Below are 72,089 nucleotides of genomic sequence, written 5' to 3' on the forward strand. Positions count from 1 at the left end.
CATGTCATTAACTTTGTTTCTTCTCTCTCATACTTGCTCCTTTTCCTCAATCTCATTCCTCTTTCTTCCATCTGCTAGTATCTCTGGCTACTGGCCCCACCAAACTGCTCACTTTACTTATTTTGTGTTTCTCAGTTCTCAGTTTTGTTTTTGCTTACGCCAACCAACAGATGCAGATGGTCGCCCTCCCTGAAGCTCTTTCTGCTGGTGATTTCTTCTTCTTAAAAGGGAATCATTCCTCCTCAGAGATGCTAAATGCTTGCTCAAAGAGACATGTTCAGTTCCTCTCCATAATATTATGAGGTCTTGACCCTTTATTTGTAAATCATGGCTGAGTAATGAATAAGGCAACTCAGTGTGCACAGTGGTTAGCACTCACAGGAAGAAGCTAGGGTTAAAAGTCCTGCCTCTCTCTCTGGGTGCTCCCCTTTCATACCATAGTTAAAAAAACATACACTTGGGTTAACCAGGAACTCAAAATGTCCTGTAGGAGTGAATACAATAGTGCATGTGGTGGTCTCTATGTTAGCCCTGTAATAGATTGGTGACCACAGTCAATCCCATCTCTTTAATTATGAGAGTCTGGACTGGCCCTATGAGCAGTTAAGAAAATTGATGTATGGAGAAACTAGATGGAGTTTACAATTAATCTTGAGAGTGTTTGGTTTAATATATCCAATTTATTAATTTCTCCTCTGGCACCTCTGCTATTTCATTGTTTCTGTGACAAATTCAGAACTTCATGGCTAAAGTGTAACACCAAGTAGACTACTGCTATGAATTCATATCTCAGAAATCACTACCCATCGCCTCGAGGAAATCTTGGTTCCTTGTGAAACACTGACTCAGAAATGGATCTTTTAACAGAGGAAAGTGCTTCAATAAGAAAAGAAAAGTAAAAAAGACATAAATGGGACCAATGTGACCCTTCAAGTTCTCATTTTCCAGAGTATTGAGTGTTGTTCAGAGCATGCAAAGCTTTTAGTGTTAAAAGGGAGTGACAGTGGTGATACTCAATCAGACAAGCGCCAAATGCTTTATTTACTCTATGCAATATTGACATTTTCTCTCCAGTGTTAATTAACTATGCAGTGGCCTTAGCACAGTTATCTGGTTTTCAATAGGAACACAGCATTCACAGTAATACTGCTGCTAATTAACGATGACCACTGACAAAGGATACAGCCTTTCTAAAGCTGTTGAGAGGCAACTGAAGTGATGTTTGAAAAATGGCAGACATTGCCTGAGATATATATATATATATATATATATATATATATATATATATATATATATATATATATATATATATATATATATATATATATATATCGTTGCATATATATATGCAACGATATATATATATATATATATATATATATATATCGTTGCATATATATATGCAACGATATTCGTATCGATATTGAACCGTTCGATACAGTGCTTTCGGTTCGGTACGCATATGTATCGAACAATACAACATTTGTAATTTATTTTATCAATTTTCCTTCTGACGATGCTGTCTGTGTTGAGCGCTCAGTGAATCTGTGTTCGACTACTCCGCCTAGGCTGCACTGTCGAGCGCAGATCCACTGAGCGCTCAACACAGACAGCATAGTCAGAAGGAAGAGCGCAGGGCAAGCTAGCGAGACAGAAGTTAAGCTCTCCTTGCAAGATGGACCTCCCCCACTCTCATTCAGATCTGGCGTTTGGAATTATTTTGGTTTTCATGTGACGTATGACCCTGAAGGTAAGCGAGTCATGGACTAAAGTAAAACAGTATGTTGGATGTGCCATGCAATGCTCAATTACATTGGTGTGAACTAGTGCGTTAGCGCAGTTAGCTCGTTAACGTGTTGGCCGTCTAGCCCCATGCACGGAGCGATCGGCGGTAGCTCGTTAACGGAGATTTGCCGTGTTGTGGCGTTAAGGTCATTTCAATGAGATTAACCTGAAAGCACTAGTGGGAACACAACGAATATGACTGCACATTTACGCCGACATCATCCTAGTGCAAAGACAAGTGGAAGCAGACAAAAAAAGCACGCATGCTACTAACTTTAGCCGAGTCATTTAGACAGCTGTTAGCACATGATTCTCCTTATGCTGCTGAGAATATAGCCCAGAAGAAGCGGATAGTATAGCTTTTATTTTGGAAAGAGCCATTTCTCTGTAATAAACTCTCTTTTCCAAAGATGAGTGATTCCTCAATCAGATACAGGGCTTGCAATATCGCTAGCCCGACGTCCTGGAGCTAGCGATTTTTTCAGTCGGGCTACCAAAATCTATCTCTTCCCTGCCCGTCGGGCTATTGTAGGAAAAATATATGTCAATGCTTTTGCATTCTTTCAGAAATGTAGCTGGGTAATTATGTCATTGGCATCGGTGAGCCACTGTCAATATGTGACATATTGAAGTCGCGTTTGAATTTGCGCTTGTTTTTTTGCTTTCACTTTGCAATCGTGCTAACTGTGTATAGAGAGCGACAGCACTGATCTGTGAGTGATGATAATTTGTGCACCAATTCCTCTGACATCGTCTTATTAATCGTTAGCTTACTATGCAAACATAACAAGTGAAATCTCCCGCAGCTTAAACATGTGAGAGGTTGATCGCGCAGAGAATCGCTGAGCTTATGTGAGTCCGTGTGTAAAAGCAGCAGGATTTATATTTGACTACGATGACCTGGATGACTGAGAACCTTCACAGACAGATATATATTTTAGTTCTGCTGAGCCAAATAAAACAGGTCAGGGTGAAGAAGTGACAGCCAAAGAAAAGCTTACCACAAAAAGGAGAAGTTATGACAAATCAGACTATAAGGCAAAAAGAAAGTGCAGCTTTATGGTTTCATGGACAAAATCATTTCTGTGGCTGCAATATGACGAGCTAAATAACCAGGGCTGCACATAAGTGGTCCGCAGGTGCGCATTCGCTGTCAAAATAAAAAACACGCACAAGGGTTAGGGTTAAATTTAAAAACTGTACTTTTGAGTTAAAATATATATTTATAATTTTAATAAATGACAAATTAAAAATGCATGAACATTTTTTTGTATCGAAAAAATATCGAACCGTGACACCAAAGTATCGAACCGAACCGTGAATTTTGTGTATCGTTGCACCCCTAATATATATATATATATATATATATATATATATATATATATATATATATATATATATATATATTATGACCATCTCTTAAACATTCACCCATCCATTTTCTTCTGCTTATCTCATTCAGAGTCGCAGGGAAAGCTGTCACAGAGCAAGAGGCAGGGTACACAGGGCTAACACAGAGAGACAGACAACCACTCATAGTCACACCTACAGCTAATTTAGAGTCACCAATTAACCGAACAGACATGTCTTTGGACTGTGGGAGGAAGCCAGAGTACACAGAACGAACCCCATCCAGCCAGTTGATTCAAACCCTGGACCTTCTTGATGTGAGGTAACGGTGATCATCATCCCTCTACAAAACTTGATAAGTGTAAATATTCTTAGTATTTTCTTTATATTATGTATAAATGAATGTGCTTAACTTATTTCAGTGTATTACACAAAAATGAATACATATAGTTGAAACTGAGGTGCTCCCCTCCTTATTTTGACTTTATATCAGATGATGGACCTTTATTCATTCATGTATAACTTTGAGGGTGATTATTGTTTATATTTGATGCTTTATTCCAGAATTCGACAGCATCAATAATGAATTATATTTAGAATTAGAGCCATTTTATGTTTATTTGAGCTAATTTGTTACACTTGATAACTCTGTAATATATTGTATTAATTAATTTAGTTAGTTAGTTTAAGTTCTTACTGCCTTGGAGCAACTGTGACCACATAATTTCCTCTAAGCACTTTTTAGCCCTTTATTGGCTGATTATCTGATTGCTGGCATGCTTTTAGTGTAAATACTTAAATAATTTGCTCTGTGTGTTTTTCTTTGGTCTTTCACATGTACATTGTCCATGTTTAATATGAGCATCCACCACTGTAACAAAATGTTAATGAATAGAGTCAGTGTGTGTGAGTAAAAAGCTCGGGCTTGAGGTGTAAAGGATCTATTTCAGAGTCTCAATACGGTCCACTCGAAGATACAGGGTTTAAAATTATGAAAATAGCGGGCCTTCTTAAACATACTACTTACAGAGGTTATTCAGGTGCTCTAATTTGTCTAGTATCACGAAAGCATACTAGCAAGATGTAAAGGCCCTGTTTTCCAGGTATGTGTGAAACATGAGAAATGTACGTGCTTTAGTCTTGTGTCTCTTTAATTTTTTGTGTTTTGTCATAATACCCTTGCAGCCGTTTTCTGCATCTATGGTCCTTCTCTGTCTGTGTAGCAGTATCAGTTCTGTTTCTTTGAGGTAAACCATCATTCTGTCCTGTGTCTTTATACTCTTTTTCTGGATCTTTGTGGGAAGTTTATGTATTTTTGTAGTGTGTGTTTCTCTACAGTCTACAGTAGTTTTTGTTATGTCTCTCTCTATGGAGGTTTGATGTCTCTTTGTAGTTATTTTTTGAGAATTTCTGATGATTTTGTAACAAAAAAATGTAAAAGGTTTTTTTTTTTGTGTAATTCATCCATGATCTCATGAGGTCTCCTAAAACCAGCACTACTTGTACCACACTCATATTACACTCACACCTGTGTCAGTGCTTCAATGCAGTGTCTGTGAAATGGTCCTGCAGCAGTTGGTCAGTCTGGAAAAGCAGTAACTTTTCTCTAAATACCCATACATTTACCAGCTATGTTAAGCATTACTTATGTAAGTATTTTTTTCCAACTCATCACTTACAGAATAAGTAAATATCTCATCACAAAGCCTGTTACATGGAAACCAGTAATAAGCTAAAGTATTTGCCAACTTGCCAACCTTGAGTAAGTTTTAAGGATCTTTCTTGCTTTCATAAAAGACATTCATCTTGCACATCCATTGTGAAATGTGTCATTTTAATCAAAATACTATTATTGTGTCACCGTGTTCACTGGAAAGTCAACATGTTCATCTGTTTTGGATGAGAATGGTTCTGCTGCATTTCAGTTGAAATTGCAACATCCACAAAGGTTTGGTAGTTGTCACTGACTGAAGAGTATTTTCCTTTTATCGAGATAACAGTAACTCAGAGAAAAGAGTTTTCTGAAGAATAAATATTTTTCCGTCAAACCTAACTGAAAAACTGTGTGAAATGAACTGTCATTTTCCTGCTGTATTTGTATCAGGGTGGAACATTGTTTTGGTATACCCCCCCCAAATCTGATACCAATTTTTGATGTAGCTGCTGAAAATACACTTTACAGTACAAGAGGAATTGCACTATTGTTTTTGGTGTTGGTGCATCATATGCTTAAGTACCGTATGTGTTACCTCTGCTCTCAGCTAATTTAACAAAATATATTCACTATCTGCGTCTAATATTTCTGAGCTGAACGACGACTATTGCAGTTTATTTTCAGATTGGCCTCTGATCACTTTTTTTAATCATTTCTATCTGAATATACGATGCTCACAGTTTTTTGAAGCTTGAGTAAATTTAGAAATTGCAAAATGAACATGAAATGAAGTGTTTAGTAATTTTCTTGCAAATTGCTACAATACTCAAGAAACATAAAAATAAAACAACGAAAAAACAAATATCTCTATCAAACATCAGTGTTGTTAATTTAACATCTAACAATCATTGAATTGTAGACACTCAAGACTCCTACAGCAAACACGCCTAAATTTAAGGGAGTTGGTGGGCTCAGTGCAGTGACTGTCACTGCCTTAAGACTCTTTAATATTTATTTAACCGCATGTTTTCATTTTCTGTACTTAAATGGAAATGCAAATGCTCTGTATGTGTGTGCACGTGTATGTGTGCATTCACCATACATGACTTGATTAAGTATGATTAAGTATAATGCTTTGTGGATTTTCTTTTAATTCAGAATAAAACCCAACTTCAGCATCCAGGTCTGCTTGTTCCTGTGAAAGTTTGTTAAGATGTAGAACTAGGCCTAGGCAAATTTGGACATTTGTCTGTGTATACCGTACTACGTTCTTATGTAAGCCAAGAATCAATAAAGCAAGTCTGTCTTGCTGACTATTATAACTATTGGGCCACATGTTCTCATGAAGATGTAATGAATCCGTCCTCAGTCCTAATGTCAGACAAGTAGCATTCATGGGCTCCAGGAAGGACATCTGGTCATTTGGGTTTTGATGCCATTAATTTCCAAGCAGAGGAGAATTCCTCTTTTGGGTTCAGAGAAGAAGAGAATCAGGGGAGGAACTGGATCATCCTAAGTGACTCCACAAATAATTCATTCCAAAGTAGTAGAAGACAAATCACAATAAAAGGCGCAAAAGTCTGTGCTCTCTCCATCTTTAAGTGCATTAAAAAAGTTGAGGCATTCTGGACTGAATGGGCTGCTAGCTGGACATATCATAGCACGACGCAATGTTTTGGCATTGTAACAGTGGCACTGCGCCAGTTGATCTTCCTCGAATAACGACTTACTCTAAAGGTAGCTGCTCAATTTGTTGCTGTACTCTGAGCAGTTACTTTCATGTTGCTGTGGTTTGGAGGCTCAAAAATAGAAGAAGAATCTCACACTGTTGATATATTTAAAAGTTATATGATCTACAATTACTGCTACCTGGATTTCAGGTAGTCTGTTGTGCATTGCTTGCAACTACCATCAACATCAGCTACCAACCAGCACTAAAGATATATCTGTGAAATGCACTATACACAGGTACACACACACACAGGTCTTTATCACCAGGTTCCACATTTATTTACAGTTTTCCCAGGTTATGACTGACCACAGTCTGACAGCTGTCGGTCCCAGCTGATTTCCCTCTCTCTCCGCTCCTCTCCGTCTCACTATAAAAAGGGAAGGAAACCATTATCAGTCCAAATCACCATCAGCTGTTCTCACCGGCATCTCCAGCACCGCCCCGTTGAGCCCACTGCACCACTCCTCCCCTGCAGCCGCGCCCAGGACCACACCTCCGCCACAATATCCTGTGCCAAAAATGTCTCGTAAGTGAAGATTTGCTAAAGTAAAATAAAATATAACATGACAGTTAGGTAAATGGGATTGATGAATCAACTGCACTACTGTAGGAACACTTTGTTCTACCAACAAGGCAATAAAGTTGAATTACTAGTACTATTCAATAAACCTGTAATTTACATATTTTCATTGTGAATAGTGTAACAATAAATGCCTCTGGATTCGCTGCCTCTTTAAAAGACACGCTATGATTGACGACATGGTCAATAACTGATCTGAGCGCTACTTTTTCCTCTTACTGTGCCTCCTCCACCACAAATGCATACTTCTCTCCTTTGGATCCAATGACTCACTCCTTCCTTGCCTCTTTTTACTGTTTTTCAACCAACATGACTCCAGTGCTAGAGGCCAGTCTAAAACCTGTTCCACCCAAAAAAGCATTTTTTGCAACTTTGTGGTGCCAAGCTGGTGCCAAAGTTGCTGGAATTGTGGCTATGGAAGTGACTCTCACCAGAAAGTTTACCACTGATTGGCAGGTACAGCCCACATATTCCATCTGCCATGCTTTCATTCCACAGCAAGTACAGAAACTTCTGTGGGAAGAAATTCTGTACTTTCTGTGGGATAGTTTGACAGAGGATACATCTCCCTTACAAAAAACATAAACTTGGTATAAGTTTGGTGCAGTGAAAATACATAAATTACAACACAGCAATAATCAGAATCGCTGAGTGTAATGTTGTTTCTCATCTCATAAACCACGCACAAGCAATTTTGTTAACATTTTTAAACGACAAACTTGTTTCACTCTCCTGTTCCCTCTTCTTTTCATCTCTCTCTTTTCTTGCTCCTCAGCCACAGCGTTCTCATTAATTCTTGCTGATGTTCAGTTTCATTTGACCTTTTCTTTCAGTTTGTTCATTTTTAATCTCCTGTTACTGAGCACCTTCCCTACAAAACACTTTGAAGCATTTTCTCTGCATAGTAAAGGATTTTGATGAGGCCAGTATGTAAACTCTTCCTTGTATTTCCCCCTTTTACATCACACATGTGATTGAAAAAGGGGAACTCTCACAAGCAAAAAGCGTCAACGTGTTTTCAGATACAAGCAGAGAGAGTGCCCTGCACAAAGCATCTGAGCTGAAATGACCAGCACAGCAATGCTACAGAATGCTACTTTAAATGAATTTACAATGCCATTTTCCTCTACCCATTGACAACCCCTATAAAATGAGGTCAGCGGCCCATTTTGGGTTTCTGAAAGGCAGTAACAGTTTTGGGTCACTCGCCCTGTTGTTAGAACTTTCTTTTTTGGTGAAAATGCGAGAAATGAATGAAAAGCCATTAGAACAAACAAGTAGTAAAATCTGATACATGTATTAATGTTTCTTTTTGGCCTACTCAAATTATGCTTTGATTGCCTTGCAAAGTATAATAATATTTTGACAAGAAGTCACATCACTTTTTTTAAAATAAAGTTTTGTCTCAGTGTCCAAAAGGCAGATTTGATATGACTGTGTGTCAACAGTTGGTGATATTTCACTGGCAATTACTCATGTTTCATACTGAGTGTTCCAGTTCGACTCATGCTTAACATTGCAGAAATGAGGAACAGACTTTCGCTTTTTTAAATGAGTGAGAACTAAGACGAAGAACTTAAAGGGTAAAAAGTAGGTGTTCAGTTTGGGTACAAGTCGTTATTATTTCTTTTATCTACAGAGCTGTTGAAATTTGTAAATAATGTTTCGACTGCATAAAGTCGATTGCTCGGAAATGTCGGTTCCTTCTCTGATCTGTGTCTCCTCACATGCCACTGCGGCACTATGGGACACCTCCTGGGGCTATTGGTGTTGACGCTCAGCAACTGAAAACCAATCCATCACACAGAAAAAAAGGGTTAGGGAGGGAAAAGAGGGAGGAGAAAAGGGCAAGCCAGGAGGTGGTGAACAAAACAATGGCGGCACTGCACTTCATGGTTTTAAAGGCTATTCATCACAATGGTCCCACTGTCAGGCTCCCTGCCTGTATATCCGTGGAGGGAATCAAACCCATGCCAAACTCATTAATGAGCATGGACGTGGAGGAATGAGCCATCATTAAGTCACACAGACAGACTGCAGGTGACCACAGCCACTTGTGCACTATCCGGTGCTGTGAAGTAGGCATAGCATCTAGAGTGCAGACCCAGGACATTATTGGGTCTGTTGTCCACCAGTTGAAAGGCTTAGATTCCATATCTGTGCAAATCACTTTTCTGTGACCTTGATGACAAATTTGTGAAGGAGATTTTAAGGGAAGACATAACAATGTTCAGAGAATCTAACAGCACTTTCAGAGGCTGCTTTATGAAATGTGGAAGCTATGATAGGCTAAAGACAGACCCCAAAAAAGATTATTTTATATGACTTGCTTCGGGGTTTCATCCTTTTCATGTATTAATAATTATGGACAACCTGGTGAAAAGGGGTTCCTATCCCTTTATTTCCAAGGTTGGTACATAAAAAAGATGTACAAATGTTGTAATAAACACAAAAGAGGTGTAACATTCATGGGTTTAATACATTATTTAGTCTTATGTTAGCAAGTTTTGGCAGAAGATGAAAAACACAGCAGTAATGTCCATGATGGTGTGAGTGGTGGCTTTCACACAGACACTTAACTTTGGTTAGTTAGGAACTCTCCAAAGCAAAGCTGATCAGTTGTCAGAAACCTGTATCTGACGGTTGATTTGGAAATGCTGTGGTACAGAGCTTCACTGAAACTGCTGTCCCTATCCTGTCTTCCAGATGGCCCCGCCCCTCCCTGAGCCTGGTTCTGCTGGAGGTTTCTTCCTGTTAAAGCGAGTTTTTCCTTCCCACTGTTGCCAAAGTGCTTGGTCATAGAGGATCATATGATTGTTGGGTTTATATATTATTATAGGGTCTACCTTACAATATAAAGCTCCTTGAGGGGACTATTGTTGTGATTTGGTGCCGTGTAAATAAATTGCATTGAATTGAATTGAAACCTGTACTCAGTTCACCTGATGTTGCATAGATAAAGTGGCAGGCAGTGACTTTCAGAAAAAGGCAGCAGAGCAGATACACCAGGATGATGGACTGTTGATCATACAATTTAAAATCTGTACTTAAGCATCTGAATTGTACTCACAGAAAAAAAAAGAAAACTAGAAAAAAAAAGAAAACTAGAAAAAAAAAACTGTCCAGATCACATGATACACGTGACTAATGCCGGTATTTCATTACACATTACTACACAGAAGCATTATTAAAAAGGAAAAAAGTATTGAGTTGTGAAAAATATAGGTACTTTTTTAAGCCCTTTTAATTTGTCACCAGTTTCTTTCTAATATTTACCATAAAAGATAAGAGTACTCATTTTGAAGTTCTACTATCGCCTCTGAGTCAAACTCAAGCACAAATGCTTGTTCGATATCATCTCGTTGCAGTTTTGGCTCTGCTGAAAATGCACTCAGACTAAACAGTTTGTCAAAATACCCCAATACAGCAGTTCAGAGCCCTCAGCCATCTGCTGTTGATGAAACAGTCACAAAGCTGGGGTGAGGAGGCTTTCAATTATTCAGCTGTGCAGTTTCCTACACCTTGTGTGGGTATCCTCCCGTACTGTTCTACAGTCTCTCTTGTGTCTTTCATAAATGCAGATCAGTTTTTCTTCCTACATTTCAGTGACCTAGTAGAGATCTTGTCTTTACTGCAATAGTTTGCCTACTTATGCATCTACTAATTGAGTAAGTAAAGTGACATTATCTGGTATAGATATTATAAATAAAGTTGGCCAGTGAATGCCTACCAACAGCCTGAACTTCAACAGGTAACAAACTGATGGGCAGGCAGGCTGCAGCCTCCATTTCTACTTGTTCAAGTAGAATCACTGTGGTGATGGCTTTAAAGTCTTTTTGTGCCAGTTTTCATCTTTGCTTTGTGCTGTTGAGTTTGTGTTCATACTGAAATACTAAGAGAAAGATGATATGTGTGACCTTATTAGGATAGAAACCTAAACCTATTATGAGACATCGCGATTCAAGTCATTTTACAGAGAAACATTAAGGAGTGTAACGTACTTACTTTAAAGAAAGTGTTCTGTGTACTATGTCATATTACTTCTTCAGTAATGACCGCAACACTGATCACAACAAAGAGGGAAAATACCTCCAACATGCACAAACATTTGGCCAGGGATGTAAGGATGTAATTGATTTGCGCAAATATAATGTCTTTGATGTGCTTCTTAGCGATGGCAGTGACTGTCATAGCAGAGCTGATAAGAACCCCATGAGAATTGATAAGAGAACTGACAATGGAATCACAATCACTAAATTCTTTTCAATTCTCATCGGTAGTCCTGAATGAAAGTAGCTTTAGAGTAACACCTCAGCAATTTAAAAGAAAAACTTCAACTTCAATCTACTGGTACTCCTTTTTGGTTTTTTTTTTATTTATTTATTTGCTCTGTGTCATCATCAGTCTTCAGAATCATTTGACATGGATTTAAAAAATAATGATGTCCTCATTAATTATAGGTTATATATGATACACGTTCTGATTCGATTGGACAGATAAAGGACTATCTCGTACCACTCTATTTTAGGTATTTTAGCTTTCTACTTTTGTCACTAAAAGACATTGTTAAAAAGCAGCAGTGCTGTGATCTGCTGGATGAGAATGCTGCTTTTTATTCTCTTGACTTTCAAATAAAATAAAAAAGGGAAACACTTTTTTCGGCTTCTAACCTGTGGAACTTTCCAAAAGTATTAGTGGCATTTAGATTTCAGAAAATGATAAATCCTGCATTTTATTTATGGTCAATAAAATTGTAAATCATGTTCCAACACTTTTCTTATTTTATAGACCAAAACTCTTTTTTTGAAATAAACTAGGATTAAATGGATCAATTTAAAGCTCTCTCTCCAGTCTAAACGATTGTATGGTGTAACAAATCGCTCAGGGTGGAATTACAATGTTTAATGAAAACTTGAAAGCAAAGAGGAAATGTAATTGTTATACACTGGTATTAGTTGGAGGCTCCTTCATTAACTGCTGAAAATGAAGAAATCTATTGCTTGTGTAGTTTTCACTTTGCTCTTGCTCTCTTTGCCAGCAGGTGTCTAAACAAAGCCGAGACAGGGAAAGTGAATGGCGTGTAATAGGTCTTCAGCATTAAATGTTGAGTTTGGGGCGCTGCATGTCCAGGGAAATCAGTTTAAAGGGTTCTTCAAATGAAAGGATCTGGAAATTAATTGAACTCCCAGTGGCTGAACATGGTGAGTGTGTTGGCTCTTTGAATGGTCGAATCTAGAACAAGCAGCTGTAGGGAGTGAACAAATCTTGCCATTATTTTAAATTTGTGTCAGCCCCTTTTCATGAATGGTGGCTCATAAAGTCCTCTGATTTACTCTTTTTGGCCTGTTTTCAAATGCAGTGCCTCAGACTTGTCGCTGCACAATCAAAAAAAAAGAAAAAAAAAAGAAAGAGAATTATCAGGACGATTAAGAGACAGGTTATTTTGCCTTTGGTTCCCTTACCAGCTCCCTTTCTGACACTGTTAGCAATCTGGGCGTGTTGCTTGACAGCTCGTTCAAACTCGATAAACAAGTGTCTGCTGTAGTTAGTTCTAGTTTCTACCAACTCCGTCTCATCTCTAAGGCTTGGCAGTATGTTCCGCATAAAGACCTGGAAAAGCTCATCCATGCCTTTGTGACCTCAAGGCTGGATTACTGCAACTCACTTTATTTTGGTCTTCATTCTGCCCTCCTTCATAGACTGCAGACAGTCCAAAATGCTGCAGCGCGCATTCTGACCAGAACTGGGAAGTTCTGGTCAGAATGCTGCTGCTCACGTTTAAAATTACCAACAACACAGCACCGAGCTACCTTAAGGAACTCCTTAAATCGTATGTTCCTGCCAGAGTATTAAGATAATCTACTCAGTTACTCTTGGTGCAGCCTAGATCTCGGCTGAAGTCTAGAGGTGACCGGGCGTTTGCCCTGGCTGCACCAGAGTTGTGGAATAACCTTCCAATTGTGATCTGGGCGTCTGATTCCATCCAATCTTTTAAATCACTGTTAAAAACCTATTTGTTTAATCTCGCCTTTCCTGCTTGTTAATGCTCGCACCTGACTTTTCGACTTACTCTATTTTTTCTTATACATGTTTTTTTATGGCTTGTGCTTTTATTATGTTTTTATTTTGATATGCATTTTATATTTCCCCTGTGTATTAGTGGCATTGACCTGTGAGTATATTTGATACTTTGCTAAAGCCTTATAATACTCGTGTTACTTCTCTGTCTCTTGTGTTGAGCACTTTGGTATACCGCTGGTTTTTAAATGTGCTCTATAAATAAAGTTTGTTGTTGTTGTTGTATTTTTAGGCAAAATGATAAAAAATAAATAAAACACCCCAAACATTTTTTCCCACTGAATTTTAGCATCCCTAACCCACTCTGGGTCAGCTTCTTCTGTTCCTAGAACTGAAGAAGCTTCTTGGATGAGAGGTGAAACATCTTCAAGCAACTTAAAGAAGTCCAGATGCTTTTCTTTCCAAGCTCCTTAGACTACGATGACCGAGAACCTTCACAGACAGTGATTACTTGAAGTTTATCAAACAAGTGTTTTTTCCAGTCACACATTCAAAGAGTATTTTTGTGACTTTTGTAAGTAAGAGAAAGTATTGACATGTTTATACACGCTCTAGAGTCTGACATGTGTTTAGAGTTTCACTGTTGGAATCACTGACAGAACAGACTGATGTATTCTGAATGTTAACAGGTTATTAAACAGCTGTGCTGACTCATGAGTAATACTAATTCTTATAATAGAGTGGTAGTGGGTGTATTCAGTTCCAGATGTGTAGGATTAAGCAAATAAATAAATAAAAGACTGCATCTTGATATCTTTCTTCAGAGAACAGTGTTTATTAAAAATCGAACGTTTTCTCTCTACCCTGTACCAGTAGGGTAGTTAACTAATTTCATTTTTTTAAATATAGTATCCCTGAAAACTTCTGCATGTTCTTAAATTGTCATATGAATAAAATACACATACCTAAGGTCTGATAAAAGTCAAAATGTGTGGATTGTAATAAGAACTGGACCCAAGCACAGGATGCTGAATCTTCAGAAGGCAGCAAAGCTTGAACCACAGTGATGAACATGCAGATCTACAACAGACAAGTCAGCAAGAACGAAAGGAGAACATTGGACTACTACAATGACTGATTGGGAATGAGAAACAGGAGGGGAATGAAACACAGGTGAAGACAATAGAGACGATTGCAAAGGAGAAGGTATAAAAGTAACACAAAACATGAAGGAAGTACCTTCATAGTGAAACAGGAAACAACCAAGGGACAACTAAACCAATACAGGTAGACCAGATTCAATGAAAAAGGTGTTACCACAGGAACAAAGGAACATAGAAGACTAGTCACATAAAGGACCTGAAGAGAATTTAAACCAGCATGAGAACAGTAAACAGAGGCATGAACTAAAATAATAGAGCACAAACAATAATGAAATCAACTCAATCTAAAAATGTTAGAGCACAAAAACAGCAGTAGAACCAAACACAAAAATGTTAACAAATGATCCAAATAGCAAGCAAAACATAAACATCATGACATCTACAGCAGGGCAATGTGTCAGTTATGTTAAATACGTCAAATAAAATATCGAGCATCTGAGGTCAGCCTCTCTTTCATACTTTCTGAATAAGTTTAAGTAGCCTTATTATTTTTGACTGCAGATTCACATTTCATCCTTGGACTTTACTATAGAGCAGCTTTGCAAAACGTCATTACTTAACTTACCCAACCTTGGTGCAGCCCTTTGGTTTATCTGTTCTCTGAAAGAAGCTCTTTCAGCTTCTGCCCCATCCTCACACGTTTAAGCCACCCTCTCTTTTAGCCAGACCTGCTGCCTCTTGCAACCAGAAGGCTTGAATAGCAGGCGGGTAGCACTTCTGACACCGGCAGCATACAGAGCCAGTGGTAGAAGAAACTGCATGAAACCAAGTATTTGGAGCAATGTGCAGAAGTAGCTTTTACCTCAGGATTTTTATAACCATTACACATAGCCACTTTATTAGGAGCACATGTTCAATTGCTCGTTAATTCAAATATCTAATCTGCCAATCGTGTGGCAGCAACTCAAAGCTTTTATGCATGTGGACGGTCAAGATGAACTGCTGAAGTTCAAACTGAGCATCAGAATAGTGCAGAAAGGCGGTTTAAGTTACATGGAATGTTATTTCAGAAACTGTTGATCTACTGGGATTTTCCTACACAGACAAATTAGAAAATCAACAGTTCTCTGGGTAAAAATACCTTGTTGATGGTAGAGGTCAGAAGAATGCTTTAAGCTGACCACAACCCACTGGACCTTGATGCAGATAGGCTACAGCAGCAGAAGGCCACCATGAAAGAAAACAATTGGCTCACAAAAGTTGGACAATAGAAGATTGGAAAAATATTGTCTGGTCTGATGAGTCAGCTCCTGCTCTGTTATAAACAAAATGAAAGCATGGATCCATCCTGTCCTGAATCAACAGTTCAGGCTGGTGGCGGTGGTGTAATACTTTTGTGCCAACTGAGCATCATTTAAATGCCACAGACCACCAGAGCATTGTTGCTGGTGATGTCCATCCCTTAAAAATCACAGTGTATCCATCTTTTGATGGTCATGTTCAGCAGGATAACACACCATGTCACAGAACTCATTTCATCTCAAATTTGTTTCTTGAATGTGACAATGATTTCATTGTACTCAGATGACCTCCACAGCCATCAGATCTCAGTCCAGCAGAGCATCTTTGGGAGTGGTGGAATGGGCGAGTCACATCATGGATGAGCAGTCGACAAGTTTGCTTTAGCTGTGCAATGCTGTCATGTCGGTAGGGACCAACAACTCCAACATTTGAAAAAAAGAGAATGCAACGGCTGCCTGCATCATTAAAATTAGAATATGCCTGTTTCACAACAGTTTTTATTTGACATGAAGGAAAATACTAATAAGTTTGGCTCAGTATGTTAGCTCACAGGAACATTCAAATGGAAGCTAGACATCATTATTATGACATTATTAGTTTCACCTGGGTTTTTCCTCCTGTGACAAGCCAAATAAGTGCAGTTATAAGGGCCCATGTCTGTGTTTTGTGCTTCTATAAAGCACTAACTAGACAACTAAATGATGCACAGGCTACTTTTTTCCATAGGAAGTGAAACATAGTCAGCCAGCTAGGAACATTTTACACTGACATAAGTTGGGGTGACATTTTTATTACACTCTGGGTTACTGTAGTATTACATCAGCAGTTGCTACAGTGCTTCATAAGCAGACAGGATAAAACTAGCAAACCATAGTGTTTGTACATCATTGGTATCGCACTGTGGCAACAAGGGTCTGACATGTTCATCTGTTTATCAGATGCACTTGTCATTTGTTTTGTCACTGATGTGCAGTCAGTAGGTCCTGACATGTGTTGTGCAGTCCCCTTATGTAATCACCCTCTGGGCTTTACTTTATAGCACAGACAAGGTGAGTGGCCTTGAAAAGGGCCACTGCTGCCAGAAACTGTATATCAGCATCAGTGCACTGTAATAACAGCAAATGATTATTGGTATCTCTAGCTGATCTTGAATCAAGGTTGACATATCTATATTACATGAGAGCATGGGACTGTTTACACACACACACACACACACGTTTCAGTCAGGGTCATTTCAAAAGAAGAGTGTTCTTTACATATCCATTAATGTATTTTTGGGAGTCAGACTATGTTCTGGGATATTCTTGCTTTTAAATGCGCAAATATGAAAAGCATCCATATCCTTCCCTGAGCATGTATTTAAAGCCAGCGGCAGGAAGAGCAGCAGCAGCAAGTCCATGTACAAAGCAGGCATCAGGGTTAACAGATATAATTCATTAAGTGAGAAACAGCATGAGGAGGAGCAGCTGGGGTGGTTGGTTGGAAAGAACCTTACAGATGCACAGCAAATTTGGGGAAGCAAAAGTGGCTTAGATACCATGACCTATGGAAGATTTCCCAGTTTGATGTATAGAAGATTATCAGCTGAGCTGAGCCATAGGCTGATCTGCCTGTCTGTTCTATTTTTAGAGTCTAATGTGCTGGCTCACATTCCTAATGCAAATTCCCCTCGTGTGTTTGAAAAGCTTCAAGTTCTAAACAGTTTTTCCTTCTAGGTTAAACTTCAACCATTGCCTCATTATTAGCTAATACCTACACTGGTATGTTTTAGAAGTGTGGTCAAATAGACTCGTTATCCTACCATCCACTAAGGTCAAAGTGACAAATTTACTTAATCCTACCAAAAGCACTTAAAAGGTTGAAACTTAAATGAGACCAGTGCTTTGTGAACACACCTGCAGAATGTGTCTCACGTTGCCGTTCACCTTTCCCACTATTACATCAGCTTCTTGAAACCCTTGCCGGTGATTGGAGGAAGTATGGTGGTGAGCAAGACTTACAATCAGCCAAGCAAGACGAATGACAATGAAGACTTTCCCATTTGTCTCTCTGCTGTTGTTTAACGGAGGCTGGCAACTGCACAGATGCAGAGTGCTCATCTTTTTCCCTCCTTTGGAAGAAGTGACATGCTGGGTTGTTGCCATGGTTACTACCTATGTAAGTCAACCAATTTTTGCTAATACAGCACATTGCTACTGTTTCAAAAGCACCCATTATAGTTGTTTAAAGGGTGATATTCTCTTTAATAAATACCTTTGAATATGCATGTAAACAAATGTCTTTTAGCTGACTAGATTTTTAATTACTTAACTTGTCTCTATATGAAAGGGACTTAGAAATAACATTGTAATATGGTGTAACCCACATAAAATGGGGGTACCACTTTAAGGACTGATATGAGGAGAGATGGACAGCCTGCCCAACCAATCGAAATGCACAGGTCCCAGTATGTTTTGACCAATGGGAGAGCAGTCTGCCGCTGTATGTCCCACCTACGTGCTCTGTGTTTGCTGCTATGTGTGGAGGTAGTCGCGTGCTGGCAGGAGAAAAGAGAGACTGAAGCTTTTGAGCTGGAAAAAAAGTATTAGATATAAGTTGCAACCAACTGTGTTGCACATAAGTTCACTGGTTATCAGCTACCTTTCATGTTAAAAGTAGCCACAGTGAGTAAGCAGGCAAATGCTGCATTTTTCTGGTGACTTTAAAAAGTACCGCGTGGAGCTAAACTGTTAGCCTTTGTTAGCTCTGGTTGCTATCAACTGCCTGGAAGTTCATCTCAATCTGCTTCCAGAAGTAAGGTAACACTTGAAGCGCAACTTATGTTTATTTTTCCTTCATGTCGTATTACGGTTATTAAAGAGAAAACATGTCCTGTTACGTTATTTAGAGCCCTGCATTTTCCGACCGAGAGACACTATGCCATTGTCTTCGGCCGTGATGCGCTGAGATCGGTGAGCACATGTTGTATGTCTCAGTTAGTTCATGTCTGTTTCACATTTTATCGTTGAGAAACTGAATTAATCTCAATTGTTTGATTAATAATTGTCGCATATGCGACATATATGCATATGCACTGACTTTACTTGGTTTAATGCATAGTTTATGTAAGAGAGATGTTTTATTTTTGCAAAATTGAGTATTTTTATTGCAAATTTATGTTGAATGTGATTTAAACAAAATCCTAAGTTGTGAATTATAGCTAGAACAGCATAATTAATATTTGAATTGCTCTTCTGACCCTGTCTGTTGACAGGTCAGGTTTTTTTTGTATGCTGAATTGTTCCTGAGGTGGATTCCTCCAGTGAAATAGATGGCGAGCCTTCCCACCTGGACTTAGAGAGACTGAGATTCGCTTCTTTTCCACTTGATGATCTGCTGCACCTTGCGGTGTGGTAGGACTGTATCACTCACACTTTCACGCACAGCTGGTTATACATAAGACCACTGACTGACATTCTCTCATCCCTATTTTCTTTCACACCCTGGGAATTTTTTGGACTTTACCCCTTGGACATTTTTTATTTGGGACTTTAAATAATGAGCTGTTGTGTAGAGCATTCTCCACATGTGAAAAGAGTGTGAAATTTTCATTTGAATGTGCATTGGATTTGTGTAATCTGTTTCTATAAGAGTTAAGGAGTCAGGTTACTAGGGTGCACCCGAGCATTGAAACCCGAGCATTGAAACCCGGACATTGAAAACCAAAAATAACACTTGGCCAAGTCATTGCTTTAGTAGTTTGTGTTTTACTTTTCTTTTAATTTTTGTAAGTTTCCTTTCTACCATTGTAAAGTGTCTTTAACCTGTGCTTGTCAACCTTATGGTTTATGTCACTAAAGTTGGCTGGTTCTTTTGAGTTACATTCTTGTCTCTGTGTCTCATTTGAATACACCCCTGTGCTCCTATAGTCGAGCCTATTGGCCCATTGATATATTCTTTTCAACAATTCCCCTTACTGTGTTACAATGGCATCAGTTAAACTAAGCTGTATTATGTTTTCCTGTGCATGAGTTCATTATAAAAAATGTATATATCCCTTCACATATCACATATATCACAGTGTAAAGGTTTTAAATGTTGTTTTTGGATAAGCAAGGAGATCTGAACATGTAGCTCTGCTCTCTCATGCTAAGTGGTGTGAAGCCTATTGAAAGCAATCATTTAATTAAAAAGGAGCCCATTCTAAAGCATATAGTTTTTGTCTGTAAGCTTTTTAAGTGTGAAAAAGCTTTGCCTTCTCCTAAACAACTGTGCCACTTACTAAAGGTGTGTGACCGCGGATAACCTTGCTTCATCAAATGTGGCTCACTAGAAGTTGGAGTAGAAAGAGAACCCAGAAAACATCCAGGCGATGAGATGTAAATTTAAATATAGCACGCCATCCTGCAGTAAGTTTTTATATTCTCTAAAGATACACGAGAACCCTGGTGCTGGCAATACAGCCGGATAATTACTGCAGTTTTGTGAAAGGCAATCAAGTTCTTTTAAAGCCCATTTTGAATCAAATTTTGCCACCTGGAAGCGATGTTGGTAGTTATGTGTCAATCATTTTCACGCTCTTGTCTAAATAAATACAGTGATAAAAGGATTGCTCCTACAACTACCAATAAACTTGAACTTTAATTTTAGTGGTAAACGGGACATTTAAATAAACAGCAATCATCGAGTGAAATGTTTGATCTGGTAAAAACTGCTTCAAAGATTTTTAGGGCTCAAAATGAGGTTAAAATTGTTTTCTTCCTTGAAGTTATGATCACATTATGAATGTGCCAAGCTACATGTTTTCTCCAGCAGATATACCTTCCAGCACATACAGTGGGGCAAAAAAGTATTTAGTCAGCCACCGATTTTGCAAGTTCCCCCACCTAAAATGATGACAGAGGTCAGTAATTTGCACCAGAGGTACACTTCAACTGTGAGAGACAGAATGTGAAAAAAAAATCCATGAATCCACATGGTAGGATTTGTAAAGAATTTATTCGTAAATCAGGGTGGAAAATAAGTATTTGGTCAATAACAAAAATACAACTCAATACTTTGTAACATAACCTTTGTTGGCAATAACAGAGGTCAAACGTTTACTATAGGTCTTTACCAGGTTTGCACACACAGTAGCTGGTATTTTGGCCCATTCCTCCATGCAGATCTTCTCGAGAGCAGTGATGTTTTGGGGCTGTCGCCGAGCAACACGGACTTTCAACTCCCGCCACAGATTTTCTATGGGGTTGAGGTCTGGAGACTGGCTAGGCCACTCCAGGACTTTCAAATGCTTCTTACGGAGCCACTCCTTTGTTGCCCAGGCGGTGTGTTTTGGATCATTGTCATGTTGGAAGACCCAGCCTCGTTTCATCTTCAAAGTTCTCACTGATGGAAGGAGGTTTTGGCTCAAAATCTCACGATACATGGCCCCATTCATTCTGTCCTTAACACGGATCAGTCGTCCTGTCCCCTTGGCAGAAAAACAGCCCCATAGCATGATGTTTCCACCCCCATGCTTCACAGTAGGTATGGTGTTCTTGGGATGCAACTCAGTATTCGTCTTCCTCCAAACACGACGAGTTGAGTTTATACCAAAAAGTTCTACTTTGGTTTCATCTGACCACATGACATTCTCCCAATCCTCTGCTGTATCATCCATGTGCTCTCTGGCAAACTTCAGACGAGCCTGGACATGCACTGGCTTCAGCAGCGGAACACGTCTGGCACTGCGGGATTTGATTCCCTGCCGTTGTAGTGTGTTACTGATGGTGACCTTTGTTACTTTGGTCCCAGCTCTCTGCAGGTCATTCACCAGGTCCCCCCGTGTGGTTCTGGGATCTTTGCTCACCGTTCTCATGATCATTTTGACCCCACGGGATGAGATCTTGCGTGGAGCCCCAGATCGAGGGAGATTATCAGTGGTCTTGTATGTCTTCCATTTTCTGATGATTGCTCCCACAGTTGATTTTTTCACACCAAGCTGCTTGCCTATTGTAGATTCACTCTTCCCAGTCTGGTGCAGGTCTACAATACTTTTCCTGGTGTCCTTCGAAAGCTCTTTGGTCTTGGCCATGGCGGAGTTTGGAGTCTGACTGTTTGAGGCTGTGGACAGGTGTCTTTTATACAGATGATGAGTTCAAACAGGTGCCATTCATACAGGTAACGAGTGGGGGCCTTCACTGTTGTGATTGGTGAGGGGGTAGGGACAGGCTTAGGGCGTCGGGGGGTTCCCCGGAGGCATCTTCCTTGGGGGGCTCAACCCGGGGTAGCGGTCACGTCCGGTTGGGGGCTCTGTTGGCTCTCAGGTGACTGTTTCCTCGCGGCTGCGTGCAGCGGGGCTAGGGGAGGGTCTGTGCTGACGGACGTGGGTTACTGACCTGGCAACCTCGCTGCCCCTGAGTGGGTCCGGGATGGGCGTGAGGTTCTGGGGGCGCTCCGTCTCTGGGCTGGGGCCCGGGCCGGGCCTCGGGGGCTTGGGTCCTGGTTGGTGCGTTGCCGGGGTTGTGGGCGGGTGGGTGCATGGGGGCCCGGCCCTGGAGCAGGGTGCCGCCGGTGCGTCGAGCCGCCTGGGGGGCTCTTCAACTGGTGGGGGGGATGGTCACATCTTGCAGGAGCTTTCTTCTCTTCAGGAACTCTCTGCAGGAGGGGGAGATACAGGAGAGGTGGAGGAAGATCTCAGCCTGGGCGTTTACCGTCTTATGTAGTCTGGAAGATGTGTGGATGGTGGGGTGGGTGCAGTTTTCTCTGTGGTGGGGTTGGGTGGACTGTCCAGGGCTCTGTGGAGCCGGAGGGCGCTACGGCACTGGGCCCCGGTCTGATGGGCCTGGGCCCCCCTTCCCTGGCGGGTCGCGAAGGGTGGGAGTGCCTACTGGGGTCAGCGGGGGAGCTGGCCCCAGGGAGGGGTTACCTGCCCCTCCCTTCCTTCCCTCCCCATCTCCAGCTGCCTCCCTCTTCCCGCTCCTCCACAACCACCCACACATGCAGGGCCTTGGAGTGGGGGTATGTCACCAGGGTGCAGAGGAGGCTACCCCCCCCCCCCCCCCCCCCCCCCGTCCCCTTCTGGCTGCCTCTGCCTCAATTTTATCCCACAACTTAGACATTCACATTATTCACACTCTCATTACACATACATTTAGGATCTTGGGGGTGGGCACAATCACGGAGTCCAAATTACCATCAGGGTGTATACCTCACCCCTGACGTCGTTGCCCACCTCTCAATTTTAAATACACTTAGTCATTGAGGGCTAGCAGGAGGGACTATGCGCTTACCTGCTGCTCCTTGGCAGGTAGCTCCATGCCCTCCTGGGTTTTAATTGCACCTTAGAACACATATGCATCAACACTACAATGAGTGGGTGGAGGGAGGTTTGGAGTCTTCTCCCACCCCCATTCTCTGCGGCCTGCTGGAGCGGGAGGGCTAGTAGGAGGAGTTGGCCGTCCGACTGCGGTCTGGGGTGTGGGGCCTCCCTGCTGCTGCGGAGTCGGGGTGGTCTGCCTCTCCCCACCGCAGGGAAAAGGGTAACACCACCTGGGTCTGGGTGCAATTCCCCCCTCCAGGGGCAAGGGTACCTAGACCCGGTTTGTAGAGTACGCTTGGGGAGTGTGATTGTGTGTACAGCGTCTCTTTATGTCTGTCTCCACGTTGGTTGAGTGTGGAGTGAGTGCATATGAGAGCATGAGGGTGGGAATGGATGTTTGTGTCTGTGTGTGCCTGTATGTCTGTGTCTATATGTCAGGTTGGGTATCAGACGCCACCTCTCTGGGGACACCTCAGGCCCTCCAAGGTTTGGAGGCCTATCTCCACCCACCACCACTTCCCCTGCCGGTGGCGGACTCCCTCAGGTGTCGGTGTGTTGGTGGTTCTTTGTGTCTGGGGGTGGGCGTCCGGGTACACACCGGCTCACTCCTTGGCGGCCGCTTGTCGGGGCCTGGGGCTCGCTCGGGCCCCTTTGGAGGTGGGGTGCCCCCGGCCTCTCGGCCTGGGGCTCGGTCACTCAGGCACAGCTGGGGGCCGGCGGAGCTCACGGGCGCGTCACTGCAACTCCCCCTGACTTCTGCTCCGCGGCTGCTGGGCGAGCCCTCATCTGGGACTCTCCTCAGCTCTTACTGGAACAGTGGCGCGGCTGCCCCTCTGTTGGTCTTCCATGGTCTCTTGTGTTCTGGGGGCCTCTGGATGTCTGGAGTTTTGATCTCCTCCATACCCGCTTCACACCCTGGAGGACGGGGCTGTGGCCCCCCCACACTCCCTAGCAGATCATTACATGGAGAAACCTTTGGAATGCAAGCATGCTGATCCACACAGGTATGCACACATGGGTATTCACAGACGCGGACTAAAGCTTTCTTGGCTGCTGCCTCAAAGCACACTGTGCGCTGTCTATCTTGCGTGCTGCACAATATCGTTTATTATTTAGTAAATATTGATATCTATGACTAGCTAGTTTATTGTGATGGTGCTTTGTTTTCTCTATTATTATGTTGCTCTTTGTTGTTTGTTGTCTCCTCTGTTTGTTTTTTTGTTTGTTTGTTTGTTTGTTTGTTTTTTCTCCATACAGGTGACCCAGGAGTTCTTTTTTTTTTCTCTCTCTTCCCCCCCCCTTCTCACCGTCTCTTCTCCCCTTTGGTTTTCTTTCTTTCTCTCCCCCTCTTTCTCTCATTCATTCCCCCTGTCCTATTTATTAAAAAAAAAAAAAAAAAAAAAAAAAAAAATGACAAAGGATGAACTGAAGCTCTGCCATCACGTAATGTCGCATACTGCTGTTTCTGATGTCATTTAGAAAAAAAAAAAAAAAAAAGGTAACGAGTGGGGGACAGAAAAGCTTCTTACAGAAGACGTTACAGGTCTGTGAGAGCCAGAGATTTTCCATGTTTGAGGTGACCAAATACTTATTTTCCACCCTGATTTACGAATAAATTCTTTACAAATCCTACCATGTGGATTCATGGATTTTTTTTTCACATTCTGTCTCTCACAGTTGAAGTGTACCTCTGGTGCAAATTACTGACCTCTGTCATCATTTTAGGTGGGGGAACTTGCACAATCGGTGGCTGACTAAATACTTTTTTGCCCCACTGTATAAACACAATATAGGAAAGTATTGGAATCTGGAGATATTAAACATTTTTTTGGACATGGCTATTTATTTATTTATTGGCAAATCTTATGTCTGAATCACTTACCTGCCACCGCATTAGTCATACCTTTGCTAGTTTCAGGGTTGGACCTCTTTTTGCTTTCACAACTGTTTTGTGTGTTCATAGTGTTTTCAGCTGTGGAGTGAATCTTCAATCTGCACAGCAATAATAAAGAAACCTTGAACCTGCCTTAACAAAACCTTGGCCCTCAAGGTTTTCTACTCTTAAGGCCACATAGCTCATAGTTACAAAGCACTTTACAAAGACCCTGGTCAAAATGTGTGCTGTTGTCACCCCTTCCATACACACATAACTACAAAATTAAGAGTTGTGGTATTAAAACTGATTAGAAAAATGGTTAAAAAGGGTTCAGCAAATTAATTGGGGTTAGAGGTGAGCATGCAGAGTGCATCTGTTACCACTAATAACACTTATACCAACATTTCTATTGGATTTTTTTGTAGATAGCCTTTATGTATCAGTCGTCTAGTGCTGCACATCTTTCTTTTTTCTATTTTGAGGTGTGAAAAAATTTAACGGCTTGTTTTAAACAATCAACAAACAAAGAGATGGGGTCACGTCACACTCAGCATCGTATTGTTAACATGTTAAAATAGTCAAAGTGTGATGATTGTTTAAAAAAATGGTTAGAGACACAAATATAATTTTCTGCACCTGCAGCAATGTCATAGTAAAGGAACTAGTGGAACTAAGTGTTGTATTGATTTCACATTTAGAAACTATTACTGGCAAATCAATAAATAGTTCATTAGATTGTTTCTTGTGTCTAAAACATCAAAACTGTTGATGAGACCCCCATTGCACCTCCTGCAGTAGGGTGGCCAAAAATAAGTGCATGAAAACAGCGATGCTGATGCTGATGATGTCATTTGAACTTTGAAGTAAGCTACAGAAATAGAAAAGAGAATTTCATGGAAAAAGAGACACAGTTGTGTCAGCTGCAGTTTCAGAATGATTTAACATTAATCCGTGTTTCTCATTTTAGAGTGAAACTACTTTAATTTTTGCTATTTTATTTTTCTTTTATTTTCATAATGGGAGAAATTGTGCTAGCTGGTGATGGAAGTGACTGAATGGAACAATTGGTATTTTTACCTGGTTTTCTCTCTCAGGGTGTCAAATCATTCTTTTCTGTCAGAAGCAGCTGATGTAGTGCTGAGACTCACAACAGAACCTGGGGTAATGGTGCATTACTGCTGCAAGCTGTGGAAATGTTAGATGACCCGTTTGAAAGTGAAACAAAGGTTGCATAAGAAGTCAGAGGTAGTGTCAAAAATGTAAATCACAAAACTGTCCGCCAACAGGCTCTGATTTTATCTGGGAGCTCTGTGATCTCTACTTTTCTTTTGATTTGTTTTCGCTCACTTTCTGGTTTCAGTTCACCCTCTCAGCAGACTTTACTGTGAGGTTTTTAGGAAAAGAGCAGGTTGGGTTTGATAACGCCACTTCAGGTGGTTCTGGACAGTTTCCCACATGTAGCAAGTTCAGACTGAGATGACATCAAAAGGCAACGTGACAGCTTATGTTAACTCCTGTATTCAATTTTTTGCAATTACATTTAACTTTAGGTCAACATCTGCTCTAAAACTAGGATTTTCTTTCATTCTTTGCTGGCTATCAGTTGTTTTTGATGAACAAACTCAACACATCTCATCAAAAAATTCTGGATGTTTAAAAAACTCTACAAGGAAAGGCTTTTTCTGTACATCAGGATGCTATACTTTCATGGGCATGAATACCTACTCCTTGAATATGAAATTACCTCTGATGTGTCTTTTTTTATTTATTTATTTATTTATTGCACATAAAAATATATTGGCTTGTAAAATGAATCCTTTTTGTTGGCACATGTTGCTGTCTTGGGGTAGCACATAAAGTATCCAAATGCATATGATTGAGCAAACTGATGTTCTTTATGATTATTGCAGTACTCTGAGTTCTATTGTAGTGTGAAAATTTTAGGATGACTTATCATTTTCTACCCTTATCGGGTCTTTATTTGAACTTCCTCCAGACAGTGAGAGTGAGTCAGACATCCTCCTTCACAGGAGCCAGGGAGGCAAGATAGGAATCAGCCACTGAAGGGACTTCCAGGTTAATAATGTAGCTGTCAAATGTGCTGAGAGTGGTTGGGATAAGTGCATGCCATGTCTGTGAGAATGATTTATGTTACCTGCCTACCTGCAGCCTACGTTTTAATGATACACTAAAGTGTTTTTGCAAATGCAAGACCTCACCATGTTGAATGAAGACATTTCTAATACTCTGTTCCCCCACTGTGACAAATCAATGTCTGCTATAGAAACAAAAAGGTTAAAAATGCTGTGAAAGAATTTGAATCCCCTCAACCTGAACCTGCTCTGGAGTCAGTTGTCTTGTTGTATTGTCCCATATTTAGTTTTTACAAAATCAGCTTTGTGGGACCAAAATATATGAAATCACTGAGTTAGGGCTGTGTTATACTGTGAAGCCACAAAGACTGTGTTTTTACGTCACGGTAAACTGCAATAAACTCGTGCCTGTTTTGTCTAATTTGAGTAAGACTATTATATCAGTTGGACACATCAAGGACTGTGAAATGAATACATAGTGATTTTTATATACATTTAGATGGTAAAGAGCCCAGGCACATCAACAGGCATCTGCTGATGCCCTCAACTCTGTAGCTTTCTGATGTTTTCAAAACGCAGCACTGCAAGATCTTGTTCTTTGCCAGAGTCACACAAACTTTCTTTCTCATGCGTGTGTATTTCTGCATCAATTCTTGTCATGCTACAGTTCGTTGAGCTTTAGACACGAGTCGTGGAGGCAGACAAATGGTGAGAATTTCGTGCAAAGTATTAACAAGGCTAAATGTTTTCTTTGATCCCAGAAGCCTAAAGTCAGCCTTCAGTGCATGTTTCATTGCAGTGACAATCAAAGATTTCGCAGTGTTTCCCATTGACCCTTAATGTCTCAGATGCTCCAAAACAGCATAGTGCAGAGAAGCAATTATGTCTGAGCTCTACTCTGCCCCGGCCCAGATGTTGTAGGCTGTTGTTTGAGTCAGGTATGAAAGCAGGTGTCATACAGTCAAATGGTTGATCATTTTATGTTTCATAATACGTCACAATGGACTGCATCTGCTCACATTATTTATCACAATGAGACTTACACGCTATTTATTTATTTAGTTTTCCACAAAGGTTTCTTCATTTCTCTGAGGATGACCAATCTGTGCACAACATGCTCACCAGCATTTTTTATTTTTCATCACTGAAATCCAGCTTCAGTTCAGCCTGTTGTCTGTTTTTCATTGTCTTCCTGGAAATTGCTACCTAGCACCTCCTTTCCAATGACACTGTGAAAGACTGCAAGCATGATTGGGCAGCAATGTGTAGTTTTATTATGTCAGTCAGTCATGAAAAGGCAAGCTATTATGACTCTAATTGCCTAATCTGACACAGGGACCCATCTTGACAAACAGAAATACTGTGTAGTCTTAGTCCAGCCTTTATCTTTCCTCTTGATGGATAACTCACAGTTAGATCAGAGAGCAGCTAATTTCATACATGTTAAGAGATCCTTCACATATTGCCATTTTTCCAGTTAAAATGGATGTTTATCCATGCCCTTAATTGCTAAGATATCATGTGTGAAATCAGAAGATAAATACCTCTGGAACACTCCAGTACCAGATTCCTCCACAGCAGCTCTCAGAACTGCAGTTCTCTCACACTCTGCGTTCGTGGCCCGTTATAAATGCAATCCCTTCTATCCCTTAATTCATGATGCCATTTCTCCACTCCCCTGAGCTTTCAGTGCAATAGCACATCCAGTCGGCTGGCCAGTGTAAAGGTGAATATGCTGCACATTCCTGCCAGCTTCTTCTTACAGGTACATAATGGTGGTCCGCTCACAGACAGACCCCCAAAGTGCATGTTTGCCTGCTGCCACAGAGACAGGCCCTCATAAATCACTGTTATCTCCAACCAGTGGCACACGCCGCTTTTGTCCGTCACACAATGAGGGCCTTCTTCCATGATAGCTGCAGACAGTTTGTTAGCTGTGGGGCAGCTGGAGGCTGATGCACTAAACACATGTACACAAACACACACATTTGTGTGAATAACACTGCGTCCCACTCTGATTATTAGTCACATGCATTTTAAAATTCATGACAAATTTCATCTTTTAGTCCATCATTCTCATACTAGAGGCCAAATTTGTTGGTCCTGTCACAGAGCCTCGGACCAGCCTTTGGTATGTGTAACCTCTTCCCCGTCCACCTGCTAACACCTCATCTTCACTCTAACTCTCATTTCAAATCAGATTCTGTGGGTTTTTGTTTTTTGTCTCATGTTTGTATGCAACTGACAGAAAGTTACAAGAGATAAGTCTTTGCTGGAATATATGAAACCTCTAGCAGGTAAGAAAGGTGTTCAAACAGATTTGCACATGTTCACGTGCATTAACTGAGACAGACGCACATGTTACAGTGACAGAATTGTGTCCTGTACAAACAAGGAAGGGGGAAGAATATAAATGACACATAGTGCAGATGTAATTACCATATTTCCAATAGACTTCATTGCTTCAATAGCAGTACAATCCACTAGCATTACTATTGCGGCAATAAAGTTGCTGGATATTTGACAGAAGATTTTTACCCTAGTCATAAAGCCATATGTCAGTGAAGTATAGCTCTCTCTCATAATGCATGCATTACTGCTTTGTGCTCGTGCAAGTTGGGGGCGTGCGTCTGTGCCTTCTTAGCTAAATCATTTCTTTTACAATAGTATTATCAGTACACTGCACACTAGGGACCCATTGACATGTAGATTCTGCGCATATGTCATTTTAAAATGGCAATGCTCATCTGTAATGAGGCCCCACGTGTTCCTTTATTGTCAACAAAGCAGCTATTTTCCCCATTTACAATTTTTCCTCCTTTTTTCTTATTTTTCTATGTACAGTGTCACTGTGTCTTTGATATTTTGCTAATCATGGGGGGTTATTAGAGAGAGAATGGGGGAACAATATCCAAAGTACTGGCAATCCAGTGTCAGTATAGTCAATAGACAACAAATAATAATGATGAAAGGCACTCTACTTATTAACAAACAGACCTGGCATTTTAAAGTGACGCAATCTCTTGTTGACATTAACAAAGATTAGCAGTTCACCTCAATTTAGCGTAAACAAATACAGCAGCATACAGTACACTGTGAACCATTATGTGCAATCTGGTTACAGTTTTTAGTTAACATAGTGTTTTTTATATAGGTAAGCATTTATAAATTTTCTATAAAGTATTTAACATCAATTTAAGCTTGATTCATATTCATCTATTGTTAATTGAGTACCGCTGAGAATTTTTTAAAGTGAGTCTTTTATTAAAGTAACATTAAACATAAACTAACCATAAGTTATAAAAATCTTTCAAAAACATTTTCTCAAGAATATAAAAACTATTTCATTGTTGCAATATACATACTGTAAGTCATTTCGAAAAGATTGGGCACAGGACTAAAATCAGAACAGTGCCCTGCTAAGATTGTACAAAGCTTGTAAGACCACAAGCAGCCAAATTACTGGCTGCATCACACATCTCAGTGCCCCTGACACACACACCGACCAGGAATTTCAATGAAAATGCCAACCTGCTCAAGTCTTTCAAAGCCATGCTTGTTCATGTCAGGTACTTTGCATAGCAAAGCTATGACAGGTAGGCTGGACTTGTACTAACTGGGTGCAAAAGCAGACAAGCAAGCAATACACAGCACAAAGTGGAACTTTCAAGTTGTTTCTGTCACATCCAAAACTGGTGACGAATTTAACTCTATGGCTGATAACAATACCTGAAGACATGCCTACACTACTGATATCAGTTAGTTCACCTTTTTTTATTTTACCAAAGAGCGCTCTAATTCCTAAGAAGTACTATTTCAGCAAGTGTTTGAACATTTTTTGTACGTCTAGTGAAATTTATCATAAGCTGTATATCATTACCAAGACATGTGGTAACATGTAACATGTGGTTAAAGGATGTATTTTGTCTAAAAACATGATCTTTCCGTATCCCCCAACAAAGTAGTCTATTGATCCATCCATCTTCTTCCGCTTATCCAGTTCAGAAGTACGATGGGGTGCTGGGGGCTATCCCAGTTGCCAGAGAGCAAGAGGCAGTGTAAACCCTTGACAGGTCACCACCTGGCTCCAACGAAATAGTTTTGATGATTAATCTTTACCAAGATAAGACTTAAAACTTTTACTATTTAAAAACGTGTACGTCAACCTCACTTTGCTTTCCAACACAGAAGTTAGGATCTGTGTAAATAACACAATCCAGTGATTTGCGAATCGTATAAAGCCATACTGTAAAATAAAGGGCTTCTACTTAAAAAAAAACACAGAAAACATAATAAATGTCAAAGACAGAAAACAAAGCATTTAATTAAAACACATCTGAAAATGTTTGCAATTGGGCAGAAGAGTCCCTTCTTCTTTTAACAAGAGTGTCTAAACATCTGGGAACTCAGGAGACCAGCAGCTAGACCTCTGGTAGATGAATGTTGGTGGGGAAAGAGCTGGACTGCAGGTAGGTCGGTTCAGCACCCAGACTATTCTGTTAAGCTGTACAACTGTTGTTAAGGCTGCAGCACAGTTTAGCTTTGTCTTGCTTAAATATGCAGACAGGAAGATGATATGGAAGCAGATGTTGTTCTGAAACCTTTAATGCAGTTTTCAAAAGAAATTGTGATGATGACGATGATGATGATGATGATGATGACGATGATGATGATGATGACGGTGATGATGATGATGATGATAAGACATTCAAAGTCTTTACAAGTTATGTTGAGAAACATTATTCTGAAGATGTTCCAGTTTTTTGTTTGATTTATTGTTTGATTTTTGGAGATGAACCTTTACAGGTAAACTTCTGCTCATCTTCTGTGAAACTGCTCTTTTTGTCATAAAGCCATGTTACTCACCTGTTACATATCACATATTTTCATTTGAGTAACATAAACATTTAGCCGATAAAATGACTATTAAAAATAAATACCTCATTTATGCTTTTGTGTATATTTCAATACACTCTACTGCTGCCTGTCAGGATTAGGTAATGCAAACTTAGGACATGTGAATGACTATTTGAACAGAAGTTGAATGATGTAGCATGATTCGAGATGACAAATTTCGCTCCACACAGTGAATAATGACAATAATGGGATTTATATTTTACATGCACTTATTTATGGAAAAAAGAACCAGTCTTAATTAATGCCGACAGTTAAAGTCAAATTGATGAACTGCCACACTGCCAAGTTCTCTTGAGCAATTAAGCTAAATTGTGGGTAACATTTCCAGCTACATGAAATATAGTATGTTAAAAAATGACATGAACAAGCACCTGAATAATCCATTTGATTAAAATCCTGATTCAAAATGAATATTCTTTAGTTATTACAGCATGTACTGAAATAAAATCAGATGAACTGGAAAAAAATAGACCTTATTATGTTTCTGCATTTTGTTCCAGCTCCTGTTTTGTTATTTGTTGAATATATACAGATTCTTATAATGACTTGATAGATGGAATCATTTTATTTTGAACATGTAAATATAACTGAAATAACAAGAGAAAAGAAAAACTTTTAATGAAAATCTCTATGTCAACACAACGCATAAACGTTGTGTTTATGCTGAAAAGTTTGAACTTCTGTTCATCATCTGTGAGAAATGATGCTCACAGACGACAGACGAAACTTGCACTCCATCAAAGAACTGAATGACACATTTAGAGATCATTAATGCTGCTCTGTTTGTTCCATCTTTTCCTCTAAATGCCTCTAAATTCAAACACAAAACATTTCAAACAATCCAATCTTAGACCACCAGTAACTCACTAGAAATGAATCAATACGTCGGTGACACAGTGTAGGCATTTGAAGCATTTCAAATTAACTTTGATAGTTTATCCCATCAAAATAAATATACAAGCACTAAATTATATGTATTTTTACATGCACTAACAACTTCATTAGGTTTGCCTTACCAGTATTGGGTTGGACCCCTTTTACTGTTAGAACTCCCATAATTATTCACGCCATAGATTCAACAAGGTTCTGGAAACTGTCACGGTGTGGCATGGCACACCGTGGAAGGAGTGGGGAAGGAGGACCCAGGCGCGGTGCTCTATGTATAGACAGTGTTTATTTACAAAGTGAAACAACGTAACAATAAATCCCCGTGTTCTCCCAGACTCCAGTGTCGTGTCTCCCCGTGAATAGTCCGTGTTTCTGTGCTCTCTCCGCTCCCGTGTCAGCACCCCCCGGTGCTCGCTGCTCTCGTGTCTTCCACGCTGCTCCTGCGGGAAACATAAGACGCAGCCGTCAGGACACATACAACTGCGGGCATGCACACACACTAACTCAATAACAGGACGACTAACGTGGAGTCTCATGCAATGATCCCGCGTGGGTGGGAGCTCCAAGACTCTCCTAAGTAGCTCCCCCGACGAGCCCTGATCAGCGGCAGGTGTGTGGCTTCGGGTGTGGCCAGTCCTTCCACAGGGCCACACCCCTCAGGCCTGCAGGTGGCTGAGCTCCATCCTCCAAGCATACCCGCAGACGTACACACACACACACACATCTACAAGCATGGAGAAGAGCAGCAGCAACACCAAAATACATATAATAATAATAATAATAATAATAATAATAATAAATAACTGCTCAGGGATCCTGGGTCGCCCAGTCCCAAGACCCTGACAGAAACATTCCTTAGAGATTTTGGTCCATGCTGAAATGATAGCATCACACTGTTGCTGCAGATCTGTAGCAGGACGGATCCAAGCGCTCGTGATGTTTATGCCAAATTCTGCTCCACCATCTGAATGTTGTAACAGAAATCAAGACTCATCAGACCAGGCAGTGTTTTTTCAGTCTACTACTGTCCAGCATTAGTGAGCCAGTGTGAATGTCTGCATGCCTAAACACACTGACTTGCTATAATGCGATTGGCTGATTGGATATTTGCATTAACAATCAGCAGAACAGATATACATAATAAATTGCATACATTTCCCTCCACTGGAATCTGATGGTAAAGTTCACAGAATATAAAGAAAACAAGAAAATCAAACCTGAATCAGGAGAACACAACGGAAACACAAGGAATGAACAAGAAAACATGCATGCACTGAGGGAACTGATCTGATAACTAGAGACAAGTGCTGACAAAAAAAGTAAAGAGAAACTGAATAAAATGGCAGAAGCTTATATTATTATATTACAAAAACAAAAGGAAAAGAAGATCAAGAAGTAAAGTGATTTAGTACACACTCTAAACTCCATTTTATTTATTTAGCTTATACAAGGGCAATCCCAAAAGTAAGGTCTCCAAAGTGGTGGGGACGTAGAGAAACTATTCGTAGGGCTGTTGGCCACACTGTTGTGATAGGTGCTTCCTCCACTCCTAAAGACTCATGCGCGGCTTCGCTGCGATCCTCAATCTTGGCTTGGCAGGCCTTGAAAATGGAGCTCCCATTTGAACGTTACCGCCAAGTTCAAAGTTCTCGCAGTAATTCAATTTTTGAACACAAAAGGCGTTAAACTGGATGAAAAACAATTGACCGAAGTACAGTTGTGATGTATGTCAAGAACGTTTGCAGGTCAGCCGGTCAGGAATAGATTTTGCTCTGATGAAGAGATGAAAGATGAGGTTCAACAGTTCTTGAAGGACATGGTGGCGACCTGGTATGACACGACAATTCTAAAACTGCCACAGCATCTATGAAAATGCATCAACTGAAATGGCAATTATGTAGAAAAATAAATAATTCTTAAACATTTAAAATGATGTAAATATTAAAGAAAACAAACACTTGTTTGTATTTCCAAAAGAAATAGGAGACCTTACTTTTGGGATTGCCCTCATATATTTGTCTTAATATCACAGCAGCAATGACAAACAGATTGGTCACTGGGGTTGACTCCCAGACTTTGTCTTAAAGCAGCTTAATGTTCTTTAAAATATACATGAAATATTTAGCTAATGCAAAAAAATAAGACTGCACTTTTGTTTCTAGTCTAACACTTTCTTTAACTTGTCAGACCTTAATAGACTTTTCGAAGCCAAATTCCTACATAATTTAACAAACTCAATTTTGCACAAGTTTTGATCTGGTTTACAACCACAGTGTAGGAAGCTTCCAACTCTGTCTTACTCTTGTCTGTATTCTACAATGCAAGTCTTTCTTTGGATGGTGCGTCCTAAAAGATGTATGCCAAACTACACAACAAGAATGCAAACTAGCTACCCTGCAGTACAACAGCTATTCAGTTTTGTTGTTTTCATGGATAGTCAAGAAGGCTGCTGTCTTTCAGCATGAAAAAATTTATCTTTCAGTCCAGTCTTTCTACCGTGTATGGTATGTAGCCACAAAGTGCAATCAAGTATAAAAGAATCATTGAGAATGAGTCAGCTGTGGTGACATAGAGATAATAACATCTACAGGCAGCAGCTAATGTGTGATTTGTCTTGACATGTTTTGATGGTCTTTCTCGATGGGATAAAAACCTCAGGATATCAGTAGCTTAGAGAATATAACTGGTAAATGCTTCTAGGAGTCCATTAGCGGTACTGCTATGTGTCAAAATTCGGAAACAACCAACTGTGCACAGCAACCAAACGTTACTGCCCACAATCTGCTCATCCGTTAACACTTAGAGATCAGAAGCAACATTTTAGTCTTTCAAGTCATTTGCAACCAGTCTTCTATGAAATATGGTATATATCTCAAAATGTTAAATGTTATCTGCATCTGGATTAGTGCATTCCAGTTACTCCGTCAACAGCCTCTCTGCTTCTGACAGTTATTTCATCACGTACGCTATCATTTTCTTTTCTTACATAACTTAGATCTGTCTCTCTTCAAGGGGTCTGTGCAAGCACTGCAAATGACATCTAACACCAGTTTTTTGTGTGACAAATCAACATGTTTCCCACTTTTAAAGTACTACTTTTTATTTGGCAAGTCAGCAAAAACTGGTCACAGGCAGGCCAAAGCATTCAGTCACTTTATTGCCTCCCTCTTCCCCTGAGAAGCTCCCGTCTCAGCCAGGCATAGCTGGAGGACGTTTGCCCGACTGCTAAATCACCGGTGGTACCAATAAAGCTTACTGCAATCACATGGGGCCTCTGTGTTACATGTAACATTTTCTGCTTTTGGAAGCCAAATCTAAATCCTGTAGTAATTTATACTCATAATTAAGATATTTCCTATTTTTCTTTTAGATAATTGTTGCTTATAGATGAGTAAAAGTAAATGTTTTTTCTTATCACTAGCTAACCTGTTGATCCACTATAACAAATTTAAATATGAGTGAGACATATTTCCACACATAGTTATATGTAGAACAGTGTTGGATGATGTAGATAAATACACTTAGATTAAGAAAAGCTTTTTTCACATCCTCCCCTCTACCAGGATCAGACAATGCCCAGTTTGAGTCACCTGGCATTGCTATTTGAAACGGTAAATTTTAATCAGCATTCGCGTATTAATAAAAAAAAAAGGGGGTAGGGAAGGGGAGGGGTGTGTCAATGGAAAAAGAGAGAGGCGCACACGATGCACCTATGAGTCATTGTGGTATAGTGGCTAAAATAGAGCACAAAGAGATAAAAGGAAGCATCTGTAAGGCTTCCTAAGCCATTCTCAGCTCTCCGTGACTCATCCCAAGGCATTGTTCATATTTTGGCTATTTTTTGTGCCAATATTTGTGGCTTTCCTTCACCAATTAACTCTTTGCTTTTTGTAATTTTCACTTCTGTCCTATGGATGTATTTATTCATCTATGTCTCATAAATCACTCTGTCTGCAGGGGAAATGACGTTGCTCACAAACCAGCAAGGAAAGAGCAGAGTGAAGAAATCCAGAAGCCAGATTCTTGACTCCATAGACGACTTGTTTACACTTGTTTAAAGTTTCCACCCACCTGCAGAGGTGGCTATTTTTGTTGATTGCCCCGCTACTCGGGATTGTAAAGCTTGATTGAAACATATGACTCAACTGCATGAAATATACAGGAAATAATATGTGGCTTTTTTTTTGTTTGTTTTTTTGTTTTTTTTTATTTGCTTGATTTTTGAGTATACACAACAGCCTTTTGTCTCAAAAGTGCCAGGCTCAGAGTTTGCGTTTTTAGAAACTTCACCAAACAAATGAAAAATCCTGCCAAATATTAAAACTATTATGGCACATATGTTACATATTGAATTAATTTAATTGTTGTTGCATTGCATTCTGTGACTTTATTTTTTTGGCAAAGTGCTACATTGACTAGTGCAGAAAGTACACAGTTATATGCATTAATATTAAAAATAAATGAAGTCTCCAAGCTGAGATAAACCTGGTTCTTTTCCCATCACTGTGAAGAAACGCATCATTAACATTTGCCATTCAAAACTGCCATGAGTCCAGCAGGAGCTACACTGTGTGATGCTTACCGTGAAGTCTAAACATGAAACCAAATATGAAAAGTGGATCTAGCAACAGTGACATCATCTACTTCTGGACTTTGTTAATTGGAGCCTTAAAGTTAGCTTTCTTGTGGTGATAGGTTAGAGTTCAAAGCTGGTTAGCAAGCTGATAAACTGTACATATGCAGACTCAGACCATAAATACCATGGTAATAAATTACTACATTTCTACCAGCCTCACATCAGGATGTGTTATATAACTCAATTCAAAGTTCAAAAACAATTGGGGAGTTCACCAAACCCCTAATTTTAAGCCTCATTACCCTTTTTATAATTTATCACAGATGTGTTTAACGTGCTGGTACGTACGTGCGTGACACACTTTTGGAGCTAGAATGAAATGGACATTAGAGGAACTGCAGTTTTTGTCACTTCATCTTTCAGTCCACAGGTTACCCCTGAGCAAGGTACCGTCCCTACACACTGCTCCCCGGGCGCCCAGTGGCTGCCCACTGCTTCACTGAGTGAATGGGTTAAATGCAGAGAGGGATTTTCCCCACGGGGACCAATAAAGTACACTCTCTTCTTCTTCTTTCTTCTCAGAGATGGACCAGTAGGAAGTACTGGTAGTGGAAATAAATCAGGATGGGTGCAAGAAACAGATTTCCTCATCTTTCTGAAGCACTTTGCAAACCACACCAAGGTAAGCCATGATAAAAAGTAATGGAATTGCGATGCTGGTGAACAACTATATTTTTTCAGCTTCATTGTTATGTTCAAAATTGGTGCAAGAGTTGTAGGTTATAATGCCCACTGAGCCAATGAGGCCAAACTCAAGGAAGACCAACCAAAATTAATGAAATATTCAGTTGCAGAAAATTCCATAATTTGTCTTTTTTGGGGGGTTGGAATATGTTCAAAAGTTAGATTTCTGCATTCTGTCACACACACACACAGCTACATAAATGGATGTAAGTGCATTCATGTGTTGAATAAACAAAGATTACATGTTAATGTTTTGTTAGTACCCTTATTTCATTGTGTTACATTTCACCCCAGGATATGTTACAACTAACCCAGACTATGGGGTTAATTGTAACATTTCACTCTTTGTGTTTGAGGCCATATCATGCAATGAGTAATTGTGCTGCAGAGAAAATAGCTGCACTATTTAATAGCTGAGACATGTAAATACTTTGCATTACATTTTGAATCCACTACCTTAAAAGAGCTCCAATTTACAGACAGAAATGTCAAAAATGTTACAACTATCCCCGGTCTCCCCTATATATATGTACTGAACGGCAATATTTGATGCTAGCACTCAGATTAATTTCAAAGTTGTGAGACTTTGAATGTCTATGAGTCAAAAAATGATGTGTTTTTATTGTAATTCCTAGAGTGATTTTCCTAAATCTTATCTCTGGCACATGCCCTCCTAACAACGATACAAAAACAGTAACACTGAAACTAATAACTGAAGCTAAGCATGTCATACAGTCACTATGTGTCTTTGGAGTTTGCTTTCTTTCAGCTCTGTGGGGGGTTAAATTTTCCACTTGGATCAGAATCCTTTTGTGTGTTTCTCCTTCTGTCTGCATGAACCGTCTTCCTGCCTGTCTCCTGTGGTGTTGCCCTTGCCCCTGTTCCTAGCAGTCCGTGCTCTGACAAGTGACCCCACAGAGCATCGGTCTCACATGGCTGGCTGTGTCCGCACAGATGTGTCCCTGCTTGTCCTTTTCTGTCTTTCTTCCTGTGATGTGGCCCTCTAGTGTCTACCCAAAGTCATCTCATGGGTTGTAGCCCTTCTTCAGTTCAGAGTCCTCTGCTGTCATCGTTCTTTTCCTCCATTTTTCCCTCCTCATAATTTCTTGTTCTTTTTCCCCCTTCTTTGCAATAACTTTTGATCTGCTCTGGCTCACATGAAATTCTTGCTGCCATGTCAGCTTCACAGGATTTATTCTGTTCTGCCTCCGTCTCAATCCTTTTAATCTTTTTCAAATCCCACCCACTCCCTTTGATTTTCTGTGTTCCCATTGTTTTCATTTCTATTGAGTGTTCTTTCACCATTCTATCATTAACATTTAAGCTTTTTTGTCTTACCTGGAATCTGGTTTCTCTTCCTCTTAATGTTTGCTCCACATTTCCTAGATGATCATTTTGCAGATTGCGATTTGAACATGGTATTGAATACAAAACTACAGATAGGGGAGAAAAGAACCCTCCCAAATCAGAGTTACAAATTTGAGGTGTTGTTTTTCTCCGAGTAATCCAATCAAATATTTCCCTTTGATCCATCTGGGTTTTTTTTGTTGTTGTTTATTTTGACTCTGCATTTGCAAAAAAAAAAAAAAAAGGAGCCCTTTAAAGCCAGATTAGTCATCCCAAAACTTCACCTTGTATCACCGATCATATCTGTCGCCACAGAACAGAGTGCAGAAAAGCTGAATCCAAGTGGAAAAACACCACCTCCATTTGAAAGACTTTCTAACTCCTTCATGCACATGAAGTACATTTGTTGGTTTGATTAACAACAGTAAATACAACCCACGTTCTTGTTCAGTACCATCCAGTGTTGGGTAAGTTACTTTAAAATAGTAACTTAGTTACATTACTAGTTACTTCTCTCAAAAGTAACTCAGTTACTTCAAGTTACTCGTTACTTTCAAAGTAACTAGTTACTAGGGAAAGTAACTTTGGTTTTACTCAGAATTCTCTTGTTAATGTGTTTCTTCCATAACTTTGCCAGTCTTCTAGCTTGCTTACTTGCCACAAGTGCACTGTGCCACCTACCAATAGAAAGGAAAAGATAATGTGCATATCTCCATGAGAGAAATCCCACGCCTGGACCGTCATTGACTGCTGCCATGGTTCTAGCCTACGTCACAGTGTCATCTGCGCCTTTTACATCCAACACAAAAACTGCAGTCGTGGTGCTTTCGATTGTACTCAGAACTCGGAAATTCTGCCTTCTGAATAGGAAGATGTAGGTAACACCAGACTGCAGATGAGCTGCATACAGGGCTGGACTGGGACAAAAAAATCGTCCTGGGCATTTTGACTAGAGACCGGCCCACCATTATAGGAAAAATCATAAAGCCTTTGAATGAAAATAAACACTGTTGTGACAGTGATGTTCACTGTTTTGATGGTATATATGCATCAATCTATCAATCGTTTGTTGTAAGATTCAGATAATTATTTTTTAAAAGCGAGACATTTTAAATGAGAATAAGAAAGAAAAGTATTTCTTTGTGCCCCCCTTTCCCTGTTGATGCCCTACCTGCCCCCCTGGCAACACTTTGCTAGATCCGCACCTGCACAGTTACCAGCTGTCAGCTACCTAAAAAAGGATCCTGGGGTTATTTGTCTCTCAGAAACAGTTCGTAACTTCCCTTCAACTCATTCATGTCACCTAAAAGGTAAACCTGTTTCTCCATCACCTGTTCAGCTCTGATGATTCAGTAAGGACATCTCCTGGTTTCATCTTCATGTTTCCCTCTCACCACATATCCAAACCGACATCCTGACCAGCAGCTTTTTTGCAGCTGTGGCTCCAGCAAACATCAACTGATACTAGAAATTAATATTAAATCAATTCTAACAATAGCTGATCAAGCTTAAACGTGCTGCTGTTGTTTAGCGCGACATCCGCTGGTTTCCTCTTTCGGTGCAAAGTGAGCGATAAACAAACAAGAGAGAAAAGACGATCAGCTGATCATTGATCAGTTTTCATGATTGAAGTAGAAACAGGAGAGGGAGGGGGAGAGAATGAAAGAAGAAGAGGCAGCTGTGCAGCGTAAACACAGAATAACTCCAGCTTTGTGTCTTTTTCATTGTAGCTGAATTATGGGACAAACTGTTCCTTTTCACCTCAATAAGAAACGCGTAATATTTTCTCTGAATACCAGACGGGACGGTTGGCAACTCTAATAACTTATGAACAAAATAAAGTTCAACATCATTAGCTTCATAGCACCATCCAGCTGTATAGAAACTCCGTCATGCTAGCTAGCACGCAGTACGGAAAAAGTCAGAATAACGAAAATAAACTCCACCTAAGCTTGGTTCATATCTGACCCAGAGAGACTGCAGGTCATAACTTCTTACCTGAAGTTCAGTTCACACTTGGACCGGTGGCCGCCTCGGGTCTCTTTTCCTTCTGCGTGCCTTTTTCCTTCATCCACCTGCTGGCCTCCACCACTTGCTAATGTTACTGAATCTGTGGAAGCTCCGCGATAGCCACCACACGAAGTAACGAGTAACGACCCTATCTAAATCCCAGTAACGAGTAACGCGTTCCTGGTTTTGGCATAATAACTAGTTACCATGCTCGTTACCACAATAATAACGTAGTTACTGTAACGGGTTACTTAATAACGCGTTAGTCCCAACACTGGTACCATCAGTGTCAACGTTGCATATCTTCCTGTCCAACTGACATCATCCCTCCTGAGTTCGTTTAAGAGGTTTTACCTGTCATCTCCCCGGTTTCTCTTTATTACAAATCAATGCCTTTCATCTGGCTGCATTTCAGACAGCCAACCTCTTCCCTCTGCTTAAAAAAATCCTCCCATGATTCCACGGTTATACATAATTACAGGCCAATTTCCAAACTTCCCTTCATTAAAACAATGCCTTTAGAAAGCTGTTGCTCATCAGCTCTTTCAGCTACTTGAGTGAAACAAAATTTTTAATTGGAAATTGCAATCCAGTTGCTGACAAATCACAGCACTGAAAGAACATTTTTGAAAATTACTAACAATATTCGTATGCCTCACTGATAAAGGTGAACATTCGATTTTATTGTCTTGACACATGCTCAATCATCCAGGTAAGTAGATCCCGAAAGGTTGATTCTGTTCATCTGGATGTACGTCTACATGAACAGAATCGATTTTATTCTTATGAGATTTATCTGGAGCCTTTGTTACTGATCACACTATTTATATTAACATATTACAAAACTGCATTGGCATCACGGGCACTGCTCCTAAACAGTTTGACAGCTATTTCAGAATTCATTTGAGTCTATGTGTCCTCATCTTCGCCCCCCCGTTTTGTCTCCCAGGGCTCCAGTCTTGGACCAGTTCAGTTTTCTTTATATGTGTGTTATCCCTGGGCCATCTACTCAACAGTTTCAAAAGAAGCCCTGATCATTGCAATGTACTGTAGATGACACACAGGTGTACTTTTCTGTGAAGCCAACCAACCTCAACAACTGTATTGTCAGTTCTAGTAAAACCCATTCTTGTGTTTGGCACAAGATTTCCTCTAAGGCGATCAGTCAGTACATCAGCCCCCTCTGATAAGAACAAATCACCTGATAAGAACGTTGGTACCATCTTTGACCAACATCTGCATTTTGAACACATCTGCATCTCTTAGCTGATCCAATCTTCTTTCCTTCATCTAAAAAAATATTGCTAAAATCAAATTGTTGCTGTCATTCGGTCATTTTGAACTTTAATTTTCTCCTGCGTTGATTGCTGTTTTCATGTTTTCATGTGCATCTCTTAGTCCTCCACAGCCCATATCCAGCTGTTGCAGAACACAGCAGGAAGGATGTTAACAAAAATGAGCCGGCACTCACATCTATTCTTTTTTCTCTTCACTGGCTCCCAGTGAATTTCAGAATCTGCTTTAAAATCCTATTATTAACACATAAAGCCCCACTGACAGGCCCCTGCTTATATATGAGAGCTACTGAGACCCTATTAGTGCAGCCAAGGTCTCACATCATCTGATCAAGGTCTTGTAATTGTTCCACCTTCTTACCGTAAAGCCAAATATAATCACCCATTTGAGCCTGTAGCATCCTAAGTTTGGGGAAGCTTTCCTCATCAGGTGAGCTGAATCTGTGATTTGTTTTAAACGACTGCTGAAAACTCATTTTTATTCAGTAGATTTCTCCTAATCTTTCTCCCATTATTTTGAGTCATAGTTTACATCTATTTGTGTAAATGAAAGCGAGTATGTTGGAATGTATGTGAAACAGTATGGTGTTGACTTATCCTTAATGTAGGCTTTTACTAACTGTGAAGCACTTTGTATCTTTGTGTTTTAAAAAGTGCTATACAAATAAAGTTATCATTTTCTTTTTTATCCTTCACTGTGTCTAATACAATAGTTGCCAAAATGACACAGTTTGCAATGATAATAATATTAATAATAATAGCAATAATTCTGAGCTCTTCAGTGCAAGAAGTGAGATGCCTCAGCTATGACCATGAACCTGTCTGCGGAACAAACTAAACAGGGAAGCAAGTTTTTATAAAGTTGTTGAAAAATAAAGGAAAAGTGATCATGATGGATACTTAGCTGCAGACAGTTCGTAACACCAGTTTCCAGACAGTGTGCCAGAGGAGGTTTTTGAAGAACACGCCACTTCAAGCCATGATTGTTCTTTTCCATAAAAGCACAGGGTATATGTGTGTGAAAAATGAGCCCTCAGTGAAAGGAGAAAAAACACACACATACACATGGGGTTAAAGACTACAGGCTCCATTGTTTACCAGAAGGGTGCATTGCTTAACCTAAAGGAATGGTCAGTATGCTCTCTTATATACCTGCAGCAACACAGACACGTACACATATACAAGAAGAAATAGACACGCAAGTGCACATTCCTGTCAGCCTTAGTACGCATAGTGCATTTCTATAATGAATACTTTGATGCCAGTTGCACCAGTTGCCAATGGTCATGGTGGCAAGAAGTCTGAGGAACAAAGGAGACTGGCTTAAGATTTTAACCTCCGCTGCTCCAGTAAATATCCAGCGGCATAAACACAACACCTCTCCCAAATAAATATTGAACCTCACACCACCATCTCTAATTAAATAATAGCACTGGTGCCCAAGGCAGTTCGTTGCTTATATTAAGATTTGCATTTTTGAAAAACCACACTTCCTCTAAAGGTCCCGAGGTAAATATTAATTTTTGCTCCATGTGTGCACTTTTATTGTTTGAAAAGAATCTGGGAGGAAACAAAAAAAGGGCAAAGTGACCTTTTGAAAATAGCTAGGCCAAATTTGGAAAACAGGAACAGAGTGGTGGTTGTGATGGTTAATGTTGCTGGTGGAACAGAGGTGTGGGTGTGGAGGTGTTGCGAGAAGTCAGCTCTTCCACTCATACTTTCACTCTGTGCCTCTTTTGGTGCCAGGAAGACAACCAGCCAGCAGCAGCACAAGGTAACCTTTCTCTAATTGATGTGTGTGTGTGCGCAGCGCACCAGGCAGCCATATTGTGAGGGAGTCAAGAGTAGCCCAGGCCTCAGCATGTGGCAGGGTTTGACAGGAGGGGGTTGATGCAGCTGTGCAGCTTGAGTGAAGCACCACAATCAGAAGCCAGTGTAATGGGCACAGTCTGAAGAGGGAGCTTTAATTTATCAACAGACTGAAAACTCTCAAATTCCAGTGTTTCACTAGAAAGAAGAAAGAAAAGAGCCAGAGCTTAATGAAAAGAACGCATCCAAGCACCACAACAAATAATTAGAATCTGCTGCAGATTATTATGCAAGCAAATAATTAGTAATCAGTAAGATTTCAATAAACTAAACTAAACTTATGGGATTACTGAGGGTTATTAATAATGAATGGTAAACAAATGCCAAGAAAAGTAAAGTTTTGGGGTTTAGCAGTCAAATATTACTTAAAGACATTAAAAGAAAGAACAGCACAGGGCTCATGTGGCAAATGTGCCCTCTGGAAATGAACTTGAGTGGAAAGTATTCAAAAATTGTGTTTTTATTTTCACATAAATTGTGAGATAGCTCACCTCCAGGCATTTTGGCAGTCATTCCGGTGAATTGTGTAATAAAACACAACGGCTGAATATGACTTTTAAGATATTTTTTTGACTAGTTCCACCCCTCGTTGCCTTCGTTAATGCAGTAAATAATTAAATAAATACAACAGACTCTGAAATAGATTGAATTTGCAGCGCTAACTTCCTCTTTACACTGTGGCCAAAATTGGTGCTGTCCTTGGTGCTGATTCTGTCTGCAGAAGATGGTGTTGTCCACGGTCCTGAATCAGCAGCCAACTGGCGACATGGCAGAGGGCTGCCAGACCACTGACAGCAATAATATGTCCACCGCATGTCCACTTCACCTTTTATTAATCCAGGGAAGCTTTGCTGAACACACTAACACCTACACTGATTTTGTTTGCATGCAATGATGCCTTAGCTCATCTTGGGCCAACCAGTTTTTTAGTGTGTGCCAATTATTCATTCAGCTAGAACATTTTTGCCTTTCCTACACAGCACTGTGGTGATAGGGTTTTAAGGCTAATGTTTGCTCATTAACAAATTTCCCAGTCATTCTGATGATGTGAATCAGCAGTGGCCTGGTAATGGACCTGCCTAGACAACAGGAATTTGTGTCTGTGATCACAGTTTTCTTTTCTTCTTTTTTCCCTCTCTTTATTCCTGATTGCCTTTCTTCAATTAAACAGTAACAGCTTGTAGTTTAGGCCATGAGGCTATATTTTAATGCCGCTGTGGAGCCACAAACACCGTATGATAGAATAAAAATGCCAAATGTGACCAGCATATAAAAAGCAGATTCACTCAGCCGCAGTTAATGGAGACCAAATCGGAACATGCAGGATTTTTAAGTATTAAGTAAAATGCTGTCACCAAAAACTGAGTCAATCCCTCAGATTTAAACATCCAACTTCAGCGATGCTAAATGGTTTGGGTCTTTAGTGCTGGTTTCCTGCCATAAGAAAGTTGCAAAACAGGTGAATTTGTTTGCTATAACTTACCAATTTTAGGGTTGGGGAGTAGCTGTTTTGATTGACAGTCAGTCTTTAAAAAAGGCAGACAATTGCTGTGTGACAGGCTTCGAAGTAACTGAACTTTACCTCTGCTCTGTATTTGTCTTAAGGAGCATTTTTAATACAATTATCTGACATCCTAGCCAAAGAGCTTAAGTTTAATTTAAAAAAAAAGTTATTTTATTAATCTGATACTTCACACTAAATTAATTAATGTAACAGACAATTATTTTGATAGTCGACTAGTCAGCAATTATGTAACTATTATTAGCTTACAGCTTGAAGTGTTTAAGGTATGTGCTAACTAAAAATAAAGACAAGATGACAGTTTATTAAATTTTTAATGAATTTTGCAGATTGTCTCAGTGGAGTTTAATAAACTCAGCTGTCTGCTCTGCTATCTAAAATATAACAATACATGCCGGGAGTCCGCTGTTCTCGCCGGCTCTAGTGCGCCTTGAACCCCGGCTAGCTATTGAGATGGTGGATAACAGACGTCTCCGAAAACGTCGGAGCACTTTTACAAAGATGTGATGTCTTGATAAACTGAGCAGATATTTGAAGTTTACACAGCTACATTCTCACCTGAAAATATGTTAAAAGTTTATTTTGTGACCCAGAAAGAGTAATAAGAGTAATATTAAAACTAAGTAGCTGCCACCATTGTTGGAAACTGGAATTGGCTGAGCCGTGCAATGAATTCTGGGATAGGTTGGGCCACAAAGGATACACCTGACGCATCCTTCAAATCTGGGGAAAAGTAGGACGCATTTGTCGGCAGCATTTGCAGAAGTCTTCGAATTTTGAAAGCCTTTGTTGCGTCGCTGTAACGTAATCAGCCTTCAAATGCGGCCTCCGAAGGATGCGGCCCCTGAATTTGGACACAGCTTCGATACCGGAGTTGCTTTTTCTTCTTCGGCGTTTGACGGCAGCTGGCATCCTTGTACATGCAGTGCTGCCATCTTCTGTTTTAGTCCGTTATTACACTCTTAAATCCTACTACTTATTCCTGCATCTTTCAGGATCTTACAAAGCTTCAAACGACGCGTCGACTATTAAATTTGTTGTCGACGATTTTGATAGTCGACGTAATCGTGACTAGTCAACTAATCATGGCAGCCCTAGTATGTAATCACCTGTATATTTTTGGTGCCATTATCTTAACCCATTTAATCCCAAATTTTTCCCTGCGAAATAAATGCATGCATTTTACTCCTTAGACTTCCCCTACACAAAATATGTTGAATTTTTGTAATGTCATAGGGGGTTAAAACGGCAATAATTGTTGCCGGTGGGATTCCCTTTAAATAGTGAACTAAAAACTGAGTATTATCACTCTAAATATTAGCCAGAATATATGGTACTTATTTTAAACAATACTTGTAATTTCTTATTTGAGTACAAATACATTAAAAACTATGTGAGCTGAAAATTGCAGTGAACGTGACCAGTTGTCCGCCAGCATCACTTAACGTAAAATGGGACAAAATAACTTACTGATTCATAGCATGTTTAAAAAGTCAAAACTAACCACCAGGTTCATTCTGTTGAAAAACAGTTGATTTCATATAAGCATAGCTTAATATCATTTTATTTGTACTGTTAGGACTTGCTCCTGAAAGACCAAGCTTAAATCATAGCTTTGACTAACGTTTATAAAGACAAGCATTTGTCCTTCATCACTGCAATATGTGTTGTTCGTATGGTTAACTGTTTAGGAACTCTAAAATCTAAAGCCGGTTGATGCTCTTGTTATAGGCCTTGGGAAATCCCTTTAAGAGGATTACTTGGGAATATTTCCCCTGGAAGAAATAAAGTAAAGATCTGGTTCATGTAATGTTAAAATAGTTTCTCTCTTTTCGCACCCTTTAAAACTTCAAAGTTGGTTCAAACAGCAACGAGCCAGACTGAAGTCCCAGCAGTTTTTCTTAAACTTTAAATGACATTAAAAAAGTTAAATTCAAACTCTGTGAGCAAGAACTGGTGCCCCATTTGACACTGACTAACAAAAGCATGAAGATGGATGTAGAACAGAGCGATCACTCATTTCATAATGGAAAATGCAGTCATTTGCTTAAAGTAATGAGGAATAGAAAAAAAAGCCCAGCTTAAGTGAAAAAGCAAATTTGTTGTGTTGTTTATTTTTATAACAAATACAGAAAAGAAAATTGTTTGAATTGTTATAAAGACCAATGTAAAGTCTTGTTTACTTTGGTGGAAAAGGCATTATTCATTTCACTGACATGGCTCCACAATGCATATTCTATGGAGATGTCTCTATCACTGAAGTGAGAAGGTATATAACAAGTATAAAATTCCCATTAACACACTTCAGCTACAATATAATCCAAAAGTGCTCTTTGCACATCGCTCCACAGTCCCACACTTGAACTGCATCCTTTTCATTAGTGGGGTCACGGGACAGACGCAGCCTGGAGTTGGCGCCGTAATAACTGTCACACAGGTTTTTCCAATTTAGTGTCTGATTTATTAAATGAATGTATGCAAATCAAGTCAGTCACAATGTGGCAATTATCTGAAAGTCACTTGAGAGCACATGCTTACCAGCTGACAGATGCATGGCAAGGTGTTGTAACAGTGTGTAGCTGGCAGAGCAGTTACAGGATCTGTTTTTTTCCTAGTGTTTCTGTCCTGTCACTGCTGGAGAAGGCAAAATTAGAACAAATTTAATGATGTTGTTGAGCACAAAAGGCACACAGCGAAACAAGGACTGAATTCATATGACACAACCGAGACTGCGACACAAATTATCCATTTTGCCAAAGCGGAGGCCGGGTTTATAACCACTGACAAAGTTTCTAACATGGAGAGGTCGAACTGAAGGAGGAGGTCAAGAGCAGAGCTGCTGTGAGAAAGAGCAGAGGGCAAAAAAGAAATGGCGCATTTCCCAAGGTGCCAGTTAAATCGTGTGGAATGACTCGCTGTTAACAAGAAAACACCAACCATCTACTCAGCTACTTTTGTTCCAAGTGTAATTTCCCGTTTATGGTTCTTGGTTTTTACAGAACCCCTGTGGTTTTATGCTGCTGTGCTGCTTTTCCCAGCAGAAACCCCATATTCAGTCACAAGGTCACTGCTTTGCACTTCTTTCTTTCCTTTTTTTTTAAGCACAGTGGACATAAAGAGCATCACTCAAGTGTGGGTTTGTTTTACATTAGAACACTACTGAGTATCAGTATTAGTGAGATACACACTTCCCTGGTTTTCCTCTGAATTCCAAAGTTACTTTAAAGCTCACAAACCTACAGTGACATTCAGTTACAGCTGTTCACAAACCTTCTTTGCAACGCTGCCAAGCAGAAACAAAAAGAGTTCGTACTCCCGCGCCCCTCCATTTTTGATACCAATCATTAAAAATAAATAAATAAAAAAAATGCAAGTTGAATTTTAGTGAAACAAAGGTCAGCAAAAGAGTATCAGCAAACTCTTGTTTTGTTTTCTTATGAATTCATTCAATTTTGTTTCACTCCATATTTTTTCTCCTGGTTGTTCATACCCCCACTGCAGTGGCTCTATGCCAGGCCCTTGGTTTGAGAACTACTAAGTTAAAGTGTAAGCAGTAAAAGTGCAGTGTCTGTCAGTAGCTATGAGGAGAATAAATGAACATTTAGCTTGTAATATATTTTTTATTCCTTCCAGTATCTTTGAATCAGGTTAAGATGAGCAATTTGGTGATGATTTTTTAAACTGACAAATGTCGTATGTGTACAGCTCTTATTGCATGATCTGTTATAAGCTCCTGTCACCTGGCGCGTAAAAAAGGTCCTCCGTGATAGATGACCAACAACACAAACAGAACAAAAGATACAGCACATTCTTACTAATGACTATAATCAGTTTATACTACACTGCACCGGCTTTACACGTTTAAATATTCAAAGCGAATTACTTTAAGAGGTCAAAATAAATCTTATTGGAGGCCAATCACAAACAGAATGTTTGAACAGCAGGTGAGTGGGCCATTGCAGTGTTTGGGATATCCACTCCTACTGACATCATGAAGAGCCAAGAACAGGGGAAAAAAGTCTGCGTTCAGAGAAGTCTGTAGTCTAAAATTTTGGCTTATCTACTTGGACCTACACTGACCTCATTGGACCTAATGAGGTCAGTGTAGGGGCAATGTTTAAGATTAACATCTACCATAAAAACAGTACATAATTAGGATAAAAATAAATTAATTGTGCATGTGCACATACAATGTGTTTACATAAGTCTCATTTCTATTTCAATTTGCAATATAATGACTGTAGAAGTGCTCTTATTGCCTGTTCCACTTGTCAGTGAAAAGGCAGTTTTAACATTTGCTAATATTACATATATAACAATCACTTTTTAAAAAATTCTATGTTGTTTTTTTGTGTGTTTTACAGTTTTGATATCCATCCCATCACAGCAAGTTAACTCTAGATCGCATATTTTGTACTATGCTTTAGGTGTACGAATTTTCACCTTACGTTATTCTTTCGTGGATGCCAGTTTGTGTGTGGGAAATGACATTTGCATATTTACATATGTAAGCATCATTTACATTTGGCTACAGCATTGTATCTGTTACCACCCACATATTTTATGCATTACAAAAAATAGTTGTAGAAAAAGAGTGGGTGGCTGAGAGGGGCCATTATTAGTAAACATACTGTGAAGATGTACAAAAGGCATACTACCCATGAAAGTACAATAAATACAGGTACGCAGTCAGCAATCTTATTTATCTATACATATATACTATACTTATATATATAATCCTGGACAAATACTGTTGTCAGATGTTGCTAAATCTGTAGATATGCATCTTGACGCACATGCACAATTACAAACAAATTGTCACGTGGATGATGATGATCATAGGCCTTGATAGGTACATATCGTTTATTCTCTCCATAGTGTAATGGGCGTGTGAATGGTTACTGTTATTTTTTTTACACACAACTGCAGTTAATCTTAAAATAAACAAAATAAAACAAATCTGGGGCTCTCCTCAGCTCTTTCTGGGACAGTGGCGCGGCTGCCCCTCTGTTGGTCTTCCTTGGTCTCTTGTGTTCTGGGGGCCTTCTGGAAGTCTGGAGTTTTGATCTCCTCCATACCTGCTTCATGCCCTGGAGGACGGGGCTGTGGCCCCCCCACACCCTCTAGCAGATCATTGCATGAAGGAACCTTTTAAAAAAACAAGCGCGTCCATGCTCACAGGTGTACACACGGGTGATCACACCCACAAACTACACCCTTTTTGGCTCCTACCTCAAAGCACACTGTGTTCTGTTGATCTTATGTGCTGCACAATAATGTTTAATATTTAGTATTTACTGTCATATTCCCATATATCATTGTGATGTTGTTTATTCTATTACTCTTGTTCTCTTCTGCTTGTTTTCTTTTTTCTTTCTCAGCAGGTGATCCAGGTGATTGATAGATGCATTTTTTTTCCTGTCCATTCTGTTGGTTTTTGTCTTTTGCCCTTCTCCCCGTCCCTCTTCTCAGCTGTTTCTCTTTCCCTCTTTCTTTCTCCCCTCCTTTCCCCCAGTCAAGTCTGTCCCGTATTCAGCAAGTGAAAATAAAATAAACAATAAAAGGTGAATCAAATGGACCATTATGGCAAGGCTGGGATGGTCAATTTGGTAAAGTAAATCCGTTGGGCATCTTTCTTTGCCTTTAGACAACAATTCTGAGGGCAAAAGAGCCAAACGGGACAGGCGCAAGGAAAAAAAAAAACAAAAAAAAAAACATTGTATGTGCAGCCAATGTTGATGGCCTTTTGTTTTTGTATATAATTATCTTGCATAACATGTTGTTTACTTTACGATCAGCTGTTCATCCGTCAGTGTCTTTCTTTCAGCTGCAGACACCTGAGACAAACAGCAAACAGCATCCCCAAACACTCACTGCTTGGTCAACTATCTCATAAATGTCACGCACCACAGCCCTTGTTCTTTTTTATGTGACATGAGTAGGACCCTGACTGGCCACATTTAATCTTCTTGTAGCACCCTTAGGCCCCATTAAACACAAAGCCAACATCAGCAGTCTGAGAATAGCTTCCCCCTGCAGCGTAGTCCTGAGTCCTGAGTCCTGTAATGACTTTAAAGGTAAAATCACCTGATATTATAAATAGATTTCAGCAGTTATGGTACTTTAGGCGATTTTGGTGTGGGGTGTGTAAAATAAGAAAGCAACAACCATGTGTAATGGTATGGTTACATTTCAGCATGAGATGCACTTAGCAGCAAAACTACCACAGCAACAGCTTGGTAAAAAAAAAAAAAAAGTAACAATACTCATTCGACATGTCTCTTTATTGATCCAAACATGGCCTCATCAAGTTGATGTTAATTTGAAATAGTATCATATATAGTATCATATCAGCTGATGGATGCACTCATTTGCAACATTTTCCCCTGAACTGTTTCCAGTATTTTATTGCATTTTTTTCTCAGTCACACTGATTCAGTTCTAACATGACGAACATCATTCTCCATACTCTTAACGCAATTTTGAAATCCGCAACACATTTCTTGTGTTTTGTGCATTTCTCATCTCAGTCTGACAGCTAATCAAAACAGTTTCTCCTTAAAACAAGATCTACAAGAAAATTCCATAGAGTCCCATGAAGAAGTGTTTACCCACTCCATCATTTCTTTGTTTTTTGGATATTTGTCACATTTAAATGCTCGTCAATGCAATTGAGAAAAATTGTAATAAATGAAATCATTTTAAAAATCTATTTTCTATTAACTTTGGTTATTCTTGTCTAATATAAATACATGTTTGTTTATTTGAAACATTTAAAAATTGCAAATGTGCAAAAAAACAAGAAATGAGAAGGGGGGAATATTTCCCCGTGGCACTGCAAGGCCAATCACAAAACTACTAAGTTCCTTATAGTAAAAGTTTTCATTTTTCCACCAAACTGAAGTCAAATGTTTCATCTTTTAGACAAGCTCTTTCTCAAAGTCAACAGATATTTATTTTTATTTTTTTCTAGAAGCACTGAAGTGCATAGAGTTCCCAACTTCCAAGTCCAAGACAATCACATTATAATTTGGACTGTTTTCTTTTTATAAATGTTATTTTAATTCTCTCCTTAAGACAAGCAAGACAAAAAGCAACCTGTTCATATTCAGGTTTTTTAAGTCATGTCAATGAAAATTGAGGGTTTTAATTTCTCTCCAGCAATCAGCGCCATTGCCATGGCAATTAACTGCAGCTGTGCTTACACAGGTGTTAAAATTGAGAGCTGACAAGCAGAGACCTTTGAATGTCATTGGTTGAAACTTGTCATGTGTTTTCTAATCAAACTCTTTTCTCTCTCCCAGAAACATGGACGAATATGTTTGTAGGGCCTTTAATGAAATAAAATTCGAGATATTTCTGTCTATTTCTGTCTATGTTTTTTTATCTTTCTTTCTCTCAAAATGAATCTTTATTAAATATTCCTGTGACCACTATATTAAGTACATCTATGGCCATTTTACTGAGGACACATGTAGCAACTTTAGTTACTGGTATCTGTCATCAAAGAAAAGTGCCATGTCCCTTCAGCTTTTTTAGTCAGCTTATTTAACTACAACTTTTTAGCAAAAAGCAACAATCCTACTCTTGCAAAGCCACAATCCAGCATACTGTTAGCACCAGTTACCAATGGCCACCCTTGGTGCTGTTTGCCAATAGGGTTCAGTGGAGACTGTGCTACTGTTGGCCAAAGACAAGAGAGAGAGGCGGGGGAAAGTGAAGAGAGCGAAAACGAACGCAAGGTTGCAATGTGGATCTGAGAGTATAGACTCTAAATTTAGAGACTATAACTTTACTATGTGAAATTAGAGAGCTGACTGATATGATGAAGAAAAGGAAGTTGGATATATTGTGTGACCAGGAGACCAGGTGGAAGGGAAGCAAGAGTAAGGTGTAGAAACCAAAAGCAATGAAGGAGCGATTATCTTGAAGGAAGAGTACATGAATAGTGTTGTGATGAAGTGTCAGACGGGATCATGAGTTTGAAGCTGAGTATGGAAGGGATCATGTTGACTGGTGTCATTGTGTATGCTCCATAGGCTGGATGTAAGTTAGTAGAAAAAGATTCATTCTGGAGTAAGTTCAGTAGAGAGTGGTACTGAGTGGGAGTGGTAGAGAGTGTCCCGGGGAGCGATTGTAGTGTTTGGAGCAGACTTCAATGGACATATAGGTGAAGAAGAGGTGATGAAGAGGTGTTGGGTAAGTAAGGTGTTAAGGAGAGAAAGAAGGACAGATGGTGGTGGATTTTTGCAAAAAAAAAAAAAAGGGATGGAAATGGCACAGGGTAACATACAAGAGTGGAGGAATGTGCACACAGGTGGAAATTATCTTATACAGATGGTAAAACCTGAAGGACACACATGACTGCAAGGTGGTGACTGTAAGATGACTCAGTGAAGGCAGAGGCATGGACTAAGTGGTGGAAGTTGGAGGAAGTTGGAGTAATATTGCACACAGTTAAGAAAGGAACTGAGACTAGCTCTGGTTGGGGAGGAATAGTTAAGTACAGCTGAGCTGTAGAGTTGAGGGAAACTGTCAAGAAGGTGTTTGGTGTATCCTCTGAACAGAAGAAAGGGGACAAAGAGACTTGGTGGCAAAGGAGGAAAATCTCCAAAGGAAGAGTTTAGCAAAGAAAAAGTGGGATAGTCAAAGAAGATGAATAAAGTAGACAGGAATACAGATTAAGACTAACAACTGAAGACTGTGTTGAGAAGATAGAAGAAGTACTGTGGGAAGACCATGAATAGAAATGAGAGAGAGAGAGAGAGAGAGAGAGAGAGAGAGAGAGAGAGAGAGAGAGAGAGAGAGAGAGAGAGAGAGAGAGAGAGAGAGGAGGACAGATAGACAACAATGGGTGGATCAGGAAGTACAGGGGCTTAGTAATGAGGGAGTGAGGGCATCTATGACAGTGATGAAGAGTAGATGCAATCAGTTCTGATAACATATCAGTAGAAGTATGGAGACATCTATGGGTAAAGACAGTGGACAGTGATCAGAATGCTTTACACAACTAGAATGAGGAATGGAGAAGAAGTATGCTAGCATCAATTTTTAAGAACAAGGGTGATGACAGGAGTGGCAGAGAGGTATGTGAGGGAGATGCAGGACCTGTTTGATGACAAGAGAGTGGCCAGGTGTGTGGTAGGTGTAACAGACTGGTTCAGTGTGGGTGTGGATTCAGCTCTGAGCTCCTTCTTGTTTGCAGTGGTGATAGAGGTTGACAAGTGAGGTCAGGCTGGAGTACAATATTCACAACATTGTAATCGGCAGTGAAAGGAAGCAGCTTGAAAACAGCCTGGAGAGGTGGAGGTATGCACTGAAGAACAGAGGCAGGAAAGTAGAAGTAAAATAGAATACATGAGTGGATGAGAAGGAAATGAGAGGAAAAGTGAACATGCAAGAAGTGGAGATAGTAAATGAGTTTAAATACCTGGGGTCGACCATCGAAAGCAAAGAATAGTACACAAGAGAGGCGAAGAAGATTGTTCGAGCAGGTGGAGTGGGCGGAGGTGAGTGTCAGGGTGATTTGTGTCAGAAGGATGGCAGCAGGAGGAAAATGGAAGGTTTACAAGATTGTAGTGAGACCTGCTGTGTGTGGTTTGGAGATGATGGCACCGAACAAAAGACTGGAGGCCGAGCTGGAGGTGGCAGAGTTGAAGATGTTAAGGTTAAGAACAGACACAATTAGAAATGACTTCGGAAACAAGGTTGAAAGAAGAAGCATGCTTTGCACAGGGGAGTCTGTGTTATGACAAATGCCTTAAATGCTATGAGAACTGCCGTAATATTGGTGAGAATGACATATCCGATGTGACAATTGTGTCAAGGCAATTGAGAAAAAACTGTAAAACTGAAACAATGCCACATTGGAATGAGATTAAAAAAAGCAAAAAGAAAGAAATTGTGAAACAGACAAAAGAAAAGGTGATCAGTAATTCTGGAACTAGAAACTAGAAAAGCATGGCTGAATAATAAATAAAGAAGAAATGTCAGTGCCTTGCACCAGTCCTACAGTTACAGGTGCGCTTACTTAAAATAATACTATTTCAAGCCTTATTTATTCTTGTATTATTTTAAACAGATAATATGCAGTTTCTTGTTGTCTATTCATTAAGTCATGACATTGTGCTTTGGAATTACTGCTGTCTAAAACATTGTTGCCTTGCACTCTGCTCAGTTTCTCAAAGCTGCATAAAAAAAGCCTTGATATTATTTAACTGAAAATCTGAAAATTCCTTGGAGCTAGTGTTACATAGGAGATTGGGTAAAGCAGGTGATGTGAAGCGTCACTGCTGAGGCATCTCCTTGGGCAGTGATGAAAAGCAGTATATCTTTCAAACAGTTGCCAGCAGTCTTATTACTTTTATCTTAACTTAGCTTTGATAAGGTGTTAATTTTCCTTGTGCAGTGCCTCAAGGCTTTTTTTACTGATATTTGACACCTTGTACTTTTTGGTTACTTTTATTATTTGCCAGCCTCTGCTGATGTGACTCAATCCGCATACAACAGCTAAGCTACATTAACACCCTTCAAATATGTCAAAGTATGATGCCTGATCACACTGTGTGTCTGTATTATGAACCTCTAATAGAAATCTTCCCATGCGACATCAGTGATGCCTGCAGCCCCACCAGAAATCACTAAGTGTTAGACACATTTGGGTCAAATATAAAATTCAGGCTTTCAAGTCAAGATTATCTTTAATCTTCTGGGCCAAAAGAGGCCGGGCATTTCAGAGCTATCTAGTCCATGGTATTTTTTATGTATGCAGTTATTTTTCCTCATTCCCAGTTTATCAATTAAGAAAAACACATCAAAGTAGAATTGCTGCTGAGAGTTTGACAGTAAGCATTCTAAAGTGCCCAAACTCGCCCAATAATTCCCAAAATACCACCAACCAATACTGAGGTTAATATAGGCATAGCACTTTTATGACTTTAATTTGTAAGCAAAGTGTGGTTTCCTTGTTTTTTTCCCCCCATTTTATATGTATACTTTTAAATGGTATCCTGGGTGTTACTGAACATATAAACACAAAACTTAACAAGGCAATATACTAATTCAGATTTGCTTTTTGGTTTATTTTAGTTGCCATTCCACCAGTTTTCATTATTTTACAAGTAATAAGCAAGTAATCTCTGATTTTGTGTGGATGAATCACTAAATACCACACTGCCCAAGTAGCCTCAGGGGGTCACTGCAATGCAATAGAGCGACACAAATTACAATTATAGGAATTTACCTGTGGAGAAAGTACCGTGTCTAAAATTGAATAATTCCAATTGGACTCATGATTAAAAAGCAAGTTAAATTTAATTGTCAGCTTCCTCTATTTTGTTACATTATTGGATGGCCCAAAACTTTGTTGTGCATTTTTCTTTCAATTTGTAATAAAAAATCGGATATTTTCCCGAGGTATTTCCCAATCTTATTTTTCCCTAACGTCTAAAAGCCTGGCTAAGGAAAAAATTAATCTCCATAAAGACATGTACACCAATAACAATTCCATTTTGCAAGTCTCTATTAGCCAATTAGAATAATAACTTTATAGGCACATATATGGCCTGGTGAATGGTCTTATACAATTAACTTCTGTGTGACAGATTTGAAGACCAGCGATATGAGCTGATATGCCACTTACCCAAAATGTTTGATTTCTCAAATGTACATCAGTTATTTACGAAGAGCGATTTGCAAAAGCTCCCTTATGAAGCTCACTTTTCAAAGAATCACAGTCACCCTTATGCATACAGTTTTGAAGGAAATGAAACCCTCTGGCAATAATCTACATTTACTGCTCCCAATCCCCTTTTCTCGTGTATTTTGACACACTCATTTACCTCCAGCGTTCCACCTCATTGGACTGGCAGACCTGATACTGTCAGCTCTGTGGTGCTGAAAGAACCTCTATTTGCAAATGTACTGCACACTTGCAAAAACTCCCATAGTAGCAAAAACAAAGCATAGTCTATCAAAAGAAAATTGGCTGCTGTTACAAAAAATACTCTTAACAACAAGAGCCCCTCTCCAGATGTTTCCCCTGTGCTAAAACCACTTGAAGTAAAAGTGTAATCATGTAGGAACTATCAGCCTGAGGTTATGTGATGCTGAGCTCTGATGATATCAGAACATTTTACAACTCAGTCTATCATTTTACCTTGCATAGTGTACATAAGGTATAAAACCTGAAGTTACATCTGCATCTCTTTTTTATAATGATGTAGAAAGAGATTCTCACAAAGTGAAAGTATGATTGATGAAAGGTAACGTGTAATCTGTCATTTCTCTTAGTTATGAAGAGAAAGGATTTTCCATCCATGTATTTTCTTTACTACTTTTTCAGTTCAGGGCTACGGGGGGCCAAAGTTCATCCCAGCTCTCTACTGGTCTTGCTATAGTTTAACAAGCTAACCAAACTATTGTCGCACTAACACATAGAGACATCATGACCGATCATTCACGCTCACTTTCACATCTACAACTAATTTAGAATTACCAATGAAAAAACACCCAGAGACACAGACAGAGCTGCACACAAAAACAGGTAAGCGATGACTAAATCCGGCACAACTGAACAATAATATAAACAATACACTAAAATAAGTGATTAACACATTTTGAAAAATAACTCCTGGTCCAGCAAACATTTGAGCACAGACTCACTGTGCAACCAGCCTAGTGAAATTTGCCCTCAAGTGATGTTCGTGACATCAAAAAAAGTAGTAATAATAATCGTCGCTGCCAGTGCTACACCTCAGCCTCCTAGCAGACACACCTATCATTTCACAATTCTATGTCATCTTGTTCTCAAGTTATCATATTCGCTAGAATGTCAGAAGACTTACTCTTTGAGGTCAAGGTCACTGAGATTTGAAATTGTCCAGGATTTTTAGTAGATACACCTATGGTATAAATGTGAAAATCTTAGGTGAACTACTTCTTTAGTTATTGCAGTCACAAGAGTTTCAGAAAACTTGACCTGTGAGCTGTGAGTCACAAACGTAGGTGCCCACACCATCCACTGGCCAGGTGACAACGACACTCCATCAGCCTTTTATGACTGAGGGGGAAAAGTCTGTCTTTAGTCAGCGCCAATAACACTGCGTGGATTATGACCGATAAATAGTTTCTTGTAAATCTAGTGTAGTTCTTATCATAAGTTTATTCATTACTAACATGCTATACGCAACTGTTTTTCTACTTGCATACTTATTAAACCAAAATAATTCAAAGAAGTAGTTTGATAAATAAATGAGCCCCGTGCGAGCAAAACTAAACCACAAATGGACCAAACAAAGACATCCAAGGGTTAATCAGGATGACTTTAGATTTCACTTCTAAACATAACATATTCTGTTCTGCTGAATTTTACAAAATTTACCAAATTTACATTTTCCAAAACACTATAATTTAGTACACTGACTACATCTCTCTGTGTATCCTGTCTAAAACAGTCAAAAATTGCATTTTGTGCGTCACAGTTTGTTAAACTCATCCTCCATGTTTGCATGTTTTTACAGTTTATACAGTGCCAGTGTCAGATGCATACGTATATTATTCTCTACTTATGTATCTGAAGAACTATTAGATGAACAGCAAAGACATTTGATACATCCATGGTACTGAGAATAGGATTCCCTCTGACTTTGTAAGGCTGTGACCTTCCACTGGTAAAATCAGCAGGCAGCCATTTGTGGTTTTCAATGAAAATATGACCGCTGAATGGATTGGTATGAAATTTAGCACAGACATGTTACTGATAGCATGTGCTATGATAAAAACACCCATGTGGACTAGGCAAAGATCATATCTTATATCAGCACTTTAGCCTTTGTAAAAAGTTTTTCATTATATGATAAATGAATTGAATATTTGCTGCCTTGTATAATCACCATGAATCAGCAAAAAAAGAACCAAAGATTATAATGCCTCATATAAAAGACTTATGATGGTTTTACAGCTGGTAAGTACACATCCTATTATTTATGCCAAGCAAGAAGCAAACTGAGGCCAGAGTGGGTACATTTAATTTCTCAGCTGATCATGGAGATAAATTCTATTTACAGCGTGCACATGAGGAAACTGAGAAAGATGGAGCAGCTGAGGAAAAAAGAGACACAGAAACCAAGAGAGAGGAACCGTTTCAGGATGATCGAAGGTTTTATTTGGTCATTTTGACAAACCTTGTTGTAACCACAATAGTGCAATGCCAGGAAACTAAATGGAACATTCCCTCGCCACAGTTCGTGTTTCCATATAAAAAATGGTTGTCTTACAGATTAGGTGTGGCCTACTTGCTAGCAAACTAACACAGATGCTAAGGCTCTTAGTTTGGTGTGTAGTACTACTAGAATTCTGGTTGGATTGTTGTACAAGGTACAAGTGGAGTACTCGTATTCCAATTGTAACATTGTACAGTTACATGAGTTTTTTTTAATTAAAAATAATTGAATCCTTACATTATTCTACACTTTAGTACACAGAGCATCATTTTTTTTAATTATTGTGCTGTTTGACACCTGAACCTGAAACATACTGGAACTTACAAGCTATTGTGTAACAAAACAAATACACACAGTATTCATACATACTTTCAACATGAGACCAGTGTGCAGACATGGCTGGATATGACAACCTTAAGAAAAAGACTACATATGTAATACAATTGTCCTGGATTTGTCATTCTGTGTCCTGTAGAAAAATGTTCTTGTAATAGCTTAATTAGCTATGTCCACACATTGCTTATATCACTTAGCGATTTGGAGCTGTTAATACCTGGTTAAAGCCTGAAAGTTTTTCAAGCCAAGAGTGAACTGGAAATATTAGAGTACTGATATTTAGTGTATTTTTAGATCCTTTTGTAAATAGTATTTTTTTTCTTGCTCTTTCAGCCCTAAAAAAATAATGCTAACAACTCAACTGTTGTTTTAGAGAATCATTACACCACTACCGCTGAGGAATTAGGTGGACTATTATAAAGACTTATATAGTTAACTCATAAAGGTAATCCAGTGTGCCCAATGTAGACATTTCATATGATTATAATGCGGCTTCAACTACTAAAGAGGACTCTCCCTGTTGTGCTAAAACCACAAGGATTTATCAACTGTAAACGGGTGACTCTATTTTAATTGTGCATGGCATGTTTAATGTGTGCAGCAGGCAGGAATTGACCCAAAATGCAGACTCATGGAGGCAAAAAAAAAAAAAAACCCTCAAAAACTCACATGAAACTAAACAGGCAGGCAGAACATACAGCGGGGTATGAGGGAGAACAGAAGAAGATGCAGACAGTAAATGCAAGGGAGGAACAGGACAAAGAGGAAACACCTGGGAAACACGGCTGGCACTAATCAAACAGACAAGACAAGGGGAGAAGCAAAACATGAACAGGACCAAATACTAAATAAGATCACCACAACCAGAAATACTGAATAAACTCAAGAGCATAAGTAAACTAAACTAGAAAATGCAAGGTACAGAAAACGTAAAAGAAGACTTCAAAACACTGAGTCTATGACCCAGGGACCCTAATGGTGGAGGCATTGGAGAAGATGGACCTGGAAACACCAACGAGCATTCTCTGACTAAGGTACAGGAATTGATCCTCAAATGTTTCACCACAATTTTGTTGAAGTAGGTAAGTTTCATGTTTTATGTACAAGGATAGTTTGACCACCCAAGGAAGAAAAGTGTATTATCTGCTCTCTGTTATACTTTTAGATGAGAATGTCATGTTTAAAATGCTGATCTTCTTCAGTGTGCAAAACACCAGTTGCTATTAATCTATTTTTTTTTTATATTCGAGCCAATTTCTGTCTTCTTAGGCTCCATTTTTACTTTTCACTTCATGCATCTACTGACCAGTTCACACATTCAAATGTGTTTTTTTTTTATTACTAAGCTATGCTCTTCATTGAACATCTTATAGTCATCCAACCCTAAAAGTGTTTAGTTAGCTCAGTTTAACCTGATGTTTTGAAGGTCCATGTAACAGGAATTACATGAACATATTTTCTTACTGTGGAAGAAGTATATTCATGAAGACTAAAAATGAGTTCAAAGTGTTTCTTTACTGCAGAAGTGAACTAAATGAAACTCTGCCAAATAGTCAAGAATTACAGCTGTTACAGATGATGAGCTCTGAAACAGTTTGAAAAATGTTGTCATAGAAAATAATCTTGACTGCTTCCAAGAGTCTGAAAGGAAAGATTATGAATATGTGGCTGATTAACAAACTCGACGTGTGACTTTTAGGTGTTATCATCCTCCATGTTTCACTTTTATTAGAGAAAATCCATCAGTGTTAAGGACTTTCTTCCCCTTGTATTAACAGTATTTTGGAGAATCTGCCGCTATAGAACCAGTCTCAAAGTCCCTTTTCTCAAACACAGATGCTGGTGATGGGCTGGTTTTATAATCAGTCTTATATTCAAGCCAATATGGTAATAAGCTCAGTTAAAAATGAACAAAAAGTCTTCAATTAATCAAATTGTTGCCACTTTAGAAATTTCCAAAATATGAGCCAGTTTCAGTTTCTTCCAGTGATGTTCAACAACCTTGTGTACGTGTGTGTGTGTGTGTGTGTGTGTGTGTGTGTGTGAAGACCAACGATAACATTAATTGATGCCTGTGATCTAGCAGATGTTTTGCTGCATCTTATGGGGTTCTTAGGCTACAGCTGAGACTTGGGAGCAAAAGCTGTGTGTACAGTTTCTAAGAACAATGCACTGCACAAGCTTTAGTGCTTGTTTGTTTATCCTACCCTTGAAGCTATCCTTCTTAGCTGGCGCAAAGACAACAGGACAGCATTTTTTATGGTTGGGTTGCATCCATCAGACCCACCAATAACCTTGTGTTTGTAGAGGAGATGGAACTCAAGAATATCCCTTTACTGCTACATGTCTCTGGCAGTGAACCGAATGACAGCAATAAGTAAACCAAAAAGATCACAACAAGAAACAAAAGCCAAAAGTTGATGTGTAACGTAAAATAAGAGGAAAAAGAGAAAAAAAATCCTGCTATTTCTACTATTCAAGTGTCACATGTGCAGTCTACTGTATTTGTAGAAACAGGACAGTGTCGAAGTACATCGATTTCAGGAAGTTTTATCTTCTGTGATATTGGTTTGTGAATTGTTAATTTTTAAATCGTTTCTTAATTTAGTGTTATTTTTTGTTTAATCAGGTGCTATACAGGTACAATAGCAGCCTCACGCTGATTCAAAGAATGACAGGATATTATACAGCTGTCAGGAAAAGATAAATTAGCTATGGAGACTGAAAGTATTTTGTACCATGCTAACAGCAGCTTCATGTTTGGGCTTATTTGGTGTTTGTGTATATGTTTTCATCTTTACAATCTTTGGCACAACACAAGAGGCTGAAAGGAGCTATTCCACACTCAGGAGAATTAAAACCTCTCTTGGGAATACAGTGTAATAACACTGCTTAAATGTGTTGGGCATGGTCTTGATGGGGAACAGGCTTGTCTGCGAGAGACATTAATAATTACACTAACAGTTTATATCTGTTAGCGTATGAAAAATGGCCAACATTTCAAAAATGAGTTGTAGTTATCGGTTGTTATTTTCATGTTTGAGCCATTTCACAAAGTCAATTTCATAACTGCTTTAAAAAAATAAAGAATAGACTCAACATAAAATAGCATTGTGTAATGTATCACTTTCTTTAGTCACATTTTTGCTTTTCGCCACTAATGCAGTGCTTCTGAAGAGTCAGGTCTGCCTCGGTCCATTCTGAGAATCGGCCATTTAGACTAGTTTGATAACTGAACATTACACTGATTTACATACAGCAGGTGTAGACAACGGTGGGGATAATTTACATGGAACTGTAATCATGGCAGACACGACATATATAAACAGAGCAGACTGTAGACTGTAGACTGTTTTGTCAGGTAAAAATCTGTCTCTCACTAAACTGCAAAGGTTCAGTAATGATTATGTAATTTTTTCTTAATGAACAGTGTGTGTGTGTGTGTGTCTGTCTTTGTTTTTTCACATCATGCACAGAATGCTCACTTGAGACTTGATGGGTTTTTTGTTTGTTTTTTGTCATAGAAGCAGAGTTGTAATAACTGGCTGCCAATAAGTCAAAAATGTTGTGCTTTTATTTGTAACTCATCTTTTACAGTATTTTGTGGTACTGTATTGTACTGTGTTTGCTGTAACTATACTACATTGTATGATGCTGTTTTCTCTGCACTGTTGTGTTGTGATGTCCTGTTTGATACGACATATTTCATCATACTGGCTCCGCTTGTACTACAATGAACTGAACTGACTTGAACTCAAATGTATATAAATGTGAGAGGTCAAACAATTTGGCCATGCAAGAGAAGAAGATAATAAAGAATCTTAAAACGAAACCTAAAATCTTCTTTCAGGGATAACAAAGCAGTATGCCAAATTTAAATAAAAACAGACATACAGAGGAAAATAAAAAACACCTTTTTCTTAATTAGCTGCATGCAGAGAGAACAAAAAGCAAGTCAGGTTTTCTTGTCGACAATCAACAAATCATTCAGTGACCTCAGTGGATTTATAACAAAACACCAGCACATTTCAAAAACAGAAAGGTCAGATTACATTTTACAGAACTATGGAAAAAAATGTATGGTCTGATGAAATAAAAACGGAGAAATATAGAGAGAAAAATACAAAGAAAAACTCAGAACCCAAAGTATATCAGTACATCTGTCAAAGAGTGGCGCTTCTGTTCTGTCTTTAGTATGTATGGCTGCCAATTGAACAGACCATGGGTGAAGTCTCACTGCTGGCACAGACACAATGATAAAGGCAGACATGTGCAAGAGCTTTCTCTGTGCTCATGCTTGGTAAAATACTTAAAAGCTACTTAAATAACATTTCATCACTCAGCAGGAAAACAATCATGCGGCCGAAGCAACTGAAGAGCTTTTCATGGTGAAGTGCTGGTATGTCCTTAACTGACTTCAGTCACATGATCTCAATCTGTCATTTGAGCTACATTTCAACTAGTGTAGACCAGATGAAAGCCAGAAAGACCCCACAACAAGAGCTGAAGATAGCTGCAGTGAATGCCCAGGAGAGAATCACAAGACAAGATACAGAACTTCTGCTGATGCGTGTTGGTCAAAGAATCCACGCAGTTCTTTTTCCACAAATATTAAATATTTAGAGACCTTGTATGAAAAGGGTTATATCACCAGCACAGCATAAACCTGTTTAAATTAAAGCTAAGACTTGGCATTTTAATGTAGCATCCATTATTTTTATTTCAAATTGAATGTGCTGAAGCACAGTGCAGATAAAGCAAATGTGTAACTCTAAAAATACTTCAGGCTAGGAATATATACATTTCACAAAAAGGTTGCAATGCCTCTTCATGCATTGCTCTTTATTATTGCTGTTACACATACAGAATGCATATCGGTAAAGCTAAATAGAGACATCAATAAATATACAACTAATCTTGAATTTATTTTTTTAAGTGAAAACTTTTTATCCAAGACTATGTGGTGACAGAAGTATATGAAGTGCATTACTTAGCCTGATTCATTTGCTCAGTAACTTTTACAGTCTTTCAGAATTTTGCTCAGAGCTTTGTGTTTTGTTAGTGATTGGTAGCTGAGATTTCATGATTTTTATGCATAAACTCATACTATATGAAATAGCCATCAGTTGCCCTGGTCTGGATGGGCCTGGGCCCCCTTTCCCTGGCGGGTCGCGGAGTATGGGGGTGCCTACTGGGGTCAGCGGGGGAGCTGGCCCCAGGGAAGGGTCACCTGCCCCTCCCTTCCTTCCCTCCCCATCTCCAGCTGCCTCCCTCTTCCCGCTCCACCACAACCACCCACACATGCAGGACCTTGGAGTAGGGGTATGTCACCAGGGTGCAGAGGAGGCTACCCCCCCCCCCCCCCCCCCCCCTCTGTCCCCTTCTGGCTGCCTCTGCCTCAATTTTATCCCACAACTTAGACATTCACATTACTCACACTCTCATTACACATACATATAGGATCTTGGGGGTGGGCACGATACACGGAATCCAAAGTACCATCAGGGTGTACACCCCACCCCTGGCGTCGTTGCCCACCCCTCAATTTTAAATACACGTAGACATTGAGGGTTAGCAGGAGGGACCATGCGCTTACCTGCTGCTCTCTGGCAGGTAGCTCCATGCCCTCCTGGGTTTTAAATGCACCTTAGAACACACATGCATCAACACTACAATGAGCGGGTGGATGGAGGTTTGGAGTCTTCTCTCACCCCCGTTCTCTGCGACCTGCTGGAGCGGGGGGGGGGGGGGGGGGGGCTAGGAGGAGGAGTTGGCCGTCCGACTGCGGTCTGGAGTGTGGGGCCTCCCTGCTGCTGCGGAGTCGGGGCGGTCTGCCTCCCCCCACCGCAGGGAAAAGGGTAACACCACCTGGGTCTGGGTGCAGTTCCCCTTCCAGGGGCAAGGGTACCTAGACCCGGTTTGTAGAGTACGCTTGGGGAGTGTGATCGTGTGTACAGCGTCTCTTTATGCCTGTCTCCACGTTGGTTGAGTGTGGAGTAAGTGCATATGAGAGCATGAGGGTGGGAATGGATGTTTGTATATGTGTGTGCCTGTATGTCTGTGTCTATATGTCAGGTTGGGTGTCAGGCGCCACCTCTCTGGGGACATCTCAGGCCCTCCAAGGTTTGGAGGCCTATCTCCCCCTACCACCACTTCCCCTGCCAGTGGCGGACTCCCTCAGACATCGGTGCGTTGGTGGTTCTTTGTGTCCGGGATGGGCGTCCAGGTACACACCGGCTTACTCCTTGGCGGCCGCTTATCGGGGCCTGGAGCCTGGGGCTCGCTCGGGCCAATTCGGAGGTGGGGTGCCCCCGGCCTCTCGGCCTGGGGCTCGGTCACTCAGGCACGGCTGGCTGCCGGCAGAGCTCACGGGCGCGTCACTGCAACTCCCCCTGGCTTCTGCTCCGCGGCTGCTGAGTGAGCCCTCATCTGGGGCTCTCCTCAGCTCTTTCTGGGACAGTGGCGCGGCTGCCCCTCTGTTGGTCTTCCTTGGTCTCTTGTGTTCTGGGGGCCTCTGGATGTCTGGAGTTTTGATCTCCTCCATACCTGCTTCATGCCCTGGAGGACGGGGCTGTGGCCCCCCCACACCCTCTAGCAGATCATTACATGAAGGAACCTTTTAAAAAAACAAGCGCGTCCATGCTCACAGGTGTACACACGGGTGATCACACACACAAACTACACCCTTTTTGGCTCCTACCTCAAAGCACACTGTGTTCTGTTGATCTTATGTGCTGCACAATAATGTTTAATATTTAGTATTTACTGTCATATTCCCATATATCATTGTGATGTTGTTTATTCTATTACTCTTGTTCTCTTCTGCTTGTTTTCTTTTTTCTTTCTCAGCAGGTGACCCAGGTGATTGATATATGCATTTTTTATTTCTTTTTTTTTTCTGCTCATTCTGTTGGTTTTTGTTTTTTGCCCTTCTCCCCCATCCCTCTTCTCAGCTGTTTCTCTTTCCCTCTTTCTTTCTCCCTTTCTTTCCCCCAGTCAAGTCTGTCCCGTATTCAGTAAGTGAAAATAAAATAAACAATAAAAGGTGAATCAAATGGACCATTACGGCAAGGCTGGGATGGTCAATTTGGTAAAGTAAATCCGTTGGGCATCTTTCTTTGCCTTTAGACAACAATTCTGATGGCAAAAGAGCCAAACGGGACAGGCAAAAAAAAAAAAGAAAAAAGAAATAGCCATCAGTTATCCTCAAAAAGCCCAGTTTTTACTAGAATGTAAATGAAAAACGTTCCCGTTACCATAATCCAAAACAAAAAACACCCCAAAATCCAAAAACACCAACCAGAAAGTTTTAATATTCATCCCAATGATGAATCCAGACACGACAATCTTGTGCTTTAAAGGTTATGAACATGTGCCTAGATCTACAGCACGAGGTTAAAGTGAGATGTGTAAGATGTGCTTTCCATCTTCAGCGTGACAATATTGAATGCCTGGGAAAAAAAAACTGTGGGGGAAAACTAATTGCCTGACCTTTATCGACTCCTCTGGAGGAGACACACGCCAATGTGCATCGTCCCTCCTTACATCCGCATAATTAACGTCAATCGATCGGACTCCCCTTTTTCTCTCCCCTGATTGGGACTGATGTGCAGAGTTGGGGAGTGACAGCTGTCGTGAAAAGTGACACTAGGCAGATTCATTACCCTGTGAATCAATAGCACTGCTTAAAGGCAAAAACTGAGCGAGCCAAGGAAAATCCATCACAACTCACAAACAGAATTGGGATATCAATCAAAAGCACGATTGACTATCTTTATTTGGATATCAATGGCTTTGCCCAACACATTGATTTTGTCATGGTGCCTTTCTTTAGATAAACACTTAATTGTCAGATCAAGTAAGATGAACATCTTGCAACACATGGTGATTTAGAAAACATCCTGTTCTAATTGAAAACCAGAGAGTAACTTTTGTTCTCAGTGCAAGTGGACAATAGCTGAAATAGAATACTCTTTTTAAAATATAGCCAGGATCTAATATCTTATTTCAAATGTCTGAAGTTTACTTGTGCAAAAACTAAACATTTAATCATACAATAAATTGACTCAAGTCTGTAGGCTGCTCCAGTATCACAAATTCTTATCATGTTGAAACGTCCATATAGAACCTAATCCTGAATTTCACCACCTAAGGGGTCTAACAGCTTTATTTCCTCCCAGGAGCCCAACACCTTCTTCACTGTCAACCCTCACATGATTTGCATACAAGGTTAAGAGGTCACAGACTCAGCGGTGTAGTCTGACATTTTAATTCTGTGCAGACAGCCAGAGTGTGCCCTCGTCCTTTCCCTAACCCATCTTCACTGCTTTGTCTGAAAGGTGAAGTAATACTAGGCATGGTTGGTATTCATCTGCAATAAGAAGCATAAAAAGGCAACAAACTTTAATTGAACATGTGTCATTAAAGGAGTGTGAATGCATTGGAGAGCGATATATTACCAAGGACAGATTTAAAGGAACAATATCAGTCCACTTTAAAAGAAATAATTAATTCATTACATATTGTGCTTGTATCATTTTTTACTTCCCTGTCTGTGGTCTTGGGAAACATGAAGAGCCCAGCTCTGTTAGGAATACTCTCTGAGAAGAAATGAACCTTTTTCAGGCCACAGGAACAGAGAATTGAGGCTGGATCGCAGCCATCACTTCTGACATCCTCTAAGCAAAAGTAACACAATTTACGTACCGGTGTCATAAATGTTTTACAACTGGTGAAAAATGCTGTGATCTTCATGTGTGCTGACATTTCTCCACATACCTCTCCTTTTCTAGATGACTTGAAAGATATATAGTTATGAAACAAACATTTTCACAATATTTAATTGTATGCATGACATATTGCTTTGATGGCTCCACATCATCCCTCCTGCACTGCCATTTCCCTGTGAATGAAAGCATTTATTAGCTGGACTGATAGTAACTCTGTAGTGTACAGAAAATGAGCAATGTGTGTTCATTTTACTGAGTGGGACTGGAATCTGTGGATTCGGCCTGGTGAAAGGGGCAAAGGTGTGCAGTAGTGGTGTTGAATTTGTGACTAACAAGCCATGAGCCAATGAATGTGCAGCTTCATCAGATCCACCCCTGGCACATCACACCTGCCTTTAAAGCACCAGGATAGTGACTGGGAAAAAAAAACCCAACATCACCCACTGGTTTTTGTAAACAATGGTGACAAGAATAATTGAAAAGACGCGGCAACTCTATCACTAGCTCCACTTCTCACACTCACGAGTTTACAGTCCAGTAAGACATGACTCCGCTACGCCTCTTTATGCAGATTTTTTAAGCTGTTGGAACGTGACACCTACACTATGAAACGAGGTGATAACAGCTGATTGAGCCTACTAGTAAGTGTAGGAGGGTGCACTCTAGCTAATCTGTGGGAGTGACAACAACTGATAACGAATATTTAATGGGCTGATAACATCTGAAGCAGGTGACTAATGACTCCAATCCACTATTAATTAATCTAAGAATGATGAACTGGTTTAGTCTCTCTGCGGTAATTTGTCTCCACACCAGAATCTGAATAAACAGATAAATGCAGTTGAGACCGGAGACTGCCAGCTGAGAGCTACACGACGAAGGGAGCACGTTGCTATCTTAGACACAGGTATTGATTATATGGAGGGACATTGTTACCAAATTACATAGATACTTAAAAATAGTTATTTGTATCTATGTGGCGCTTCAGATCATCATCCTTACATCATGTCATGCAATGATACTTCTCATATTGTATTATTTCTTTGAGAATAGTTTATGTTATTATGTCATGTTTTAAGACTTGAAGAAATTGCTCAGTTTGAAGAATACGTGTGAAATGTTGCTTCTGTCATTTAGTACATGAGGTGTAGTGGCTGTCAACAGTGAGGATTTATCACACCACTAAATATATGTGCAACATTTGATCTCAGCGTTTGTTTGCCACATAATGTTCAGCTCCACGTGAAAATATGCCACGTGCCTATAATTACCTATTCTGGTGAAAAACAAGGATTTTCTCACAGATGTTGTCCCCTAGGATACAGGCTCATTTGATCAAGCCTTTATTTTGTAGCCACATTTATTTCATTATTTTGTGGTCTTAGATTTTTTATATTTCCAAGTTACTGCTTTGACAGTTCTGGGCATGCAGGAGTGATACCATGTGTTTGTCAGTGCTCATTAGTTAACATTTACTGTCTGTCAGCATACTGAAAGGACACACTCCACAGAAAACAGTCGGTCAGTAATACAGTGTAAAGTGTCGATACAGATTAGTCAAAATAGATGAAAAAAAAAATGTCTTATTTTATTTTATTATTCTAATTTAAAACAGATATGTTTCTGTAAGACTTTATTTCTGTGTTACAATGTTTTTATTAATTTCATGTGTTTTTTTAAATATATTAAATACATTGTCTAACAAGCGAGATAACCAACTGTGTGTTATTTTAATAAGTATTTTTTATTTATTTATATTTTGCTTTGCTATAATAAGGCACCCATGGTTTTCCACCACTCAACACAGCATCCCATTTCCAAACAGTCAGAATACAACACAGAGTCCTGCCCAGAAGTCTTGAATTACCACCTAATTTTTTCTTTGTTTTTGTTTGGAAAATGGGAAACTGGTGAAGCTATTTGGTGAAACCAGCAAACATAAATAGAAATATAGTGTATGAGGCAAAAACAGAGTAAATGATATTTGATATGATCACTTTTACTCTTCAACACAGTTTGAACTCTCTCAGGCTTAATTGTAATGTATATAACTGAATGAAAACGTCATCATGAAAATCCTGCCAGTGAGACTATTTCTGATGGAGCTTTGGTGAACAGTAAAAAGATCTACTGAAGGTCCAGATGTATCTCATAGGTGCTATTTTTTTTTTAGCCCTGCCACTTCTTTATTATTTCTTTATTTCTACTTGTCAGTTTAATCATTTTTATAAGGTCACATTGCACACTACGTCAAGATACACAAGTTTTTTGGTAACAGCATCTTTTGACACTTTGTTGATGTAAAACTACTGTCATGCCTGTCAAACTGTGTTAACGTAAAGGCATGGGAGGCTAAAGCGATGTGAAGAAATTATGTGGGGGGTTTTGGCAACAGGCTGATTAAAAGAAAGTACCCAAAGATACAATTTAAATCTTTATTTTTGCTGAATTTTCTGTTATGTTTACGCTGGTTCATCCCTTGGGTTAGATGTCGTTTTTTATGCTTGAATGATTCACAAGTGTTAAGTGACTAAGCAAGTCAAAATCCTTTACCATGAAAATGGTCAGGTATAAGATAAGTAGGCCAAAACTGTTAAAAACTCAATGTAAGTAAAATAAACTCTAAGCAGCTCTGATGTATGTAATAGCTGATATGATACCAGAAAAACTATTTTAAAATAAAGGAATTTTCCATGTTAATTTATACAAATGCTTTTCCAAACAGTGCATTTAATTCTTACCGTTTCTTCCCATAAATTTAAGTATAATAGATAATATGCTGGCAGAAAACCAGGACATTTTCTATTTTTGTCTTTTTTTTCTACAGTGCAGAAGGTACTTGAGTGTAAATTAAAGCAGCAA

The 72,089-nt window shown here is 39.6% G+C and overlaps 2 long non-coding RNA genes across 3 annotated transcripts; one reads left to right on the forward strand and one right to left on the reverse strand.

The window, feature by feature from the left end:
* The first annotated feature begins 17,885 nt into the window (after nucleotides 1-17,885).
* LOC309690222 lies at nucleotides 17,886-19,384 on the forward strand. Of its 2 annotated transcripts, XR_014271673.1 has the most exons (3): nucleotides 17,886-18,322; nucleotides 18,412-18,475; nucleotides 18,778-19,384. It is a non-coding gene; the product is annotated as an uncharacterized lncRNA (long non-coding RNA). The 2 variants fall into 2 exon arrangements; XR_014271672.1 differs by having other exon boundaries at nucleotides 18,412-19,384.
* Nucleotides 19,385-31,863: 12,479 nt separating this feature from the next.
* LOC309690608 lies at nucleotides 31,864-58,840 on the reverse strand. The gene is made up of 3 exons (XR_014271766.1): nucleotides 58,786-58,840; nucleotides 33,102-33,541; nucleotides 31,864-33,017 (listed from the first exon to the last, which is right to left on the reverse strand). It is a non-coding gene; the product is annotated as an uncharacterized lncRNA (long non-coding RNA).
* Between the last annotated feature and the right edge of the window lie 13,249 nt (nucleotides 58,841-72,089).

The sequence above is a fragment of the Aulonocara stuartgranti genome, assembly GCF_965226115.1.
Source record: "Aulonocara stuartgranti genome assembly, chromosome: 16".
NCBI lineage: Eukaryota > Metazoa > Chordata > Actinopteri > Cichliformes > Cichlidae > Aulonocara > Aulonocara stuartgranti.